We start from the raw sequence: 72,089 nt of genomic DNA, 5'->3' as shown, positions 1-72,089 counted from the left end.
AATCAGCAGGAGTCACATGGGGTCCTTCAGCATCAGCAGGAGACAGGCCAGGTCCTATGGAATCAGCAGCAGATCCTATGGAATCAGCAGGAGCCACATGGGGACAGAATGGGGACTTTCAGTTTGTCAGCAGAAGACCTGTGGGGCTCCTACACACAGTTAGAGATGTCGAGTGGGTGGCTCCTACAATTAACCAGCAGGAGACCGACCAGGTCCTATGGAATCAGCACCAGATCCTATGGAATCAGCAGGAGTCAGATGAGGTCCTTCAGAATCAGCAGGAGACAGAGCAGAGCCTATGGAATCAGCAGGAGCCACATGAGGTCCTTTAGCATCATCAGGAAACAGGCCAGATCATATTGAATCAGCAGGAGCCACATGGGGACAGAATGGGGACTTTCAGATTGTCAGCAGAAGACCTGTGGGGCTCCTATACACAGTCAGAGCCGTCGAGGGGGTAGCTCCTATAAGTAATCAGCTGGTGACAGACCAGGTCCTATGGAATCAGCACCGGATCCTATGGAATCAGCAGGACTCACATGGGGTCCTTCAGCATCAGCAGGAGACAGACCAGGTCTTATGGAATCAGCATCAGGTCCTATGGAATCAGCAGGAGCCACATGGGGGCAGAATGGGGACTTTCAGATTATTAGCAGAAGACCTGTGGGGCTCCTACACACAGTCAGAGACATCGAGTGGGTGGCTCCTACAATTAATCAGCAGGAGACAGACCAGGTCCTATGGATTCAGCACTAGATCCTATGGAATCAGCAGGAGTCACATGGGGTCCTTCAGCATCAGCAGGAGACAAACCAGGTCTTATGGAATCAGCATCAGATCCTATGGAATCAGCAGGAGCCACATGGGGGCAGAATGGGGACTTTCAGATTGTTAGCAGAAGACCTGTGGGGCTCCTACACACAGTCAGAGACGTCGAGTGGGTGGCTCCTACAATTAATCAGCAGGAGACAGACCAGGTCCTATGGAATCAGCACCGGATCCTATGGAATCAGCAGGAGCCACATGGGGGCAGAATGGGGACTTTCAGATTGTCAGCAGAAGACCTGTGGGGCTCCTACACACAGTCAGAGCCGTAGAGGGGGTGGCTCCTATAAGTAATCAGCAGGAGACAGACCAGGTCCTATGGAATCAGCACATGATCCTATGGAATCATCAGGAGCCACATGGGGGCAGAATGGGGACGTTCAGATTGTCAGCAGAAGACCTGTGGGGCTCCTACACACAGTAAGAGCTGTAGAGGGGGTGGCTCCTATAAGTAATCAGCAGGAGACAGACCAGGTCCTATGGAATCAGCACATGATCCTATGGAATCATCAGGAGCCACTTGGGGACAGAATGGGGACGCTCAGATTGTCAGCAGAAGACCTGTGGGGCTCCTACACACAGTCAGAGCCGTAGAGGGGGTGGCTCCTATAAGTAATCAGCACGAGACTGGCCAGGTCCTATGGAATCAGCACCAAATCCTATGGAATCAGCAGGAGCCACTTGGGGACAGAATGGGGACTTTCAGATTGTCAGCAGAAGACCTGTGGGGTTCCTACACACAGTCAGAGCCGTAGAGGGGGTGGCTCCTATAAGTAATCAGCAGAAGACAGACCAGGTCCTATGGAATCAGCACCAGATCCTATGGAATCATCAGGAGCCACATGGGGTCCTTCAGCATCAGCAGGAGACAGACCAGGTTCTATGGAATCCGCACCAGATTCTATGGAATCAGCAGGAGACATTGTGGGTAGAGATCATGCACACTCCTGTATTTTTAAGACTTCACAGCTTAAACTCCCTCCCAGCACACAGCCACAAGCTATTGGCTCCCTTGCCTCCACCCCATTTCTGCCTTCTTAGGGTGCCCTGTTGCCGCCCAGCATCCCTGTGACACGTTCTGAATTCTTACTGTGATTATTGATGGAGTTATAGAGCTTCAGAGAGGGCGACACCCCTTCATTAAACCAATTGTTAACATGGCCTTTTATTTTTACTAGTGTGAAAGGGTATGGAGGAATTTTACCAGATTAAAAATAACAAAAAAAAAACATGTTTACCTAAACATTTTTGCTGAAAATAATACCAAATATTTTTAAATATATGTAAGTGGGTGGGGTTAAGGGGTTAAAACCAGTGGGGACGAGATTATAAATGAAGGGAAACATAAAATAAAACAGTATTGTTTCGGTAAAAAATGTTCAGTTAAAAAAGCTGTCCTTATTTTTTAATTGGGTAAACTCACATGTAACCGTGTGAAAGCCTGTGTTCAGGGGCCAAAGTGCGGGGAGTGAACTTGTCAGTGTTAATGTGTTATCTGGTATATTTGGTTGCAATTGATTGTAATACAGGTTAATACAAAAAAATATTTTTTAGGTTTTCATTAACACTGTAGGACAACTATATATTTTGTAAGGCAACAGCTCCCTCTAGTGGTGACAACAGCCTGCTCATGACTGCATCGGACAAATGTACAGCTGGACTAATATAATTCCTAAGGCAACAGCTCCCTCTAGCAGTGACAAAATGGGAAGCGGGCAGTCTCTACTGCACATGTCTGCATCGGACAAACATACATCCAGCCTTTTATTATATTGAATGATTATTAATACTATTCCTGTTGGTTCTCAAGTTATTTAAACTTGTGTGAGTATTTCAGAAATCTGATCTGCTCATTTGTTTTTCCAATATTACTTTCATGTGCTCATACTAAGAGCATAGCTTGCTATGAGGCAATGTATTCCACTCATGCACTCATGCACATGCTCACCAGCAGTCGCAGCAGGGTCTCCCTTAATGACTTTCATTATGCTAGTTTTCAGCTGGGTGCAATCTTCTTTTCACTGCAAGAGTGTCATCCTCTTACTCTAACCTTCCAGCCGACAGGGATGCCCAGCCAGGACACATCTGCAAAATCTGGCAAGGCTATCAGCATCGATTGATTATTATCAGACCCCCAGACTTGCAATGAAAGTTGGAAAGAGTATCGATTGATTATTATCAGACCCCCAGACTTGCAATGAAAGTTGGAAAGAGTATCGATTGATTCTTATCAGACCCCCAGACTTGCAATGAAAGTTGCAAAGAGCATCAATTAATTCTTATCAGACCCCCAGACTTGCAATGAATGTTGGAAAGAGTATCGATTGATTCTTATCAAACCCCCAGATTTGCAATGAAAGTTGCAAAGGGCATCAATTGATTCTTATCAGACCCCCAGACTTCCACGATTGATTATCAGACCCCCAGACTTGAAATGGAATCTGGCAAGTTTGTTTGTTTGTTTGTTTATTTATTTGTATGGCGTACCCAACCCATAGGTATCTGGGTATCTTTCACAGAGAGGATACAGGAATAATTTCAGCTTAGTTACAGTGGATGCAAAAATATAATAGATACAGTGCATTATGCAGGAAGGTTGAGGACATATGTACATAAATTACAGGTGTAGAGGAGAATAAAGAGGCAGTGAGTGAGCTAGAATTAACCAGTTATGTCTTTAGTAGCAAGCCATTTTATAGTGTTGCGCCTGAACATGTAGAAGGGTTGGTTTGCTCTCTGTGAAGGAGGTAAGGTGTTCCATGCTTGTTCTGCCAAAACCGGGAAGCTACTTCCCCTGCTTTTTTTAGTTTAAATCTAGGCACAGCCAGACATGAGAGGTTGGCTGTCCCAGTAGCTCGTGATGTGGATTGCTTAATGATTCTCTGAGAAAGGTAGATAGGAGCTGCTTGGTTAAGGCATTTATGCGTAAGTGATAAGGTTTTAAGCATAATTGTATTCTTAGTAGAGAGCCATTTGTTCTGTCTCCTCACGTGCGAGATGTGTTCTCTCCTTGGTATGCCAAGAGCAGCTCTGAGAGCGTTGTTTTGTAAGATGTGGATTCATTTGGTGATGTCTTTGCTTGCCCCCAAGTACAGAGCATTACAATGATCCAGCTTAGAGAGGATAAGCGCTCTAGCTAGGATTGTGCAGCTTTGTTTGGACAGAAATGGTCTGCAGGCCCTAATCAGCTTGCAAGTATAGAGGATGCCAAGGTGTGTCTTGCTTTTTGAATGTGAAGACAGAGTCGAGGTAAAAGCCTAAAACTGTTACTTCTTTTAATAATAATTAAAATTATATTATTATTAATTAATAATAATAATAATAATTATTATTATTATTATTATTATTATTAACACTTTGATGGTATTACCATTGATATTGAAGGAGCTGTAATTCGAGCTCAGTTTGTTGAGGTTAGTTGTGGTTCCAATTATTAGGAGTTCTGTCTTAACATCATTCAGGCATAGGCCGTGTGCGGCCATCCAGGCCTGGATGATCAGGTACATTTTATTTACCAAAGCCAGTAAGAGGGAGGAGGATCTGGCTGTCATCTGCATAGCTAGTGTAGGTGACACCCAGATGATCTAGATCATCGAACAATGGCTTTGTGAATATATTATATGTAGTGGGAGAGACAAGAGAACCTTGTGGCACACCACAGGTTATCGGGACCGGGTCAGCAGCTGCTAGTTGGGAGAAGACTCTCATAGTCCTGTTGTTCAAAAAGGATTTGATCCAGGTAATGGCGTCTTATGAGAAGTTTGCCGCCGAAGCCAGGAGTTCGCATACTACTTGGTAATCCACCAGATCGAATGCAGCCAAAAGATCCAGGAGTAATAGCAAGGCCAATTTTCCTTTATCCTTCAGTTCATTGATCTGTAATTTTAGATCTATTAGAGCTGTCTCGGTTGATTGATTCCTATCAGACCTCTAGACTTTAAATGGAATCTGGCAAATCAGTTGATTGAGTTCTATCAGACTGACAGGCTTGAAACGGAATCTGGCAAGTCAGTTGATTGAGTCCTATCAGACTGACAGGCTTGAAATGGAATCTGGCAAGTCAGTTGATTGAGTCCTATCAAACTGACAGGCTTGAAATGGAATCTGGCAAGTCAGTTGATTGAGTCCTATCAGACTGACAGGCTTGAAATGGAATCTCGCAAGTCAGTTGATTGAGTCCTATCAGATTTCCAGACTTGAAACGGAATCTGGCAAGTCAGTTGATTGATTCCTATCGATATCCAGACTTGAAATGGAATCTGGAAAGGGCATCAATTGATTCTTACCAGACCCCAGACTGGAAGTAAAATCTGGAAAGGGCATCAATTGATTCTTACCAGACCCCAGACTGGAAGTAAAATCTGGAAAGGGCATCAATTGATTCTTATCAGACCCCAGACTGGAAGTAAAATCTGGAAAGGGCATCAATTGATTCTTATCAGACCCCCAGACTGGAAGTAAAATCTGGAAAGGGCATCAATTGATTCTTATCAGACCCCCAGACTGGAAGTAAAATCTGGAAAGGGCATCAATTGATTCTTATCAGACCCCCAGACTGGAAGTAAAATCTGGAAAGGGCATCAATTGATTCTTATCAGACCCCAGACTGGAAGTAAAATCTGGAAAGGGCATCAATTGATTCTTATCAGACCCCCAGACTGGAAGTAAAATCTGGAAAGGGCATCAATTGATTCTTATCAGACCCCCAGACTGGAAGTACAATCTGGAAAGGGCATCAATTGATTCTTATCAGACCCCAGACTGGAAGTACAATCTGGAAAGGGCATCAATTGATTCTTATCAGACCCCAGACTGGAAGTACAATCTGGAAAGGGCATAAATTGATTCTTATCAGACCCCCAGACTGGAAGTACAATCTGGAAAGGGCATCAATTGATTCTTATCAGACCCCCAGACTGGAAGTACAATCTGGAAAGGGCATCAATTGATACTTATCAGACCCCCAGACTGGAAGTACAATCTGGAAAGGGCATCAATTGATTCTTATCAGACCCCCAGACTGGAAGTACAATCTGGAAAGGGCATCAATTGATTCTTATCAGACCCCCAGACTGGAAGTACAATCTGGAAAGGGCATCAATTGATTCTTATCAGACCCCCAGACTGGAAGTACAATCTGGAAAGGGCATCAATTGATTCTTATCAGACCCCAGACTGGAAGTAAAATCTGGAAAGGGCATCAATTGATTCTTATCAGACCCCAGACTGGAAGTAAAATCTGGAAAGGGCATCAATTGATTCTTATCAGACCCCCAGACTGGAAGTAAAATCTGGAAAGGGCATCAATTGATTCTTATCAGACCCCCAGACTGGAAGTAAAATCTGGAAAGGGCATCAATTGATTCTTATCAGACCCCCAGACTGGAAGTAAAATCTGGAAAGGGCATCAATTGATTCTTATCAGACCCCCAGACTGGAAGTAAAATCTGGAAAGGGCATCAATTGATTCTTATCAGACCCCCAGACTGGAAGTAAAATCTGGAAAGGGCATCCATTGATTCTTATCAGACCCCAGACTGGAAGTAAAATCTGGAAAGGGCATCCATTGATTCTTATCAGACCCCAGACTGGAAGTAAAATCTGGAAAGGGCATCCATTTATTCTTATCAGACCCCCAGACTGGAAGTAAAATCTGGAAAGTGCATCCATTGATTCTTATCAGACCCCAGACTGGAAGTAAAATCTGGAAAAGTAAAATCTGGAAAGGGCATCAATTGATTCTTATCAGACCCCAGACTGGAAGTAAAATCTGGAAAGGGCATCAATTGATTCTTATCAGACCCCAGACTGGAAGTAAAATATGGAAAGGGCATCAATAAAGTGGGAAGACTGTTTATATCTGAAATTCCGCACTGTAGTAATTTATTATCTGCTTCGAGACCATCTAGTTGTCCTTCAATCTTTCTTAATTGATTCACCTTTGTCCTTTTGTAAATATGTAGAGGACGTCTATCACACGTGTTTGCCAGGTGCCGCTGAGGACCATCTACTTGCACCTGGTGCAGATAATGGCCTTGTTAGTATATACAAATAATCGTATGTTGCTATCTATCACTTCATTCCAGACTCCTCATATGCTTAAACTCTGTAATATTCAGTGTTAATAATGGTATTCTCAATTATCTAGAGAGGATAATGTTAAACTTTGGTTTGTTATTATGTATTCTTCCAGTTTGCTGAAATTTCATATTTTAGCAAACGAAGAGTAGGGTGCCGAGGGGTGACCCTTGTGTGCCCTTTTGTACTAATGGGTGCCCAGTGGCTCCATCCTGACACAGACAATGGATTTGAATAAACTGCCTGTCCTCTATCATTGGAAAAACTGTTCAAAATAAAGCCCCATTGGCCAGGCTAGTTTCCTATGTAGCACCAGCATTCAACCCTTGAAGGTAGACCTTCTGCGACACCTCACCTGTGATGTGCTGCTGTACCACTGGAAGATGCTGCTATTAATGTGAAGGTAGACCTTCTGTGACGCCTCACCTGGGATGTGCTGCTGTACCACTGGAAGATGCTGCTATTAATGTGAAGGTAGACCTTCTGTGACGCCTCATCTGCGATGTGCTGCTGTACCACTGGAAGATGCTGCTATTAATGTGAAGGTAGACATTCTGCGACGCCTCACCTGGGATGTGCTGCTGTACCACTGGAAGATGCTGCTATTAATGTGAAGGTAGACCTTCTGCGATGCCTCACCTGGGATGTGCTGCTGTACCGCTGGAAGATGCTGCTATTAATGTGAAGGTAGACCTTCTGTGACACCTCACCTGGGATGTGCTGCTGTACCGCTGGAAGATGCTGCTATTAATGTGAAGGTAGACCTTCTGTGACACCTCACCTGGGATGTGCTGCTGTACCACTGGAAGATGCTGCTATTAATGTGAAGGTAGACCTTCTGCGACACCTCACCTGTGATATGCTGCTGTACCACTGGAAGATGCTGCTATTAATGTGAAGGTAGACCTTCTGTGACGCCTCACCTGGGATGTGCTGCTGTACCACTGGAAGATGCTGCTATTAATGTGAAGGTAGACCTTTTGTGACGCCTCATCTGTGATGTGCTGCTGTACAACTGGAAGATGCTGCTATTAATGTGAAGGTAGACATTCTGCGACGCCTCACCTGGGATGTGCTGCTGTACCACTGGAAGATGCTGCTATTAATGTGAAGGTAGACCTTCTGCGATGCCTCACCTGGGATGTGCTGCTGTACCGCTGGAAGATGCTGCTATTAATGTGAAGGTAGACCTTCTGTGACACCTCACCTGGGATGTGCTGCTGTACCGCTGGAAGATGCTGCTATTAATGTGAAGGTAGACCTTCTGTGACACCTCACCTGGGATGTGCTGCTGTACCACTGGAAGATGCTGCTATTAATGTGAAGGTAGACCTTCTGCGACACCTCACCTGTGATGTGCTGCTGTACCACTGGAAGATGCTGCTATTAATGTGAAGGTAGACCTTCTGCGACGCCTCACCTGGGATGTGCTGCTGTACCACTGGAAGATGCTGCTATTAATGTGAAGGTAGACCTTCTGTGACGCCTCATCTGCGATGTGCTGCTGTACCACTGGAAGATGCTGCTATTAATGTGAAGGTAGACATTCTGCGACGCCTCACCTGGGATGTGCTGCTGTACCACTGGAAGATGCTGCTATTAATGTGAAGGTAGACCTTCTGCGATGCCTCACCTGGGATGTGCTTCTGTACCGCTGGAAGATGCTGCTATTAATGTGAAGGTAGACCTTCTGTGACACCTCACCTGGGATGTGCTGCTGTACCGCTGGAAGATGCTGCTATTAATGTGAAGGTAGACCTTCTGTGACACCTCACCTGGGATGTGCTGCTGTACCACCGGAAGATGCTGCTATTAATGTGAAGGTAGACCTTCTGCGACACCTCACCTGTGATGTGCTGCTGTACCACTGGAAGATGCTGCTATTAATGTGAAGGTAGACCTTCTGTGACGCCTCACCTGGGATGTGCTGCTGTACCACTGGAAGATGCTGCTATTAATGTGAAGGTAGACCTTTTGTGACGCCTCATCTGCGATGTGCTGCTGTACAACTGGAAGATGCTGCTATTAATGTGAAGGTAGACATTCTGCGACGCCTCACCTGGGATGTGCTGCTGTACCACTGGAAGATGCTGCTATTAATGTGAAGGTAGACCTTCTGCGATGCCTCACCTGGGATGTGCTGCTGTACCACTGGAAGATGCTGCTATTAATGTGAAGGTAGACCTTCTGTGACACCTCACCTGGGATGTGCTGCTGTACCACTGGAAGATGCTGCTATTAATGTGAAGGTAGACCTTCTGTGACACCTCACCTGGGATGTGCTGCTGTACCACTGGAAGATGCTGCTATTAATGTGAAGGTAGACCTTCTGTGACGCCTCATCTAGGATGTGCTGCACCACTGGAAGATGCTGCTATTAATGTGAAGGTAGACCTTCTGCGACGCCTCATCTGTGATGTGCTGCTGAACCACTGGAAGATGCAACGCCTCATCTGTGATGTGCTGCTGTACCACTGGAAGATGCTGCTATTAATGTGAAGGTAGACCTTCTGTGACACCTCACCTGGGATGTGCTCCTGTACCACTGGAAGATGCTGCTATTAATGTGAAGGTAGACCTTCTGCGATGCCTCACCTGGGATGTGCTGCTGTACCACTGGAAGATGCTGCTATTAATGTGAAGGTAGACCTTCTGTGACACCTCACCTGGGATGTGCTGCTGTACCGCTGGAAGATGCTGCTATTAATGTGAAGGTAGACCTTCTGTGACACCTCACCTGGGATGTGCTGCTGTACCACTGGAAGATGCTGCTATTAATGTGAAGGTAGACCTTCTGCGACACCTCACCTGTGATGTGCTGCTGTACCACTGGAAGATGCTGCTATTAATATGAAGGTAGACCTTCTGTGACGCCTCACCTGGGATGTGCTGCTGTACCACTGGAAGATGCTGCTATTAATGTGAAGGTAGACCTTTTGTGACGCCTCATCTGCGATGTGCTGCTGTACAACTGGAAGGTGCTGCTATTAATGTGAAGGTAGACATTCTGCGACGCCTCACCTGGGATGTGCTGCTGTACCACTGGAAGATGCTGCTATTAATGTGAAGGTAGACCTTCTGCGATGCCTCACCTGGGATGTGCTGCTGTACCACTGGAAGATGCTGCTATTAATGTGAAGGTAGACCTTCTGTGACACCTCACCTGGGATGTGCTGCTGTACCACTGGAAGATGCTGCTATTAATGTGAAGGTAGACCTTCTGTGACACCTCACCTGGGATGTGCTGCTGTACCACTGGAAGATGCTGCTATTAATGTGAAGGTAGACCTTCTGTGACGCCTCATCTAGGATGTGCTGCACCACTGGAAAATGCTTCTATTAATGTGAAGGTAGACCTTCTGCGACGCCTCATCTGTGATGTGCTGCTGAACCACTGGAAGATGCAACGCCTCATCTGTGATGTGCTGCTGTACCACTGGAAGATGCTGCTATTAATGTGAAGGTAGACCTTCTGTGACACCTCACCTGGGATGTGCTGTTGTACCACTGGAAGATGCTGCTATTAATTTGAAGGTAGACCTTCTGTGACGCCTCATCTGCGATGTGTTGCTGTACCACTGCAAGATGCAACGCCTCATCTGTGATGTGCTGCTGTACCACTGGAAGATGCTGTTATTAATGTGAAGGTAGACCTTCTGCGACGCCTCACCTGGGATGTGCTGCTGTACCACTGGAAGATGCTGCTATTAATGTGAAGGTAGACCTTCTGCGACGCCTCACCTGGGATGTGCTGCTGTACCACTGGAAGATGCTGCTATTAATGTGAAGGTAGACCTTCTGCGACACCTCATCTGTGATGTGCTGCTGTACCACTGGAAGATGCTGCTATTAATGTGAAGGTAGACCTTCTGCGACGCCTCACCTGGGATGTGCTGCTGTACCACTGGAAGATGCGACGCCTCATCTGTGATGTGCTGCTGTACCACTGGAAGATGCTGCTGTTAATGTGAGCAACCAGGCGGAGTGTGTTATAAAGTCATGCACATCAGAGCCCACTCAATCCCAGACTCGAGCAGTGAACAGCCAACCAGACTCTCCTCCAGCGAATGGAGGGATCTACAACATTCAGTAGCAAGGGAGGGGGCCACAGTGCTCAATAGCAAGGGAGGGATCCACCACATTCAGTAGCAAGGGAGGGGGCCACAGTGTTCAATAGCAAGGGAGGGATCCACAGTGTTCAGTAGCAAGGGAGGGGGCCACAGTGCTCAATATCAAGGGAGGGATCCACAGTGTTCAGCAGCAAGGGGGATCTACAGTGTGAAACAGCAAGGGAGGGATCCACAGTGTTCAGCAGCAAGGGGGATCTACAGTGTGAAACAGCAAAGGAGGGATCCACAGTGCTCAGCAGCAAGGGGGATCTACAGTGTGAAACAGCAAGGGAGGGATCCACAGTGTTCAGTAGCAAGGGGGATCTACAGTGTAAAACAGCAAGGGAGGGATCCACAGTGTTCAGTAGCAAGGGAGGGGGCCACAGTGCTCAATAGCAAGGGAGGGATCCACAGTGTTCAGTAGCAAGGGGGATCTAAAGTGTGAAACAGCAAGGGAGGGATCCACAGTGTTCAGTAGCAAGGGATGGATCTACAGTGTGAAACAGCAAGGGGGGATCCACAGTTTTCAGTAGCAAGGGGGATCTACAGTGTGAAACAGCAAGGGAGGGATCCACTGTGTTCAGCAGCAAGGGGGATCTACAGTGTGAAACACAAAGGGAGGGATCCACAGTGTTCAGTAGCAAGGGGGATCTACAGTGTGAAACAGCAAGGGAGGGATCCACAGTGTTCAGTGACAAGGGGGATCTACAGTGTGAAACAGCAAGGGAGGGATCCACAGTGTTCAGCGGCAAGGGGGATCTACAGATTGAAACAGCAAGGGAGGGATCCACAGTGTTCTGCGGCAAGGGGGATCTACAGTTTGAAACAGCAAGGGAGGGATCTACAGTGTTCTGCGGCTAGGGGGATCTACAGTGTGAAACAGCAAGGGAGGGATCCACAGTGTTCGGTAGCAAGGGGGGTCTACAGTGTGAAAAAGCAAGGGAGGGATCCACAGTGTTCAGTAGCAAGGGGAATCTACAGTGTGAAACAGCAAGGGAGGGATCCACAGTGTTCAGTAGAAGGGGGATCTAAAGTGTGAAACAGCAAGGGAGGGATCCACAGCATTCAGTAGCATGGGAAGGATCCACAGCATTCAGTAGCAAGGGATGGATTCACAGCACCCAATAACAAGGGAGGATTCACTGCATTCAGTAGCATGGGTGGGATCTAGAGTGTCCATCAGCAAGGGGGATCGCCAACATTCAGTAGCAATGGAGAGATCCACTTCATTCAATAGCAAGGGAGGGAACTACAGCATTCAGTAGAAATCAAGGGATCCACAGTGCTCAATAGCAAGAGAGGGGAAGGGTCCACATAATCCAGTAGCAAGGGGTGGATCTACATCATTCAGTAGCAAGGGAGGGATCCACAGCATTCAGTAGCAAGGGATGGATAAAAAACAAAGAGGGAATGGCTGGAAGGTTTAGAATGAAGCTTAGCCTCTGGCATAGCTCTGGGAAACCCTCCAGACCATCGTTCTTCACCTGCCAAGCCATTACAGAAAGAGAAAGACTATATGCAAATCAGGTTTGGTCCCAACCCAAAAGGGGCAGTCCAGCCAGAACTGCTAGGTCACATCCCTTCTGCATGAGACCACAAGCATCCCCAAACATGTTTCAGACTTGTTGGGGATCATCAGTGAGGTGTAGCTTGGGTGCCTAGGCCCAGCAGGCATTGGACCCATGTTTGTGCATACTGGTCACACTCGGGTGACAAAGCAAAAACAAAGAGGGGATGGCTGGAAGGTTTAGAATGAAGCTTAGCCTCTGGCATTGCTCTGTGCAATCCTCCAGACCATTGTTCTTCACCTGCCAAGCCATTACAGAAGGGCAAAGACCATATGCAAATCAGGCTTGGTCCCACCCCAAAAGGGGCAGTCCAGCCTGAACTGCTAGGTCACATCCCTTCTGCACGAGACCACAAGCACCCCCAGGCAAGTTTCAGCTTGGTTGGGCCTCATCATTGAGGATTAGCTTGGGTCTCTAGGCCCAGCAGGCATGGGACCCACGTCTGGGCATACCCATCCCACTCGGGGTGACAAAGCAAAAACAAAGAGGTGATGGTTGGAAGGTTTATAATGAATCTTAACCTCTGGCATTGCTCTGGGCAACCCTCCAGACCATCGTTCTTCACCTGCCAAGCCATTACAGAAAGGGAAAGACTATATGCAAATCATGCTTGGTCCCACCCCAAAAGGGATGGCCGCTAATGTGTGGCAGAGGGATTCCCAGGAACCCCCGCCGCCTTGTTTTTTGCATAATTTAAGTACTTTGGGTCTCACCTTAAGTTAGTAGGGGAGTCTAGATGTGGACCTATTCTTAGAGGAGCACATGGGGTCTTGTACAGAGGAGAATTGCCTAGCATTTCGGTGCTGGACTGCCCCAGGGCAGGACAAGGACTGATATGTTTGGGATATTTTTCCACTGTGAAAGATAAAGACTCTGGGTAAGGCTCCTGTAACTGGGACTAATGTCTGGCAGAGGAACTCCCATGACTCCCCTGCCCCCTGTTTTTCAAGGGTTGGATCCACAGCATTCAGTAGCAAGGGTGGAATCTACAGTGTTTATCAGCAAGGGGGGGGCTCCCCAACATTCAGTAGCAACAGAGGATCCACAGCATTTCAGTAGCAAGAGCTGGATTTATGGAATTCGGTAGCAAGCGAGGGAACCACAGCATTCAGTAGCAAGTGAGTGATCCACAGTGCTCGATAGCTAGAGAGGGGAGGGATCTACACCATTAAGTAGCAAAGGAGGATGTACAGTGTGATACAGCGAGGGAGGGATCCCGAGCATTTGGTATGAAGGGGGGGCACCTGAGCATTCAGTAGCAAGGGATGGATCAACATGGTTCAGTAGCAAGGGGGGATCCACAGCATTCAGTAGCATGGGAGGGATCTACAGCATTCAGTAGCAACAGGGGATCCACAACATTCAGTAGCAAGGGGGGATCCACAGCATTCAGTAGCAAGGTGTGGATGTACATGGTTCAGTAGCAAGGGAGGGATCCACAGCATTCAGTAGCATGGGAGAACTGCACAGAATTCAGTAGCAAGTGGGGAGTCCACACCACTCCATAGCAAGGGAGGGATCCACAGAATGCAGTAGCAAGGGAGGGATCCACAGAATGCAGTAGCAAGGGATAGATCTACAGTGTTTCCGCAGCATAGTGAGTCCACAGCTTCCAGTATCAAGGGGGGATCCACAGCATTCAGTAGCAAGTGGGAGTCCACAGCACTTGATAGCAAGGGACGGATTCATGGCATTCAGTAGAAAGGGTTGGATCTACATTGTTCAGTGGTAAGGGGATCCACTACATTCAGTAGCAAGAGAGGGATCCAAAGCATTCAGTAGGAAAGGAGGGATCTACAGGGAATCGTACAAAAATGTCAACCTGGGAACTGTGACGGCCGAAAATGTCAACTTTTGTTTCTTCTTTTTAACCCCTCACTTACACCATATATTTTCGGGCTAATCTTGTTTTCCGGCAATCACGCACGCAGGCATGCAGGATGCCAGGGTGGCAGCCCGGCTTCTACAGGCCAGGGATTTATTCAATGAGAAGCAGGATTTACCTTCAGTGGCATCGACCACTGGGGCCAAAAAAATTATCATCAGAACTTCTGCTGAAATTGCATTACTTCGTGAGATAGAAAAATCCCGTAAAAGGGAGATATCGAAGTGGTGGGAGGAGCACTCCCTACAGAACTATCTTGATGTGGGTCGTGTACCCCGTGGACTGCGAATTATGATTACACCGTCCTTTGAGGACCAGGATCCCAACATGCTGGAAGAATGGGGAGGTGCCAGTAGTTACTGTTCTGCGCAGTATTTGAAAATTCTAGTAAAATATGCCAATTCGGATTGTAAGGTTGTACTTTTACATCTCGATAAATTGGAATCTGACTTATGTGATATTCACAGTACTGAAGAGGGCAAAAAATTACGTAGTAAAATTGAAGAAGATCTTATTACATATGAAGAGGAGATCAAGCAACGTAAACACAGGAAGTTTATCAGAGATAAAATTGACTATGAATCAGGTCGTATTTTTACCTTTGCCAAGCGATTTGACTCTCTACGTAAAAGCTCCACCATTCAATCATCTTCTAAACAATTGGGGGAGGCAGACACTGTCTCTTCAGAATCTGATGTCTCTGTATCAGAAAATGATGAAATACTTGTTAAACTAAATTTTTTAGACGAAATGAGACTTTTATGTCAAGACGGCAAAAATCAACAGAGGGGCAGAGGCCGAGGAAAGAACAGGGGAAGAGGAAGAGGGAGAGGAACCGATCAGAAATTGTCAAAAGGAAAAAAACCCGTCGAGGCTGTCGTGGGAAACGGCTCAGATGTACAACAACAGGGCAGGCTGATGCGCTCTGGGGCGAAATAGCAACTACAGACAATATGAATCTTCATCGTATTATAAACATGTCCTCCCACACCCTCACGGGCTCACAAGTTTCATTACTTTCTTTGGGCCTGAATTTCTGTCCTGCTACTCAGTTTGACTATGTTCAATCGCGTTTGGACTTTGACAAATTCTTACGTAAAGTCAGACTAAAAAAATTCTTCTCAATCAATCCTCCGCAAATCAAACCATCTGTGCCACGTCTTGGCCGCACCGACCTCCATATCTCTGATATTCCTACTCTGACGAACATGGCCTGTCTCGAAAATGAATTGTTTGACCCCCCCACTTTTGATCCAATTGACTTTGATATCGATCCCAACTGGGATGTACGCACCAAGTTGAAAAATAAGTCTAAGTTTAACCCACAATTCTCAGTAGGTGGTTGCATTGAGGCGTTTCATGATTTGTGTGTAAATGATTTTCGTAAACTTCGTAAAAAACCCTGCAACAACAAACAGAATCTTACTGTCCCACAACAATTGGCTCTTAATGAATTGCAGAATCTGTCTAATATTGTGATAAAACCTGCCGACAAGGGCTCCAATATAGTTATTCAGGACAGGGAATGTTATGTGGCTGAGGCTAATCGTCAGCTACGAGATTGATGCTCTTATTCCAGGCTCTCTAAGAATCCTTTTGTTGAAATACAGCTGGGGCTCACTACCCTATGTACCAAATGGGCAGAGAACGGCCTTATTGAAGATGAGCTTGCCAAGTTCCTTGTGCCTACGAGTCATACCATTCCGACTATATATTTTTTGCCAAAGACCCATAAGTCCTTGATCCATCCACCTGGCAGGCCGATTGTTACCTTATGTGGTTCCCTCCTTGAACATATGGCCCAATTTATCGATGAGACTTTGTTCCCGTTGGTATCAGTCCTGCCTTCGTATCTACGTGATACCAAGGACTTTTTGAGTCATATCGCTGATATACCTTGGGAGGAGGGTTTAATGTTGGCAACCTTGGATGTTGTCTCGCTTTATACATCTATAGATCACACGATTGGATTGGCAGCCTGTAAATAATTTTTGGACACTCGTTCTCTGAATTACTTGGGGCACAATGGTATGATTTTGGATATGCTTTTGTTTTGCTTAACGAACAATGTATTTCTTTTTGAGGGTTCTTTTTATCACCAAGTTAGGGGCACTGCCATGGGCAGTACCTTTGCGCCATCATATGCTAACCTAACTATGGGGTGGTGGGAGGCTACCTTCTTGTCCGATCTACTCTTAGCTAGTTTTTCCACACAAGTCATTGGTTGGTGGCGGTATATCGATGATATTTTTATCATTTGGAAGGGCAATGAGAACGAGTGGGCATGTTTTGTGAACAGTATTAACACCAATGCCGTGAATTTGAGATTCACTGAATGTCACAGTTTTACCCATATTGTGTATTTGGATGTTAATGTAAGATTGGACAATTCAGGCATCCATACCTCCCTTCACAAAAAACCTACCAACACTGGACTGCCACTCCATGCAACGAGTTGTCATCCGCTCTCTTGTAAAAACAGCATCCCCTATGGCGAATTTATTCGCTTTCGGGGCAACTGTACAGATATTGAGGAATTTGATCACTGTTGCAGGGTGGCTGCAGCAGATTTTTTACTTCAGGGATACCAAAGAAAGATCATTGAGATGGCCTTTCTAAAAGCACGGTCACTCTCTAGAGAAATGTTACTACATGGTTCCGCCAGTAGGAGCAAAAGTAAGGATCAGGATGAACTTCGCCTTATCATCACATTCAATAAAGCCTCATGTGATGTCCACAAGATTGTTGCAAAACACTGGCATATCCTTAGGCTAGATAAAGATCTTGGTCCATTACTTCCCAAATGCCCCACGTTAACTTACAAACAGGCACCCTCCTTAAAGGATAGACTGGTTTCCAGTTTTTTGCCCCCTGTCCAGAAAAATTCTAACAGGACCAGTTGGTTACCTGTCATATCTAGGGGTTTTACTAAGTGCCAAAAATGCAAAGCCTGCCCTCATGCAACTATTTGTAAATCTTTTGAATATCCTGTCACGGGTATGGAATTTAAGCTGAAACATTTTATCAATTGTGAAACCTTGAATTGTGAAGCTTGTCCCTGCCGGAAATGGTACGTGGGATCAACGACATGCGTTCTTAAGCTCCGCATCTTACAGCATCTCAGAGCTATTAAGAACTTTGATCCCACGTATCCCATGGCCAAACATTTCAGACAGGTACATGACAGTGATGTCCTTTTACTTACATTTTTTGCTGTCGCTCATGTACCAATTGACCCAAGGGGAGGTGATCGCACTTTAAAACTGAGACAGCTTGAAACCAGGTTTATCCTGGATTTTGACTCTAAATACCCGAATGGGCATAATGTGGACGAGGAGTTATATACTTTTGTGGGAACGTAACTATTTTGATTATTTAATGCACCTCCTTATACTTTCTGCTTCTCTCATGTCACATGTTATTTGATCTTGGCCTTCCATCATCTGTATACTGTTTCTTGTTTTCCTTTTCATTTTTACTTATTTGTAAAAATCTTTATTGATTTGGCCTGGAGTCGCTCATTTATTTTATTTTTATTGTTTATGTTATCCAACTTTCTTTATTCAGTTGGTAAACTTTGGCTGTTTTGTCCCAGTCCCTCTTTTGTGTCTAGGGGGTCTATAGTTTGAAGTTTACGAGTACATTATTGCATCTGTACCTTGAAAGTTTAGTGGTTGATATTGCTCCTCCACTGTACAGTTGCTTGTACTTTTTCCATAATAAGCTCCAATATTGTGCCATATTCTTGCACTTTATGATCACCTGACCTTTTTAATTTGGTTATGCTGCTAGAGTAATTAGTCCATGACCTTATGCCTTTGCACTTTATCCAGCAGTAAACTCTCTATGAATAATGCACTTGCACTTTATGACTATACAACCTTTCCAATGTGGCCATGTTGTCTGAGTGACAGGTTCACGATCTATTACACGTGCTCTTTACATTGTAGCTTATTACAAGTCTTACTACTGAGGTTGTGTTCACAGATCATTTTTTATGCTCTATGTTACACTTACGTGAACCATACTGACTAGGCCACCTGGTTAGAGTCATATGTTTACAGTTTCATGCACTTGCACTTTATACGGTAGTTTACTATATGTTTTTATTTTGAAGGCTGCATACAGGTCTGTCCGAGCTGTGTTCTTATTATGTGTCGCATATTATATACTGCCATGGCTAGCGAAGACTTGCACTTTATACATATACAGTCTTGTATTTATAATTGTTAGCTTTTGGCACGACTAGCTTTCTAGCTTTTATAGGAACTTATTTGCATTTTATACCACAGCTGCGGACTAGTTGCGGACTTTGTATGAATTTACATTTCTTGCTTATGTGTATTTATTCCTGTACAGCAAATGTTATTGCCATTTATTATATTGCCTGCCTTCTATATTTATTCAATTTATATTTTGAATATTTAAATCTTGGTTTTCAATGTGCTTTGCAATTTTTTTTGCTGGGTCTAACATGCTTTCTCTATGACTTATGCAGCTTTTCACCACACTCTAAAATGGCCGCCATGGTGGCGTGCAAGGTTATGAGGTTAAGCCTGTTGGCAACATGGAAAAAGGACTAACTTGTAAATATCTACTTTCATTTTCCACACGTCCTCCTAACGTGAACAAGCGCTCAGGGAAGCACGAAACGCGTCGTTAAGGACACTGCCTAGGCGTCCTGTTTTGTCTGCTGTGTGTTGTTGCCGTGTATATATATTTTTTTACCTTCCATTAAACTCGTTTTTTCCTACTTGGATTCGAGTTTTTTTTTCATTTTTTTATTTTTTCTGGGACTTAAAGACCTCGTGCATGGAGTGCCGGTTTTTTCCATCCTCCATGTGTTTATATATATATATATATGGGGGGTTAAGTGTATAATATTAATATGGGGGTGATGCAGGGGGTCTCCCCCCACATATATATGTGGTGTAAAGGGTTAAAAAAAAAGTCAGCATTTTCGGCCGTCGCAGTGATCACATCAATCCATCTACAGTGTTCAGCAGCAAGGGGGATCCCCAACATTCAGTAGCAACAGGGGATCCACAAAATTCAGTAGAGAGGGAGGTATCTACAGTGTGAAGCAGCAAGCGAGGGATCCACAGCACTTGATACAAAGGGAGGGCTCCACTGCAGTCGGTGGGATGGCCAGGATCCACAGCATTCAGAAGCAAGGGAAGGGTCCACAGCATTCAGTAGCAAGGGACAGATTCATGGCATTCAGTAGAAAGGGGTAGATCTACATTGTTCAGTGGTAAGGGGATCCACTACATTCAGTAGCAAGAGAGGGATATACAGGGCTCAGCAGCAAGGTAGGGATCCACAGCATTCAGTAACACAGGATGGATCTAAAGCATTCAGTAGCAACAGTGGATCGGCAACATTCAGAATCAATGGAGATATCTACAGTGTTCCAGCAGCAAGGGGGATCCACAACGTGCAGCAGCCAGGGAGGGATCCAAAGCATTCAGTAGCAAGGGGGGATCCACAGCATTTAGTAACAAGGGGGGGGATCCACAGCATTTAGTAACAAGGGGGGGGGATCTACAGTGTGAAACAGCAAGGGCAGGGATCCACAGCATTCAGTAGCAAGGGAGGAAGCCACAGCAATCAGCAGCAAGGGAGGAATTTACAGTGTTCAGCAGCAAGTGGGATCCCCAACATTCAGAATCAATGGAGGTATCTACAGTGTTCCAGCAGCAAGGGGGATCCACAACAGTCAGCAGCCAGGGGGGGATCCAAAGCATTCAGTAGCAAGGGGGGATCCACAGCATTTAGTAACAAGGGGGGATCTACAGTGTGAAGCAGCAAGGGAGGCATCCACTTTATTCAGTAGAGAGGGATGGACCCAGTGCATTCAGTGGCATGGGAGAAATCCACAGCACTCGATACAAAGGGAGGGTTCCACTGCATTCAGTAGCATGGGCAGGATCCACAGCATTCAGAAGCAAGGGAGGATCCACAGCACTTAGTCACAACGGGAGGGATCCACAGAATTCAGGAGGGTGAGGCAGAATGAGAGGTTACAAGCGCACAGCCTATGCCCCCAAGTTCAGGAGGGCGAGGCAGAATGAGAGCCACAAGCACACAGCCTATGCCCCCAAGTTCAGAAGGGTGAGGCAGAATAAGAGCTACAAGCACACATGCTATGTCCCCAGGTTCAGGAGGGTGAGGCAGAATGAGAGCCACAAGCACACAGCCTATGCCCCCAAGTTCAGAAGGGTGAGGCAGAATGAGAGCCACAAGCACACAGCCTATGCCCCCAAGTTCAGGAGGGTGAGGCAGAATGAGAGTTTACAAGCACACAGCCTATGCCCCCAAGTTCAGGAGGGTGAGGCAGAATGAGAGGTTACAAGCACAAAGCCTATGCCCCCAAGTTCAGGAGGGCGAGGCAGAATGAGAGGTTACAAGCACACAGCCTATGCCCCCAAGTTCAGGAGGCCGAGGCAGAATGAGAGGTTACAAGCACACAGCCTATGCCCCCAAGTTCAGGAGGGTGAGGCAGAATAAGAGCTACAAGCACACAGGCTATGTCCCCAGGTTCAGGAGGGCGAGGCAGAATGAGAGCCACAAGCACACAGCCTATGCCCCCAAGTTCAGGAGGGTGAGGCAGAATGAGAGCCACAAGCACACAGCCTATGCCCCCAAGTTCAGAAGGGTGAGGCAGAATGAGAGCCACAAGCACACAGCCTATGCCCCCAAGCTCAGGAGGGTGAGGCAGAATGAGAGGTTACAAGCACACAGTCTATGCCCACATTCAGGAGGGTGAGGCAGAATGAGAGGTTACAAGCACACAGCCTATGCCCCCAAGTTCAGGAGGGTGAGGCAGAATGAGAGGTTACAAGCACACAGCCTATGCCCCCAAGTTCAGGAGGGCGAGGCAGAATGAGAGCTACAACCGCACAGCCTATGCCCACATTCAGGAGGGTGAGGCAGAATGAGAAGTTAGAAGCACGCAGCCTATGCCCCCAAGTTCAGGAGGGTGAGGCAGAATGAGAGCTACAAGCACACAGCCTATGCTTGCGATACATCTCAACGTGTGAGGAGGTTGTCTTCTAGTGTTTATTAGTGGGCAAAGACAGCTGGAAAAGTGAATGGCTCTCTTAGCATCCTCTGATCTCAGTTCAGTCAATAATGTTTCAGCATCTTTCAGAGCCAGGGCCTATGAGGCCGCAAGAACTGCATTGTGGGTGCCAGCTCTGTGCTACTGCAGGGTGGGATCATGGAAGCTCATGCCATCTCTCACATTCCATGCATTGCTGTGTCTCTCACTCACTTCCCCCATCTCTCTCTTGCTCTCTTTCTCTCTTCAGAGACCTTGTTATTGGATCAGAAGACAGCCAACCCTATTCTCACCATCTCCTCTGATGGCACCAGTTTCAAGCCAGGCACCTACCAGAAGCTGCCCGACATCCCGGAGCGCTTTGACGCTCTCCCCTGTGTCCTGGCATCAAAGCCATTCTCCTCAGGAAAACACTACTGGGAGGTGCAGGTGCTGGACCAGCCATGCCCCGTCTGCACCCCTGGCATCTGGATTGTGGGCGTGGCCAAGCAGACCGTCAGAAGGAAGGGGAAGGTTTACACAACCCAAGATGAGGGCATCTGGGCCTTGCAGTGGATCAACATCTTACTCGGTGGCATCTCCATTCCCTTTGATGCTCTGAATGTGAAAACCAAGCCCAGTCTTCTGGGGGTGTATCTGGACTTAGAGGGAGGGCAGCTCTCCTTCTATAACGCTGTCAATGGGAAACTTCTCTACAACATCAAGGACACCTTCAGGGAGCCCCTTTTCCCCATCTTCTGCAGCACCAACTCAGTGGAGCTCAAAGTGTGAGATCTTAGAGCATGCCACAGCACACAAGGGATCCCCGAGCATTCCACACCACACAAGGGATCCCAGAGCATGCCACTCCACACGAGGTATCCAAGACCCTGCCACACCACACAATGGATCCCAGACCATGCCACACCACACAATGGATCCCGGAGCATGCCACACTACACAAGGGATACCAGAGCATGCCACTCCACACGAGGTATCCCAGACCATGCCACACCACACAATGGATCCCAGACCATGCTGCACCACCCAAGGGATCCTAGAGCATACCACGCCACACAAGGGATCCCAGAGCATGCTATGCCACAGGAGAGATCCCAGAGCATGCCACGCCACACAAGGGATCCCGGAGCATGCCACGCCACACAAGGGATCCCAGAGCATGCCGTGCCATACAAGGGATCCCAGAGCATGTCTACCCATCGCTAAATTCAACAGTAGAATTGCATCCTTTGATTACTCTGAAACATTAAATTGAGACGCTTTAGGTTAAAGCTTTAACTGTTCAGCAATAATACTGTAAGCTTCTCATACACACTGAAATGAATGAATAAAGACCTCCTTGTTTGATTAAACTGTCTTGCTATTTATGATACTCTGTCCCATTTTTGTATAAGTCTCTGGTGTTAGTGTGTGCCCTGATGCCGGCGGCTTTGGCGTGTTATAAACAAATAAATAAATAATCTGTGAGATACAAATAGAATAGAGAGGAAAGTAACCTCTCAAATCACGAGCTCCAGATCTTATCAGCATTGCATCTAAACACCTTGCCAGAACAGTGCACACATCTTAACCATACTAACCAGAGACCTTACTAACTGGAGCACTCATCTCCAGACCTTGGAAGGACCCACACTATATCACCTTAGTAAACAGAGCTCTCACATAAAGCCTTACTAACTAGAGTACTCCACTCCAGACTTTGCAATGGCCCTCATTGTATCACCTTAGAAACCAGAGCCCTTACTAACTGGAGCACTCATCTCAAAACCTTGCAAGGACCCACACTATATCACCTTAGTGACCAGAGCCCTTACTAACCAGAGAACTCATCTCCAAACCATGCCAGGACCCTCACTATATCACCTTAGTGACCAGAGCCCTTACTAACCAGAGCACTCATCTCCAAACCTTGGAAGGACCCACACTATATCACCTTACTAACCAGAGCACTCACACAAAGCTTTAGTAACTAGAGCACTCACACAAAGCTTTAGTAACTAGAATACTCATCTCCAGACCTTGCCAGGACCTTCACTATATCACCTTAGTAAACAGAGCTCTCACATAAAGCCTTACTAACTAGAGTACTCCACTCCAGACTTTGCAATGGCCCTCATTGTATCACCTTAGAAACCAGAGCCCTTACTAACTGGAGCACTCATCTCAAAACCTTGCAAGGACCCTCACTATATCACCTTAGTAACCAGAGCTATCACATAAAGCCTTACTAACCTGAGAACTCATCTCCAGACCTGGCAAAGACCCTCACTATATCACCTTAGTAACCAGAGCTCTCCCTTACAGCCTTACTAACCTGAGAACTCATCTCCAGACCTGGCAAGGACCATCGATATATCACCTTAGTAACCAGAGCTCTCCCATACAGCCTTACTAACCTGAGAACTCATCTCCAGACCTGGCAAGGACCCTAGCCATATCATTTTAGTAACTAAACCCCTCACATAAAGCTTTACTAACCAGCGTGCTCAGCTCAACGCCTTGCAAGGACCCTCACTATAAGGTGTTACTAACCAGAGCCATCACCAACCTATAGTAAATAGATTACTCATCTCCAGACCTTTGAAATACCCTCACTATATCTGTTTTCCGTCATAAGGAAATTCCCAAGGCAGGGAGAAACCCTACAGCAATGAAGAATCAGGACACAGCTGAGAGACAAACCAAGTGTTTATTAGAGAAAGACAAACAGCAGACTACAGTAATGCAGAATGAAAAGTGACAGCTGTAATCAGTTGTCAGATGGAGAGCTCTCCCTGCCGGTGTTAGGTCAGAGCGTTTCTTATATACCTCTCTGCTTGATGTCCGTAAGCACATGTTTGCACCCTGTAACTTCTGGCATGTTTACCGCTGTGGGTATGTATTTGGGGAGGTATTGTTTCTAACCGCTGTTTGTCAAATATATCTGTGACACGGTATGCGTACAGGCCCTAACAGGGGAGGGAAGGAGCCCACCCCCAAACAACTCACTCCAAACAGCCCATGGAGAATGCATGAGTACTGACAGGCACACTGCCCACCTTACTTCTAATGATGGCAGCGTCCCCACCGCAGGAGGGCACAGACGGGGAGAAGCCACAATGGGGAGCGGCAGGAGGAAGACGCCAGAGCCGGGCAGAAGCAGTCTGTTCTTTTCCACGGGATGCGGCGAGTGACATAACATTGGCTGTAAGAGAAAGGGAGGCCACATAGACTCTACGAATGGAGCCTGCGCACCACCACTAACCCAGCAAGGATTTTTGTTAATGAATGATGGCCTCCATAACAGCCTTATTAATGAAACCTCCAATAGCTCACCAGGGAAATGAACATTAAATGGCTCACTAGTATGTGGTCTACTTTCTTTGCAAGAGATGCTACAACAATACCTGGAAAAGGGGAATGGTTTACCTAACTCAGCCCTTCCCCTGCCACACTCCCTATAGCCTGAGAGCTTGGTATTTAAGGAGGTGCATGTGAACTGTACAGTGTGGGTTAGTTGGGTGAGGACATGAGGTGTAGGAGTAATTCTGAGAGACCAGAGGAGGGGAAAGGGGTGCGGAGGCGATTGAAGAGAGGGGACCTGTGGAGTGTCTGTGTGAGAGTAAGGAGTGTGTGAAATAGCGATAGAGTAGAAGATACTGGCAGTTGGGGGTGGTGGAAATAGCAAGAAATGATAAATGGATGTAGTGCATGGTGTTGAGTGGTAGTGACAGTAGCGAGAGAGTTAGTGAGAGTAGTAATGGCCATAGGAGTAGAAGGAACAGTGAAGAGGTAGTCGTGATAGCGTGGATGTAGTGGTAACAGTAGAGTGGGAGTAGAAGGCAGAGTAGTAGTGAGGAGGAAGGAGGGAGACAGTAGCAGGGGTATTGGTAGTAGGAACAGCAGAGAGGTAGTTGTGATAGTATAAAAGTAGTGATAACAGTAGTGTGGGAGTAGAAGGTGGAGTAGTAGTGAGGAGGAAGGAGAGAGTAGCATAAGAATTGGTAGTAGGAACAGCAGAGAGGTAGTTGTGGTAGTATGGAAGTAGCAGGAAAGAGTAGAGTGGGGGTAGAAGTAAGAAAAGTGGTGAGGAGGAAGAAGGGAGGGAGATATCAGCAGAGTGGTGGTTGGAGGCAGAGGAGTAAGGAGAGTGGTAACATGTAAGGGTGGCAGTAGGAAGGAGAAGTGTGAGAGCGGAGGGACAGTAGTATGGTGGGGGGGGAGGGGACATCCTCGGGCCCAGTGCAGAGCAGGTTCAGGTGAGACCTGTTAGGCAGAAACCTGTGCAGTTCCCTCTGGGACCACTGCAAAAAGTTTAAGACTACAGGAGTTAGCAGTAAACCCAATTGGTAGCAGTCTGCACCACCCAGATTTACCTGGCAGCTGTGGCTGAGCAGTCAGACTTCTCTCAAGACGAGTTAGGCAGTATATAGAGTATACAAGATAGGGCAATTTACACAGTAGAACAAGCTGACACGGATCAGAGCTCGAGTGTAAAGATATATAATTATTTATTTAAAAACACATCTATGAAAAACACACTGGCACTAATATGGCAAACAACTTCAATCACAGTTACTATAAGTATATATCAATCCCATAACAATATTTCGACAAGTCTAGGTTCAACGGCACCACTTATTTGCAGACAGAGGTGAGTGCTTAACCTAGATGGCACTCTAGTATTCGTTAGAAAGGGAGAGAAAAAGGCAGGGTATGAAACCAACTCAGTACCAACACTTTTACGAAGCAAATGCAAGGCAAGCAAAGCAGGGTCTACTGTACATCACAAAGTTCAGAGGCCAGGCCCACTCGGAGAGAGGCAAGGCGGTATGTCCCAAAAATACCACAGTGGAAATGCACTTCAAGTCTTTGGCCCTCATTACAAGTCAGGCGGTGGACCATGGTGCTGTTAGCACCATGTTCCATGCCGGATTCCGCCATGGTGGATGGCGGAATTACCGCCCCATTCCAAGGTGACTGGGGCGGTAATTTCCCATTCACCATTTGCCCTTCCCTATTGCCATTTTTGCCCCATAGGGCATAATGGGGATGGGGAAGGCGCCAATTACGGCACCGTAAATTACGGTGCCGTAATTAGCACCAAGGTCGCTTAGCGCCTTGGACTTTAACGCCTGCAAAAAGCAGGCGTTAAAGTGTGAATCAGGCATTAAGGGTTAACGGTGCCGATGGCGCCGTTAAACCCTTAACGCCTGACTTGTAATGAGGGCCTTTGTAGCAAAATGTCACAGAAAGGTTGGACCAGTTTTAGAACAAAAGTTAAGAAGGTCGGGAGGCGACCCAGTGGAAAGGTAAGGATTTAAGACACCTCACGCTAAACGTTTCAAGGGAAGCCAGGCGGACACAGTACCTTGAAAGTGGAGAGACAGCTCCGGCAGGGGCAGTTGTTCCTGGTGGTGGATGCAAGTCGGGGCTTTGCCAGAAGAAGAGATGATCTTGTCGTAGAGGAAAGTTGAAGATCGCTGCACCACCAGGGAAGAGACCAGCCGCGGAGCACTCAGTCACAAGGCACCACCTTTTGGTCGCGGTACAGTGGTTAGTGGCTATCCGGTTGCCAGCGTGCTCAGCACGGGCAATTCGACCACTAGACGTCCTGGAAGCGAAGAAAAAGCAAGGGACTGGTTGTTCCCACCAGTCAAAGGGAAGAAGACTCTCCGGGAGGGAGATCTCCTCCGTCGTTGGAAAGTGGTGAGTCAGTTCAGCAGGGCTCCACCGGTGGTGTCAACTTTGCAGGTCGGCTCAGCTTCTCCCTCCTCGGATTCTTAGGCCCTGTGGCGACTTCTGAAGTTCCAGTCCCCAAAGCCCTGCTTTTATGCAGAAAACCCCCATTCATTCAGCCTAGCTGTCAATCAAACATGCTAAGTGGTGAGCGGGGCGGCTCACCACTTGGGCCAATCACACCAGAGTGCGACTTGAGTTGGCAAGGCAACTCAGTCCAGGGTGCCTAAACCCCCTCCCACTCCCCCTGTGGTACCCAGACAGAATGACACCACTCTGGAGGGCTTCTGTGCAGAAGCCCGCCAAAAGTGGAACAAAGGGCTCAACCTTTGGTTTGGAGTTACAGAGGCGAACACATACGCCATTTTAAAAACCGAGTTCTGGCAGAAAATACCAACCAGTGAACTCATTTTAATTTAATAAACCGGCGGTATGACCGAGGATACACAGAAAAAGTATTAGCCTCGAACAATGGGAAAATCCCATAGGAATATATTCGCGGTTGAATATAAAAAGTAGTATCCACTGCCACCAGCCAAAACTCGACGAGGGGGGATGGGACAGTGCACCCTCGAACAACAGACCCAGGGGTAATCGAATTACCCCTACCTGTACGTCCACAATAGGATGGTTTGTACTGGTTCTGTTAGTAAATTTAGGTCTAGTAAAGCCAATGGTGACTTTACATGCCCTGGGAGACAGTAGTCAGTCCCAGGGTATGGAGTCTATGGTGGGGATCACCTAGGACACCCCAGTGTTACGGCACGGAGGGTGCTGTGTAACACACATAGCAAAACACATGAGACCCTATGGAGTAAAAGACCCCATAGCCCATAGAACACATTAACATTCAAAGAAATACCACCAATCATGTCCAAGAGTGGGAGAAAAAGAGTCTCACTCTTTGCAGGATGAAAAAAACAAACTCCAGAAAAGCTGCTGGGGGCCTCACTTGGTTAGGAAATTCAGCTTAAACAGAGAATTCTCCCTAACAAGACCGTGTGTGCAAGTAGAACAAGTCGAACTGGGTGGAAAGAAGTACCAACCCATATCTCCCATATAGTACTAAGCGGGGCTACAGTAGGGACAACTAGAAGACCCCTATGCAGCCAGCCAGCCAGTGTCTTGGGTATACCCATTTTAGCCATAGGAAGAAACACATACACTAGGGGTCACCTTGAAATATTTCTAACAGCTGCGCAAGGAAGGTGTAAACGTCTAGGGTAGTCAAGTTAGAGAAGGACAGCCCTAGCGCCAAACATACCACGACCCCAGTAGGCCATAACAGCCATTTCGATGGTTGGACTAGCTAGAATAAACACCCTTGGAACATATTCCCATCTCTGGAGTATTTGTTTGTGGCGGGTGCCAGGTCACATCTCCAAGAACTCTTGACACCATATAGGCATCAATGTATTAATTATACTCATCTTCTGAACGTGACTTGCTCCAGTAAATAACTGACATGGGTCTCTCTGATTCGTCAATATGTGGCTCAGTTTCCAGTCTATATTGAGATTGTGTAAGTAAAATGAAAAAAGGTGACCCAGTGCGCTATATCCTACAATTTATCAATCAATTATCTGTAAGACAGAAGCAATGTTCCAAAGTTTTTAGACAACACAGTTCTCTTTAATTGATTTCTGCCAACCATTGTTTCGACCTTAACTATCAGTTCTTCTTCAGGGCTACAATCATGTGCATTAGATTCAAGTGATACTATTGATCAAACACATACGTTGTTACATCAAAAAATTGTTGCACATTACACATTACCACCATAACAGAAAGAAAGATCCATATGTTCCTGAAGAGAGGGTCCCTGGAATGCCCCTCTTGACCGCCATAAGTATGACAGTCCAAAGAGCCAGAAACAGTAGATGCCAGTCACTGTTTGGCCAGCCCGTAGGAGGGCCAGTAACTTTTACATATGCGAAAAGATATTCTCTTAGACAACCATTCAAACCTTCTCCAGGTAAAGTCTTCATGGACACAGGTGCCTCAACACTAATCATCGATATAGGTGCCTCAACACTGGACCTGGTCGACTAATGACAAATATGCAATGGCGCAGACATTATTAGTGACACAACGACATAGCAACGTTAGCCACAAAGCAAACTCGCATCCTGTAAGGGAGGCATGGTATCAACAGTAAGACAGACACAAGTTACCACAGTTCAAGGGTGTTTATTGAACTTCAACAAGGGTGTGATAAACACCTATCTAATCCTAAATCTACAGATGGGAGCAAGCCACGACCATCAATAAAAAAAAAACGCAGTCCTAGTGGTGTCTTGTCAAAATAAAAGTGCCTATACTGAAAAGAAATTATTTCCAATCCTTATCTCCAAATACAAATAGTTTGGGGTAATGTTAATGGAAAAAGAAAGAAGTGTTCACAAAAATGATATGTCAGGATGTTTGGGCCGTTGGCCTCTCTTCCCCACATTTTCAGCATGGGACAAGGCGGTTCACTCGAGTGTAGCACAATCTCGGGCTTCTTCTGCACAAGGATACAGTTCAACCACTACCATCCGGGCCTTCTGTGCCCAAGTCTCTTTTACTTATCAACGTCTTTTAATTCAGAGGGCCTGATGAACCAAAACAAAAAAAAAAAAAAGTTATTTCCCTCTTACAAGTACTCAATTCAGGTGAGTCACTCTTCACCCTCGATGCCCATCAGCCGGGCTCAGATTCCTTTAATACAACAATTGTTACTTTGGATCCCCCTCTTCCGGGCTCAGATCCCCTTTTACAATGTTCATAGAATTCTTTCTCGGGTGACTCACGGTTCAACCCAGATCCCCGTCAGCCGGGCTCAGATCCTTCCTTTTACACAATTAGTCTCCCTCAGCCAGGTTCAGGCCAATTTAATTTAGTATCAACTATACAAGACTTTCAAATATGCACAGGGTTTAGCTTGACCTGTTGAAGGACCACTTTGATTGCACAATTCCTTTTTACCTTTTACCACCTCTCAGTTGGATGCCTAACAGAGACCTTCAAATGAGCACCCACGTGGCACGGACCACTCTGTATACAATATCCATCTTGGCCTCAAATGTTCAGTCAGTCAGTCATCTGCTGTTTAATTATTTGCATCGCTCATCACATACGCATCCCATACTGTTCTTTTAAGCTTTCTCTATACAATGTTGCTGCTAGCAACCTGGGCATTAACACTGACCGGTCTGGTATCAGTCTGCGTGACTCACTGGCTGTGATGACTTTACTGGCGCTGCTTTGCTATAGAAGCCAAGGACAGTACCACAGCGGCAAACGCTCCTCCCTACCTTGGTTATCGACGTGGGAGCGCCCCGGGTACCTCCGACACACAATGCAGATTTCTTCAGCTTTAGTCCCAGGTCTTATGTTTCTTATTCTCAAAGGCTCATGAAAGTAACGGTCAAGGGCACGTCCCTCCTAGCAACTTCTCTAGTCTCGCCGTCTTTCTCCTCATTTTAAACTGCCATCTTGGAACTGCTGCTTCCTCATGTGCTTTGCCTTGCTCAGAGTGTGCTTTCGTGCTCTGCCTTTTATCCATGTGGGGAAGTGTGATGGAAATCAGGTGTGTGTAATGATCAGTAATTGCCCGACTCTGCCGGACCATTGTGTTGGGACATGTCAGGTATAAGGCTCAGGTGTTAGTCCATTTTGTGTCACAATGAGCTGTCCGTGAGAAAGTGTTTGTGTCGGGAAAGGCGGAGGGGGTGGTAGAGTTCCTAAGTAAAGGTGTTACATGGAAGGGGATACTGCGTCTTGCCGTCCGGTGTCCCACTTCCACTCAACGAAGAACTCCCCCTCCCCCCCATCCAGGTGATTCTCCCGCACTGGTCCACCCCAAGGAACTGGATCCAAAAATCGATGGCCATGTGCTGGTCACCTGGATGACAGATCCCCCAGGAATAGCAGGTGAGACACCTTCAGGTTTCTCAAAATCCCTGCACGAAGTTACATGTGCACACACAAAGTACATGCTTACACAGGTATATAGATAGAGGACAGATACATATACATACTTTCTGAAGCCTTTCCTTTTCACTAGCAGAAACGGAAGAATGCAAGAGATGCAGAGCAAGCTTGCAGCCGCTTATTGCAACTAACCATATGGAACTACAGGAACCTGGAATAGCCAAATACTACTAACCTATAGCACAATATAGACATATAGACTTCATAGCATGGCTATAGCAGAAGTGTATGAATCCACAGGTCTCATAATAAGGAATGAAGAGAGTTTGGAGCACACTGTCCAGGGCTGGTGCGCCCAGCCAAGGTCAGAGATGAGCAGAACATTCCTGGCTTTAGAGACAGGGAGCCACCTGCAAAATAGCATAATAAATCCTCACTAAAAGTAGGCCGAAACGCTCAGTTTTGCAGTCTGCAGCCACGTGATCTGGCCAGTGGTGGGAAGAGGAGCTGTTCCCAGCAAAGCAGACACAAAGTGATACATGTGTTGTTTTACAGTGTTACAACCCTGCAGGCACTCTCTAAGGCAAGGTGGTAATACCAGTGGCAACAATGGGGACACATAGGGCCCCACAGAATATGAGGCCACACAGCAGTGCACCTCGTGCAGAGGTAGTTAGGAGCAATTTTGGAGAACATCCTGCCGGCAGTCTGTGAGGAGTCCAACAGACCAGAAGAGCGGAGTGGCAGTTGTGGGTAGAGCCGGTAGCCGAGCATCGTCACTGGATCACAGGCTGTAAGTATGGACTCAGCCACACGGCAATTGAGGGGGGCGGTACAGAAGTTTTGGGTGAGGGGTGGTGATGAGTATAGTTCAGTATCATTGAAGTATTGTTGAGTATTGTGCAGTACAGTTGAGAAAGGAGCGGAGGTTGATGCTTTTTGTTTGTGGTTAGGGAACATTCGATCTTGAGGTAAAAGGTTCAAGTCATTGGCCTAGACTATTGACTTACGGGTACGGATGACAGAAGTAATGTAAATATTGGATTTCTTGTGGATTGGGGCGTTTTTCTTGGGTCATGGATGATGGTATCCCTGTGTATAGGGCTTAGCAACTAAGGCTAGCTTGTACTGCGGAAGGTGTTCTTCTGGTTAAGTCTCGCAGAGGGGTTTTATCTACAATGCGACGCTGTAGGTACAGATTGAACATGTGAAATATCCCCTGTTAGGAGGCAGGACGACATTCTGAAATTGCTAGAATGATCCATCTTGATAAGGTCTGTTTTGTAACAGTCTGACCCAGTTTTTGACCCGTATAACCTATAAAAAGTTGATCATCCAGACGAAGTTTGGACAATCTAGAAATGTAGAGCTCTACGTGGATCTAATCTCTGCAACCTCTCTTTCTTCTTGACAGGATGAGGTGGAAGATAGAAAGTGGGTAGCACCATCTTTTGTCCTACATGAAAATCAGAAATGCTTTGGCAAAAATGAAGGTTTAACCGTAAAGGGTGGTTTAGAAGATAGTACCTGCAACTCACGCACTCTACGGGCTGAAGTTAGTGCTACTAACAAGATGGTCTTGAATGTTAGTAACCTAATGGACATGAATGTAGTGGTTCAAATGGTGCACACATTAGGAATTTTAATACCAAGTTAAGGTCCCAAACGGGTACCTGAAAAGGAGATGGGGGAAACATATTGGTGAGCCACTTCAGGAATTGTATCACTAGTGGTAGTTTCCTCAGATGGATAGCGCCACCTAATAGCCTTTAATTGCTCCAACCTGGAGCCCCAGATTGGCTAGATACCGGAGAAAAGATAACACCTCTGGTGTTTTGCATATTAAAGGGTCTACATTCTTGCCCCTGCACCAGCTGCAGAACTTGTTCCAACAGCGGCAGTATAGGAATTTTGTTGCTGGTTTTCTGGCCAAAAGCAAAATCTCCATTACATCGTCTGGGAGGTCCCAATCCTTGTATCTCAATCATTTGTGAAGGCTGCGAGTCTTGACCTATGTTAGAGAACCCGACTCTCCTCTTGTGAGAGAAAGTCCACTCTTTGTGGAAGACGTATTGGAGGGTAGATGGACATGTCCAGAAGGGCCGGGTACCACATCCGCCTGGCCCAACATGGGGCAGCTAGGATCATGTGTTTCCTGTACTTTCTCAACCTCCTGATCACGTGAGGAATGACGAAGACTGGAGGAAACGTAAGCAGGAGTGGAAACTCCCAGTCCACTCCGAACATGTCCACTAGAGCTCCTCTTGGAGGAAATTCCCTGGAGAAGTACACTTTGTACTTTCGGTTGAGACTGGTCGCGAACAGATCCACTTGAGGGGTTCCCCAAAGGGTGAACATCTCTTGAAGGACTTCCTGATCTAGTTCCCACTCGTGGGAGACTATGCTCTGCCTGCTCAGAGTATTCACTGCCGTTTTCTCCTCCCCTGGTAGGTGAACTGCGACAGGGAGTTTCCTTTTTCAACTGCCCAGTACCAGAGCTGCATTGCCTCTGCACAGTGTTAGTGACCCTGCACCTTCTCTCTTGTTGAGGTACTATATGGCCACTGTGTTGTCTGCCATTATCAGGACATTCTTTCCCTGTACAGAGGGCAGAAAAGCCTTCAGTGAAAGTCTGATTGCTTTCAGCTCCAAAAGATTGATGTGTAGTCTGGACTCTGATGGAGACTAATGACCGCTGATTGTCAGATTGTTGGCTTGGGCTCCCCAACCCGTGAGTGAGGCGTCCATCACTACTGGTATCTCCGGCCATGGTTGCGAAAAGGGTTCTACCTTCATAATATTGTCCTCACAGGCCCACCACAAGAGATCCTGTGAGACCCTGCTTGGAACCTGAAGTAGGTCTGACATATTGCCCGAGAACTGAGGCCAGTGTGTTCTGAGAGCCCATTGAAGGGATCTCATTCTCAGGCAAGCCTCTGGCACCAGGAAATTTAGGATGCCATGAGGCCGAACAACCTTAAAAAGTCGAGGGCCGGAAGATGCTGGGCACTCACCAACTTGTAGACCAGCTGAAAAATGTCTTGAGCCCTCACCTCAGGTGGCAAGCGCTTTACCAAGGATGTATACAGTACAGCCCCGATTAATTGGAGCTTTTGAGATGGTGTCATATGGGATTTCTTGTAATTGAGGGAGAAGCCCAGTCTGTGAAGAGAGTGGCTGGTGACGTTGAGCCGATTCAGTGATTGTTCAGGAGAACACACCCCGATCAGACAATTGTCCAGGTAGGGGTAGACACAAATCCCCCCCACTCCTGAGACTCGCTGCCACCACTACCATCAGTTTGGTGAAAACCCTCGGGCAGAGGTCAGCCCGAATACCAGAACTCGAAACTGATATTTAGAACTGTCAACGGTGAACATCGGGTACTTCCTGTGCTTGAGATGGATTGGCACATGAAAGTAAGCATCCTGAAGGTCCAATGACACCATCCAATCCTGGAGTTGGAGGGCCTGAAGAAAGTGTGACCATCTTGAACTTGACCTTCCCGAGGAACTTGTTCAAATATCCTAGTCCAAGATGGGTCTCAGTCCTCTGTGCTTTTTGGGTATTAGGAAGTATGGAGAATACCATCCTTTGTTTCTCTCTGCTACAGGTACCGGCTCTACAGCACCTTTCTCTAGCAGGGTCAAAATTTCCTGCACAAGGAGCAGATCTGGAACCCTCAGAGAATGGCTCCCAGGTGGATGGTTCGGAGGTCTCTGAATGAAGGGAAGGCAGTAACCTTGGGCTATGGTTTCTAATGCCCAAGCATCTGAAGTAATGTCTCACCATTCTTTCTGATGCTGAGACAGTCTGCCTCCCACAGGGGTGTTGTGACTCAAGACCTCAGAGAGGTTTTGAGGCGGCTGAAGCAGTGCCTGTTGGTAAAGATGCTGCTGCTTGAGCGGGCTTTGCTCTTCTCCCTCGTCCACCATGAGGGAATCTTCTATGGCCTCTTTGACCAGCCATCCCTCTCACTCTTCCAACTAAGATTGTCAGGCCTACCTCGCGGAAAGTGCGTGCTGGTGGCTCCAGTTTCCCCACCCTAGCAGCCATACACTGGAATGCCCTGCCACCTCACCTCAGACTCATCGAGTCACACCTAGCCTTCCGCAAGGCTATCAAAACCAGACTCTTTGTATGACCTTAACCTGTTTCTGCATATATTCCTGCTAACCTGTAACTAAGAGCCTCATGCACCCGAATGTAATCTTAAATCTGTGTATCCTCTGTAACAGCGCCTCGATGCCTCATGGGCTGCAAGTGCGCTTAACAAATGCAAAATAAATAAATAAATAAATAAATAAAATAAATAAGAACAGTAGTGAAAGTATCTACCACTCCAAGTAAGGGCCAAATGGGCAAAAGTGCTAAAGCTGCCTAATTGCGGCAGCCAAATATTTGGCTGACGCCTTTCGAAGTCTACAGCTTCTCAAGGCTTTTGTCAGCCTTGCTGCCAAAAAGGTGAGGCCCGTTAAAAAGCATGTTAAGGAGTCTGGATTGCACATCCGGTGCAAATCCAGACTTCGTTAACCACGCAAATCTGCGAATAATGGTGCTTACCACCATGGCTCTGCTGATTCCATCAACAGAATCCAGACCCGACTGAAGAGACTCACCCATGGCTTCTTTGCGGTCTACAATAGCCAAGAAACTGTCTCTTTTCACCCCTTTGGGAATGTGTTCAGCCGCCATAGCAAGGCAGTCCCATAGAGTGAATAAATATGTTGCTAGGGCACATGTGGAGTTGGCTGACTGAAGAGCCATGCTCCCAGCAGAAAAACCTTTCCTTGCCCATGCATCTACCATTTTGTCATCCCTATCCAATGGGATGATTGGATAGGCTGCCTGTTTTGAGGTTGCAGTAGCAGCCTGCACCACCAGACTTTCTGGGTTGGGGTGTAGTTGGGGTCACTTCTAGATGGGTGGGTGGTATTTTCCAGTAAAATTCTTGTTTACTGCAGGGCTTCATTCTGGTGTCTCCCAGTTGGCAGTTACCCTTTTTTGAAGAGGAATGTGGAATGGTAAAATGGGATCTTTTCGCGGACCCTTATCAAGGATGTCTGTTAGATCATCCTGCTCGAAGGGGGGGGGGTGTAGGTCTACTCCATCCCAAGTAATCTACAACCCAAGAAATTAACTGTATATATGATGCATCTGCATGTTCACCAGCTTCAGGTTTGCCAAATTCTAACTCAGGTGAAGTGTCCACTCCAATGGCTGTTTGTAAATTGTCATAAAGGTCTTTTAGCCTGGATTCCTCTGATATCAAGCTATCGGGTACATTTGGTGTGCCATGCTGTAGCCCAAATGGCGCATAGTTATCCGATGGCTCATTGTCCGCATAAATAGAGGTTAGAGGCTTAAAATAATCCTTTCTACAAGTCTTATCTCGTAAAGGCATTGAATGTTTCAAAACATTTGAACCCGACGCTCGAGGAGTCATTGATATTTTCAACTAAGTCAATCTCGACTTCGATGGCATCGATGGTGTTGAAGGCACCATTGGTGTCGATAGCGCAGCTGGCGTCGACAGTGTCAATGACCTCGACTTATTCTTCGACTTACGGCTCAAAGGATCCTTCGATTATTCCTCATCGCGTCAAGGCCTCGACAGCTCTCGATGTCGGTCTGGCCTTCTTCATGGGCTCGAGGGCGTGCAGGATTTGGCTTGAGCCCCTTCCTTACCGGCTTTAGAATGTGCGGTAGGAGCATGGCTTGTTGAGGGTTTTTGCTTTTCAAAAACATTCAACATTTCTAACCTGAATGCTTCTCATTCGGTAAGAGTGGAGGCCTTTGTGGGACAAGATATAGCTCTCTCAGGAGAGAAGTGAGATGAAGAAGGCAAAGTAGGTGATTTATGGTGCTTCTTTTTCGATTTCCACAATTACGAGTAGCAGTGGGAGCCACCTTCTTCCTTCGAGGAGAGTCGCCTTTTGTGTCGTCCGAAGGTTTCTTCGACGGGATAGTCGATGGGGATTTTTTGGGGTTTCGACCTACCACCAATTTCCCCTTTCACTCCTTCATAGCCTTTCCGGACGTCGATTGGCATCTCAAGCAGTCCGAGGTCTTGTGTTTCAAACCAAGACACCACAAACGTACTCCATGCAGATTAGTTATCCACATCTTGGAACCCGGTATTCAGGGTAGTCAGTGTCGATGATGAAGACATTTTAGATTTTCGCGAACAAAACTACTGAAGCGCCCTGTAGTTCTCAAAGCGTAAGCTTACTCGGAACAACGGAACTGAAGCCAACAGGGCCTGCGTGTGCTATACATACCTTCAATTATATCCTCCTCGAGACGGAAGATATCGAGTCAACTGCATCGACGCAAAGCGCCCTCTGCCAAAGCAGCTGAAGCTCGATATTCAATATCATAGATGAGGAATACGTGGGAGGACACAATCCATTCGAAAGGTTATTTCTTTGCAGTTCAGATCCAGTTCATACAGGTGGTCCCATGGCCCCTTAATTGCACACAGCGAACAACCTTCGCTGACAGTCTTTTAACTTCAATCATACAGCACCTCTCTCTTCACTTGTTATGCCTTTCCATTGGAAATATCCTTGACATTCATTAGTTTGTTTACTTTATCTGTGCAGAGCCTTTTTTCAACATGCCTCCCTTTTTGAAGCACCAGCTCTGTTACTTTGTTTCACTTGCGGCTTAAACCACCAGTTCGCACAAAGACTTACTTTCACTTCAGCAACACCTTTCTTCAAACACGCGTAGCCTCGTGTGCAACTTTGTAATCTCTTTTTAATCGCACGCATCACATACCAGGCTCCTCCCCTTTGAAACTCACCAGCAGTGAATGCAAGGTTGCGCTTCCCAATGTATTCCATGAATGAGGTTAGGGTGTTTCCCAGCCCCTAAGAAGCTCCCAGGCTCTCTCGCAGCCTCGGGGGGCAGGCGCAACAAGCATTGTACAGCTTCACAAAGAAGAGGGTCGCGTGCTCCACTCATCACCCTCCAGCCAAATGCTTTGGTTCCGTGGAAACACAGCTCCCTCGTCACGCTGCCTGGAGCCCTTTGATGCAGCATGACAGCATCTTGGCATCCCGTTCCTCGTAGCCGGTTTCTCAACTCCTAGGCTCCTCTGCTCGGTCCTTCAGCTGGCATGGTCCAGTCGTGCATTCCTTCACTTCCTGTGCTCTATTCAGGTGTGTGTATCTGGACTTATGTGCCTGCGCATATTGGTGGGACAGGTCCAGTGATCAGCACGGGTGGTAATCCTCACAGTTTCACTATTGTTCTTCTTAGGTATTCTTTTACTATTAAGTTCACTTCTGCTATTTACAGTCTTAAAATGTGATATGATTTGTATTTCTTTCTACCGGTCTTGCAGCTTTTGTTTAGTCACCCTTTCCAGCAGTGATATCGAGTGGAAGGGGGGGGGGGTGTGGGGGGTTGTGTTTATTGTGATGTTTACATTAGCAGCTTGCTGCGCACTGTCCGCCAATCAGATTGCAGAAAACAATGGGTAAATCTGCCACAAGTAGCCGCTGAAACCCGCTCGGTTATGTTCCAGCATGTGTCATTTGCTCTCACCACAATCACTTGCACCTCAGCCATTCACTTTCTGCCCGGCCTTCAAGGAGTGATGTGCTTTTACAGGTGGGCTGAGGATGTGCCGACACCTGGGAGTTGTCACAGCGCCATCTTCTTCTGTATTTCCAGAGGACCCACTGTGTATACGTGCCTGAATCATTACAAATCACATTCTGGCCCTGTCACAGACTGGCTCTTTTTGGAGATTTCCTTCCCCCACATAGCCAGATTCTGACAGCTATAGATGGCGATAATGCTGGGTGACACGTGCTGTACCGGCCATCACATTCCATGGACCCTAGCATTACCGTGCAGATATGGACTGATAGGTTAGGTTGACTCCTGTTCATATACCATTACTCCTGTTGTGGTCGAATTGAGCATCCACAAGAGTAATTCAGAGAAATACAAACATATTGACAAGAAAGTTTAAAAAGTGGACAACATTCATTGTAACATAAAACTGGAATAATGGCTGTCACCCATTAATTAAAATAAACAAATCGCCTCTGTTCCAGGAAACCGTTTCCACAAAAGTGAAGCCAGAAAAAGAATTTAAACACAAAAATGGGGTTAGATGCTGCCAATAATGTATTTGTTCTATTAACACAGTGACATATTCATTTAATCAGCAATGCATTCAGTGTAAGAACACAAGTGGGAGACTTTTACATTAGACATGTCAGTTTATCCAAGATCCATTTTTATTTTGTAAACATTTTTGGCCAGTATTCCTTCATGGAATTCAGAGAGAACGGCTACAATATCCTTAAACCCACAACCCTCATTTCAGACAGAAAGGCCCCATTTTATTACCAAATTTGCATGGGCTTTATTGCCTCACAGTTCAAGGAATGTTTCTATTCTATTTGCCCTCTCTACTCTCTTCATAAAATGTCACTGTTTATTAAATACATTTCCATATCATATAACGGTTCACTTGACATATTTTTCAGGCCCTTCACACCAGACCTCTTTCTTATAAAACAGTGCTTTTACCGTGGGCATGCACCCTCCCTTATGGAATTGCACCTCCATATGCCGATCCCAGGCCAGGGAACTATCTACTAACCTTACATGCACAATAGTGATAGGAAATAGCATACTACACTAGAGGGGACCCTGAGGAGAAGAGTGTTCCACTGGAGATAGGCAATAGTGTGAGACACTAGATGGGTCCTGAGGAGAAGAGTGTTCCCCTAGAGATAGGCAACAGTGTAATACACTAGAGGGGTTCCTGAGGAGAAGAGTGTTCCCCTAGAGATAGGCAATAGTGTAATACACTAGTGGGGATCCTGAGGAGAAGAGTGTTCCACTAGAGATAGGCAATACTGTAATATACCAGAGGAGGTCCTGAGGAGAAGAGTGTTCCACTAGAAATGGGCAGTAGTGTAATATACTAGAGGGCGTCCAGAGGGGAAGAGTGTTCCACTAGAGATAGGCAATAGTGTAAAACACAAGAGGAGATCCAAGAGGAGAAGAGTGTTTCACTAGAGATAAGCACTAGTGTAATAAACTGGAGGGGGTCCTGAGGGGAAGAGTGTTCCACTAGAGATAGGCAATAGTGTAATACACCCGAGGGTGTCCTGAGGAGAAGGGTTTTTCACTAGAGATAGGCAATAGTGTAATGCACTAGAGAGGGTCCAGAGGAGAAGAGTTTTTCACGAGAGATAGGCAATAGTGTAATACACTAGAGGGGATCATGAAGAGACTTTGGTGTTGTAGAATTTGCGGTGAAATGGGAAATGCTGCAGCATTCAGCGAGGTGGTCATTCCATGCGAGGAAAAGGTTTCTTGGAAATTGACTTCTAGTGTAATATTGGGATTCCAGTTTTATGGATTCTATTCTGCTCGTTTTCCATTTGATAAATAGTCTTTTCACATGTGTTGTGCCAAGCTTAGTCCAATTAGCCATGTGAGACGACAGCTTCCTATAATTGTATTAAGGAGGGCTTCAGATAATTTAAATGTGCGGTATTTAACAGCAAGAGAGAAGTGAGAGCTCACAATACGTTTTGATGCCCAGAAAGATGGAGGGAGCACCACGCTCAGAGAAAGACCATGGAAGCAAGCAAAGTGCCCGGTGCAACGCCAAAAACGAATACACAGTTTTGGAAGAGTTCTGCTTCAGTCATTGAGAAACCATTCACTCGTTCATGGTTACTAGACAGACCTGACAGCATACGGACGCCTTTGCTGAAATCCCAAATAAGTGTAACAGGATCAGAGGATTGTAACCATAGATTCAGAATCTGTAGGAGCAGATTAGTCAGGCCAGGAGCAGAAAATAAAGTTTTATGGAGAGGGGATAAATCAGAACCCTGGGGCACACCACATCCTGTTAAGCAGAGACTCGGATATCAAATAAGGCATCATATCTGCTAATGTTCAATTAGCAGGGAAGGATTGTAGAAGGGAGAAGGCAGAGTCCCTGATGCAGGCATCTCTTCGACCAAGTAGGATCTAATAGTTGATGGTGCCAAATGCAACTAAGAGGTCCAAGAGAATGATATGTTTTTATTTATATCGCGCCCATACACAAGTATTTCAAATAAACGAAAGGTTTCCCAAATTCAGTTTGCCAATGCATGTTCTCAACCATATATGTTCTCTGGCAACATCTACACACATGAATACTCATTTAGTGACAGGCAGAGTCTTCACACATAATTCATAGACGTTTTCCCCAATATATCCACTGAGGGTATATAGTTATTGATTCAACCACTGAATATTTAACATTTTCCAAAATATTGGTGCCCATTAATCTGCATGAGGTTCCATAGGATGGTTACCTTAACACAGAAGGTACAGTCTCCTTCTAGAATATTGCGGAAGGGCTGCATTTGAAACAGCAGTGATTCAGCCAATCACAATCAGCCACTATTTGTATGGCAAAGGAAACTGGGAACAGCTGTGGAGGCCGGTTATTTACAGTTGAAGTCAACAGCCAAACTCAGTAGCTCTTTAGAAGCACCTCCTACTCTCTAAAGCATCTTCAATTGCAGCAGAGAAATCACCACCTACATGTCCTCTCTCATGGCAGATCAGAATGTCCTGCATTCACTACACTGACATGGATCCCCACGTTTGTGTTCTGTCTGGTGACTAATAAGCTTTCTATTCACATTGAAGTGTTTTCCACATTCAGTGCACTGATACGATTTCTCACCTCTGTGTGTTTTCTGGTGTAAAATAAGTTGTCCCTGCTGAGCAAACTCTTTCCCACATTCAGTGCACTGATAAGGTTTCTCGCCTATATGCATTTTCTGGTGGCGAGTAAGATCTCTCTTCAAAAAGAAGCTCTTCCTACATTCGGTACACGTATGAGGTTTCTGACCTGTATGTAAAGACTGATGGCAAATGAGACCTCCCTTATGACTAAACCCTGTCCCACATTCAGTGCACACATGAGGTTTCTCACCTGTATGTGTTCTCAGGTGGATAGTAAGCGATCCCTTCTGAGCAAACCCTTTCCCACATTCAGTGCACACATGGGGTTTCTCACCTGTATGTGTTCTCTGGTGGATAGTAAGATCTCCTTTCTCAGAAAATCCTTTCCCACATTCAGTGCACTCATGAGGTTTCTCACCTGTATGTGTTCTCTGGTGGTTAATAAGATGTCTCTTCTGAGAAAACCCTTTCTCACATTCAGAGCACACATGAGGTTTTTCACCTGTATGTGTTCTCTGGTGCACAATAAGTTGCCCCTTCTTAGCAAAACCTTTCCCACATTCAAAGCACTTATGAGGTTTTTCACCTGTATGTGTTCTCTGGTGGATGGCAAGATCTCCCTTCTGAGCAAATCCTTTCCCACATTCAGTGCACTCATAAGGTTTCTCACCTGTATGTGTTCTCTGGTGGTGAATAAGACCTTCCCACTGAGCAAACGCTTTCTCACATTCAGTGCACTGATGAGGTTTCTCACCTGTATGTATTATCTGGTGGCGAGTAAGATCTCTCTTCAAAAAGAAGCTCTTCCTACATTCAGTACACGTATAAGGTTTCTCACCTGTATGTAAAGACTGATGATAAATAAGACCTCCCTTATGACTAAACTCTTTCCCACATTCAGTACACACATGAGGTTTCTCACCTGTATGTGTTCTCTGGTGGCTAACAAGATGTCCCTTCTGCACAAACCCCTTCCCACACTCAGTACACACATGAGGTTTCTCACCTGTATGTGTTCTCTGATGGTGAATAAGACATCTCTTTTGTGCAAACCCTTTCCCACATTCAATGCACACATGCGGTTTCCCACCTGTATGTATTTTCTGGTGGCAGATAAGTGTTTCATGCATATGGACGGTATTGCCAAATTCAGTGCACTGATAAGGTGTTGCATCTATGTTCTCACGTGGCCAGTAAGTATAGTCTTGAGATGGCAATTGCTCTGTCATTCTTTTTTGTGAAGTGCTTACTCAGAGGATGCTTTTCACTGAACTTTTAATAAAACTAAGAGCAGAAAAAATTAATGTTTTTCTTACAGCACATCACACATTGTAGTTTTCATGCCAGATATCCATCTGCCGGAGGATTGACTGAAAGAACAGGCTGGGTTACTGGATGTTACCATGAAGGGGTTGCATGGACGTAAGCCACCATGTATCCACCAGGTTCCTGAATACTCTGAAAAGAAAACTGGACCCCACACGTGCACACTTCTAAGACGCTTGGAAATTGCATATCCAGAGAATTTAATAATCGTGGTTGTTGCATTATTTTGGGGCATTCGTCACCTATTGAAATAAAAGGAGAGGCACAAAATTAGTGTCAACACATTCACAATCGCAGGCATCACATGTAACAGGCAGACATGTTTATTTTAATTGGTTATTTAAAACACGCTTAATAGCCAGAGGTTTCTAAGCGCAGACCCCGGGATTGAACCTGTGTTGCTCCAAGGCGAGCGCGTTGCCCCTGAGCTATCCTCCTGAGACTGTAGTAGTGATGTGCACTGGTCCATTGCTCACATAGTAACTAATAGGCTTTTGACGTGCAATTTATTTGTGAAATGCACCCTAAGAGATGGCAGAGCTGTGGACGCCAATGATAAATATTATGTGACAGAGTGACATGAGGTAGCATCTAATAGTATGAGGGGGGAAACACAGGCTGGGTAAACAAACATTTAAAGTGGCTATTTTAATCATCAGGAACATGCATATACCATTTTATTTCTCCAACAATTACTAGTACATAAAAACTCCCCATTTTCATATACAAATGATAAAGGCAGGTGGGTGACACTAGATATGCAGTTTGTCACCAATCAGATGCATGTGTGATCAGTCCATTAAACAGACAGCACCCCATAGCCCGGCACCCAATCTAGCCCAACACGCCTCCATCTCACCTTTCCCTTTTATCCCCTCATGGTCTGGCCCCTTCTATTTGACATCTTTCCCTTTTAACCTCCCTCCCCGCCCCAGGACATCACAATCATCCCTATTATTCTTACTCATCCGTCCTCGGTTTCCATCTGGATCCACCACCTCACGTGGTCATTTCCTTCTAGGTCAGTCGCTCCAGTCTGATGATATCCGGTGTGCACCTCCTCCACCAATGGACGTTGGGCCACCGCCCCTGGCGTATTTCCGTCGATGAATAAGGCCAAATTGTTCACTCTAGTCCAAACAAGCCAGATCCAAGATGGAGGCCCCCGAGTGGCCTTCACCTAGTGCCCCCAAGAACTCCTAAAAAAACTGTCTCAGCAGTCTCACAGCACGTGCTCAAAATCTGGAGCTCCAGGGGCAAAAAAGTATCACAAAAGCCAATTTTGGGTGTGGGGGTTCCATATCCAATGTCCACTAGAATAAAAAGAAAAACAATAAACACCTAGGCTTATACATAAACAAATAACACTTTGGGAATTTCAATGTATCCTCCAGACTGCTCCCAAATCTTCATTTACTTTCAGAACTCACATTGCCATCATATGCCGTCAGGACAAATACCACACATTCATATCTCTTACCACCTGTGAGGAAAAGACGCTGGAGCCGCGCAGAAGCAGTCTGTTCTTTTCCACGGGATGCCGCAAGTGACATAACATTGGCTGTAAGAGAAAGGGAGGCCACAGACACTCTACGTGTCTATGCGGCATCCAGAAATTGAGCCTGCGCACCACCACTAACCCAGCAAAGATTTTTGTTAATGAATGATGGCCTCCATAACAGCCTTATTAATGAAACCTCCAATAGCTCACCAGGGAAATGGACATTAAATAGCCTACCAGTAGGTTGTCTACTTTCTTTTCAAGAGGTGCTACAACAATACCTGGAAAAGGGGAAGGGCTCATCTAACTAAGCCCTTCCCCTGCCACACTCCCTATAGCCAGAGTGATTGGTATTTAAGGAGGTGCATGTGAGCTGTACAGTGTGGGTTAGTTGGGTGAGGGCATGAGGTGTAGGAGGAATTCTGAGAGACCAGAGGAGGGGAAAGGGGTGCAGAGGTGATTGAAGAGAGGGGACCTGTGGAGTGTCTGGGTGAGAGTAAGGAGTGTGTGAAATAGCGATAGAGTAGAAGATACTAGCAGTTGGGAGTGGTGGCCATAGCAAGAAATGATAAATGGTTATAGTGCATGGTGTTGAGTGGTAGTGAAAGCAGCGAGAGAGTTAGTGAGAGTAGTAATGGCCATAGGAGTAGAAGGAACAGTGGAGAGGAAGTCGTGATAGCGTGGATGTAGTAGTAACAGTAGAGTGGGAGTAGAAGGCAGAGTAGTAGTGAGGAAGAAAGAGGGGAAACGTAGCAGAGGTATTGGTAGTAGGAACAGCAGAGAGGCAGTTGTGGCAGTATGGAAGTAGCGGGAAAGAGTAGAGTGGGAGTGGGAGTGGAAAGGTAGCAAGGAGGAAGGAGGGTGATAGTAGCAGAGTGGTGGTTGGAGGTAGAGGAGTAAGGAGTGGCAAAATCTAGGGGTGGAGGGAGGAAGGAAGGTGAAGTGTGAGAGCGGAGGGACAGTAGTACGGTGGTAGGGGGGACATACTGGGGCCTAATGCAGAGCAGGGTCAGGTGTGACAGTGTGTGCAAGTAGGACAAGTCGAACTGGGTGGAAAGAAGCAAAAACCCATATCTCCCGTAGAGTACTAGGCGGGGCTAGGGCAGGGACAACTAGAAGATCCCTATGGAGCCAGCCAGCCACTGTATTGGGTATACCCATTTTAGCCGTAGGAAGAAACACAAACACTAGGGGTCACCTTGAAATATTGCTAACACCTGTGTAAGGAAGGTGTAAACGGCCAGGGTAGTCAGTTTTTAGCGAAGGACAGCCAGAGCGCCAAACATCCCAAGACCCCAGTAGGCCATTTCGATTATTGGACTAGCTAGAACAAACACCCTTGGAACATATTCCCATCTCTGGAGCAATTTGTGGCGGGTGCCAGGTCACATCTCCAAGAACTCGACACCATAAAGGCACCACTGTATTAATTATACTCATCTTCTGAACGTGACTTGCTCCATTCAATAACTGACATGGGTCTCTCCGATTTGTCAATATGTGCCTATATAGAGAGATTGTGTAAGTAAAATGAAAAAAGGTGACCCAGTGAGCTATATCCTACAATTTACCAATCATCTATAAGACAGAAACAAACGTTAACCACGAAGCAAACTCGCACCCTGTAAGGAAGAGGAAGGCATGGTATCAACAGTAAGACAGACACACGTGACCACAGTTCAAGGGAGTTTATTGAACTTCAGCAAGGGTACGATGAATGCCAATCTAATCCTAAATCTAAAGATGGGAGCTAGCTACGACCATCAAATAATAACGCAGTATAATAATAAAAGGGTCTATACTAAAGAGAATTATTGACAATCCTTACCTCTAAATACAAATAGTGTGGGGTAATGTTTATGGAAAAAGAAAGCAGTGTTCACAAAAATGATATGTCAGGATGTTCAGGCCGTCGGCCTCTCTTCCCCACATTTTCAGCATGGGACAAGGCGGTTCACTCAAGCGTAGCACAATCTCGGGCTTCTTCTGCACAAGGATACAGTTCAACCACTAGCATCAGGGCCTTCTGTGCCCAAGTCTCTTTTACTTATCAAGGTCTTTTGATTCAGAGGGCCTGATGAACCAAAACAAAACAAAACAAAAAAAAAATTCCCTCTTACAAGTACTCAATTCAGGTGATTCACTCTTCACCTTGCATCCCCCTCTTCCGGGCTCAGATCCCCTTTTACAATGTTCACTCGGGTGACTCGCAGTTTACCCCAGATCCCCCTCAGCCGGGCTCAGAACCTTCCTCTTAGACAATTAGTCTCCCTCAGCCGGGTTCGGAGGAAATTTCTTTAGTATTAACTATCGAAGACTTTCGAATGTGCACAGGGTTTAGCTTGACCCGTTGCAGGACCACTTCGATTTCACAATACCTTTTTACATTTTGCCACCTCTCAGTTAGATGCCTAACAGAGACCTTTGAATGAGCACCCACGTGGCACCAGACCACTCTGTTTACGGTATCTGTCTTGGCTTCATGAGTTCAGTCATTCATCTGCTGTCTAATTATTTGCGTCGCTCGTCACATACGCTTTACATACTGTTCTCTGCAGATGTCTCTATACAATGTTGCCGCTTGCAACCTTGGCTCTAACAGACCGGTCTGGTATCAGTCTGCCAGACTCACCGTCTGTGATGACTTTACTGGCGCTACTTTATTGTAGGAGCCAAGGACAGTACCACAGCGGCAAACGCTCCTCCCCACCTTGGTTATCAACGCAGGAGAGCTCCGGGTACCTCCAACACACAAAGCAGGTTTCTTCAGCTTTAATTCTAGATCTTATGTTTCTTATTCTCAAAGGCTCATGAAAGTAATGGTCAAGGGCACTTCCCTCCTTGGGGAAGAGTGATGGAAGTCAGGCATGTGTAATGATCAATAATTGCCCGACTCTGCCTGACCATTGTGTTGAGATATGTCAGGTAGAAGGCTCTGGTGTTAGTCCGTTTTCTGTCACAGTGAGCTGTCCGTGAGAAAGGGTTTGTGTCAGGAAAGGGAGGGGGTTGAGTTCCTAAGTATCCTACCGGGTAGGATGGGGTAAAAGTGTTACAGGGAAGGGGATACTGCGTCATGCTGTAGGGTGTCCCATTTTTACTCCCCAAAGATGCCCCCATCCAGGTGATTCTCTCACACTGGTCCACCACCAGGAACTGGATCCAAAAGCAAAGGCTGTGTCCTGGCCACCTGGATGACAGATCCCTGGGGGCTAGTAGGTGTGACACCTTCACGTTTCTCACAATCCCTACACGGACACACACGAAGAACATGCTTACACAGTACTGTAGATATCGGACACAGGCCCTCATTACAACCCCGGCGCTAAACCATGGCGCTATTAGCACCATGGTTGGTGCCGGTGTTGTAACGAGTCCGCCATGGTGGAATGGGGAAATACCGCCCCATTCCAAGGTTGGCGGGGCGGTATTTCCCCATTTCACCATGGCCCTTCCCCATTCCCATTTTCGCCCCATAGGGCTCAATGGGACTGGGGAAGGCGCCAAGTACGGTACTGCAAATTGCGGTACCATAATTAGCACCGAGGTCCCTTTGCGGCACCCTACTTAAACGACTGGTAAAACCAGCCATTAAGGTCGGGTCCCGCAAAAGGACCTAGTAATCAGGCGTTAAGGGTTTAACGGCGCCGACACCTTTTACGGCGCCGTTAAACCCTTAACGCCAGGGTCGTAATGACCCCCAGATACATATACAAACTGTCAGAAGCCTTTCCTTTTCACTAGCAGAAATGGAAGAACGCAAGAGATGCAGAGCAAGCTTGCAGCCACTTATTGCAACTACCCATATGGAATTACAGGAACCTGGAAGAGTCAAATGCTACTAACCTTTGCGCCTTGAAACACTTGTGTATAGGTGCATTATAAATGCCATATCATATCTATACAAAAACGTTAACATAACACATAATTCAGCTCTACATTACATACCATACCATACCATACCATACCATCTATAATAATATCCAGTTCTAAAATTACACAGGCCTCATAATAAGGAACGAAGGAAAAAACAGATTTTGGAGCACACTGTCCAGGGCTGGTGCTCGCAGCCAAGGTCAGAGATGAGCAGAACATTCCTGGCTTCAGTGACAGGGAGTCACCTGCAACACAGTATAATAAATCCTCACTAAAAGCACTAAAAGCAGGCTGAAAAGCTCAGTTTTGCAGTCTGCACCCACGTGATCTGGTCAGCGGTGGGAAGAGGAGCTGTTCCCAGTGAAGCAGACACAAAGTGATACATGTGTTGTTTTACAGCGTTGCAACCCTGCAGGCACTCTCTAAGGAAAGATGGTTATACTAGTGGCAACAATGGGAACACATAGGGCCTCATTACGGCTTTGGTGGTAGCCATGCAGCTATTGGTGGCATGGTTGCCTCCAAAACCGGGTCTGGGTTCCCTGAATGGGGAATTACCGGGCCATCCCGAGTTTGGAGCCCAGTAATTCCTCCCTCAGGGAACCCGGGCCCGGACCTTCCCCATTCCCATTCGAGACCCCCTAGGGCTCAATGGGGATGGGTGCAGCGAGCTAACAACGGGCCAATTACGACCGGCACCCGTTAACCCATTCTGCCAGGGTCATTATGAGGCCCATAGTCTTTCTCATCACCTTGAGAAGGTACTTGGCGCGCCGTGAACACAGCTGGGTCCCAGGCCTGAGGAGACACACTCCAGCCAATCAGGGAACACAAATTCAGGGGGTGAATAGCAAAGGGGAAGTGCCAATGGTAGTCCTGCAACAATGTAATAGATCCTTTTGGGGGTGGCTCAGACAAAGCCATCTGGCATGCAAGGGCCAGTTAGCTAACCTCTAAAGGTGCCCTCTATATTCACTCACACGCCAACTATCCAATAGTGTAAGCTCTTAGGTTTTTGGTGAAGTGTCCCAACTTGTGATTGCTGGAGATGGTCTTATTTCCTGTATGATCCCTGCATGTTATGGAAAATAAAGGACAGTTCTAACTTGCCCTTGGCTGAGTGGAGGGTTTGTTGGGCCCTGGATGCTCTGCTGAACAGTGACTGTGGAATGCGGACCCTGGTCCTCTGGCATACTATGCATTCTGTTACATCCACAAAAGTTAAAGCACAAGGATCAAACATGATTCAAAGCGTGGTTTTCAAGAAGATGGAAGAAAGGCATATATATAAGCTTATATTAGTAGCCATTGTAAACTGCTCATTCGGTATTATCATAAGGCAGTGTCCCATTTATACTTTGTGTCAGCCCGAAGGGTAAGACTCCACATTCCCACCACCAAGTCCATGTGTCCACCACCAAAACACCTCCTATTGTGGGAATCAATTAATTCATTTACCGTTATTTAGAAATGCCTTGCATCTATTAACCACAGTCGTAATGCATCAGTGTACTGTTTATTCTTCGACATCGATAGTCTTTTCTGTGCCTAAAAGTATAAATGGTTATTTATATACTTACTCCTTATGTGGCCCAAAACACCCCAGAATGTATGTTTAAGAAATTATTAAACAATGATCCAAGTACCTTTAATGGCCTTGAACCAGCCTCACATGTCATCTGTAAGGCCCATCGTGTTAGCAAAGACATCTACCTGTATCAATGTATCTATCAAATAGAAACGAAAACACACAGACACTAGTATTCTCTGCTTCATACATAGGGCCTCATCATGAGTTGGGCGGTAACGCCGGTGCTATTAGTGCCGGCGCTAATAGCCCTACCGCCAAACCCCCCTGGGCTATTAGTGCCAGAACACGGGTTTGGCGGAAGGGTTATTACGCATTCCCCATTGGGCGCATTCGGGAATTCCTCATTCCCCATTGGGCCCAATGGGGAAAATTCACGCTATTACCGCCAGTGGATTTCCCGCCGGCGGTAATCGTGCCGAAAATCGCCAAATTTGCTCAGAGCTGGGGGGAAATCTGCCAAAGCCATGATCTGGCGGACCTTTAAATGCGGCGGTAATAGCGCTAACGCCGCATTTAAGGGTTACCTACCAGGCTCCTGATGAGGCCTATAGCCTACAACCCCCACCACACGGAGTGCATATGCGGGACAACTCTCCTTACCTCCATAGATTAGTTAGATGTAAAAAAAAAAAATTGAAATCCAACAAAAGGCTTCCTCTTTCCTGAAGTCCCAGTGATTTAAAAAGCTCATCCTACTATGAGGCAGAACCATGTAGTGAGCCAAAGAGAGAAATATAATAGCACTACTACTCAATTCCCAGAATCCGGGTTAGACCACCACCGGACCACTCGTCGCATCAAGGTCCTCTTACTCCTGCAACATAAGTGCAAAACGAAGATTTCTTTCTCCAGAGAATTGCAACCTGAAACAAGCATTGGCAAAGCCAACAGTGTTGGCTTGTATGTAGGTATTAGGCATTTCCCAGGCACTGCTATTAGATGTCCAGGCCCTAGTTAGGCATTTCCCAGGCACTGCCATTAGATGTCCAGGTCCTCGTTAGGCATTTCCCCGGCACTGCTATTAGATGTCCAGGTCCTCGCACCATTTTGCACGTGCTGCCATCAATGGCCGTTTAATTCCACTATGGCAGTGCCTGGCAAGTGCCTTTTCCATGCCTACACAAAAGCTCAAACGTTTGGCATTGGCAATGCTTGTTTTAGTAATGCACATCTTTTGACCCTCCGTAAGCAAATGTGTATGTTAGTAGGCTATGGTAGATTCCCTTACAGACAGGCGTACCAGCAGAGGATGTAAAGAGCTGGACAGACTGAATGTGAGAGGCACACAGGCAAGCACAACCTCACAGAGGCACACAGGCAAGCACAACCTCACAGGGGCACACAGGCAAGCACAACCTCACAGGGGCACACAGGCAAGCACAACCTCACAGGCAAGCACAACCTCACAGAGGCACACAGGCAGGCACAACCTCACAGAGGCACACAGGCAGGCACAACCTCACAGAGGCACACAGGCAGGCACAACCTCACAGGGGCACACAGGCAAGCACAACCTCACAGGCAAGCACAACCTCACAGAGGCACACAGGCAAGCACAACCACACAGGCAGGCGCAACCTCACAGAGGCACACAGGCAGGCACAACCTCACAGAGGCACACAAGGAAACAAACCCACTGTAAATCATATGTGGCCATCCAACCAGCCCTATATTAAATGTCAACAACAAGCAAAGAGCTTGGCATCCGGGGGAAATGGAGGCAAGGGTAAAGCACTGAGCAAAGAGCTCTGCAACACAGGGCAGTGTAAGGCAAGGTAAAAGCACTGAGCAAAGAGCTCTGCAACACAGGGCAGGGTAAGGCAAGGGAAAAGCACCAAGCAAAGAGCTCGGCAACACAGGGCAGGGTAAGGCAAGGGAAGAGCACTGAGCAAAGAGCTCTGCAACAGGGCAGGGTAAGGCAAGGGAAAAGCACAGAGTAACGAGCTCGGCAACACAGAGCAGTGGTGGCAAGGGAAAAGCACTGAGCAAAGAGCTCTGCAACACGGGGCAGGGTAAGGCAAGGGAAAAGTACTGAGCAAAGAGCTCGGCAACACAGAGCAGTGGTGGCAAGGGATAAACACTGAGCAACAAAATGGCTTACTTGAAGAAACAGATACTGCACAGCCAATCACATCCTAATGACATCACTAACTAATCAGCCAATCAGGTGCTGATTACATCAAAAACACTACCCCAACACCACACAAATCACTATATGAACATTTTCGAAGCCATTTTAAACCAAAACGAAAATATTATATCAACGGGTTTATTTAAAATACAAAATACATCAAAATGTGCAACATAGCTTAAAAGATGCTGTAAACATTTTTAAAAGCATCAATCAAGTGAAATAACTTTTTTAGAATATTAAAATATGGTGGGCGCCATTTTGGAAGTAAAATGGCGGACAAACCCACCACACAGTAGAAATTGAGCTGCAGAGTGCAAAAGGAGGTGTGGCTGGAAGGGAAATAGTTGGGAATGGGAGGAAATTCCTATACTCTTCAGTTAGCAATGGACGTTCAATGGATGGGACACAGTCAAACTACCATGTATCCATCCTCATATGCCAACCTGCATTGAAAAGCATTAGTCTCGGGAGGATAGCTCAGGGGCAACATGCTCGCCTTGGAAGCAAGACGACACAGAACACCACAGGTTCGATCCCAGGTCCGTGCTTAGAAACCTCTGGGTATTAAGCGCGTTATAAATAACCTATCATATCATATTACAACAAACCTGCACCCAAAGCACCCATTTCAAGCTCTTATTTTAATGACAACATTTTCAGCTTCATAGCCAATGACACCTGCTAAACTGTTCCCTTACCCTTGACACCGGTTTTCTATATGTAAATATCCTGAAATTTGTACTATCTTGAAATCTGCATTCCTTGACTATTTTGACTCGTCCTGTAAATATTGCTATATTATGTAATGTATCAACTGTATGTAACTAAGCTTAAGTATTCTTTTCACTGCTGCGCCCGGCTACCCCAGGGTTTTGAGCGCATTATCAAATAATAAACTAAACTAAACTATAGGTAGCGCGTTCAGCGCCACCTAATAGCCAAAACTAAAAAGAGGGCCAGACATGCACATCAGCAAGTTCCTTAAACCTTCCAACCTCATAAACATCCCAATTTATAAATGGAAGTTACTTAATAATAAAGGAGATTCTGTCAACGATCAGCTCTCCAAATGAAGCCCCTCACGAAATTGCACATAAAAAACGGTCGCATTTATCAACCTGCAAAATTTAGTTACGAAAATGTGCGTGATGACATCACAAAGCAAGTGACGTCATTACGTTGTGGCATTACCGCACACAACGCTAAATCACGCCAGAAATAAAACAGGGCAAACACAAAGGCGCATATTATAATGGTATTAGCTCGATGAGGTAGCAGCTGACGCATACCTATTTATAGTGAGATTCTGATCCACCAACCAGGGCATTCCTAGTCTTGAACTGGGTGCTGCAATTCAAACACTACACTTTCTTCATGATCGGGAAAACAACCCATGCTCACTTTTTTAGTCCGAGTGGTGATCGGTCCCGAGGCCAACAAAGACACAAGCATAGATCGTACAAGATCAACGGCATCATCAAAGCTTGTGCATATTCTACATCATAAATAAAATGACCTATGGCCCCAGAATCAATCATTGCTGAAGCAGCAACGATGAAGTCCTCAAAGCTTAATGTGACTAATATAGATATATGTACCCTGCTCGAAGAGGCACTTTAGGGATCTACCCTCCCCACAGCACTACTTTTCCTGAAGGCCATGACGCCACCTTTAGGAGGGTTAGGACAGTCACGCATGAAATGACAATGCAAGCATTGCTTATTCTGCCTCCTTTTATCCTTTCCCTCTTGACGGAGAGGTCCAGGAATACTTTCTAGCTGGGTTGGTTTTCTCGTACTTAACCTTATGAAAACGCTCATCTCCTTCCCCCGTTCCCTTTTTCTTTCCATAAACCAATAGTGTAACCTTAAAGCCAGGTCAACAGAATCAGTACAAGACTGGTGCTGCTGATCTACCCGAGACACAGCATCCTTTAGATCCTCCTCAGTACTTGGTAAAAGACTTTCCTTTTCACTGCTGGCCAATCTGCTTCTATTACTAACCAATTGAACGGTGTAACATGCATTATTCAATCCTTTGAACCTGTTCAGAAAGTCAATGATAAAGTCAAGGAGAGGACAGAGCCAGATGTTCCAACTGAAACCATTAGACACCTTTATGTGTTCGGAAACACCTTGGAATGATCCCTGAAATCCTCTGCAAGACCTCTCAGGAACTGAGACCTCAAAGACAGGTGATACAAAAGGTTGTCTTTGCAGTATTCCGGAAGCGGACTAATGAAGAGGAGGGTCTAATGGTTGGAAAAAAAACAAGAGGTACCTGGTAGTAGGTTCCAGAGACAGAGGACTGGAGTGGGGCCAATGAAGAGGAGAGTTTGCTGGTTGGAAAGGAGCATCATTCTAGGTACTGGTGAGTGAGTCTAATGGGGGCACCTGAAAGCTGGTCCGAAGGAGTTCTCGTGGGGCATGTTGGGGGCTAATTGGGTTCTCATCAAAAGTGGTCTAATTTAGAGGGTAGTCAGACGGTGGGCTAGTTTAGAGGGGTGACAAAGACTGGGTTAAGGTTAACCAAGAAGGGTTCTAGAAAGGGCGAGACTGAGATCACTGCAGAGTGGCTCTGATGGGGGAAAACTCCTAAGAGTGGATACGTCGGGGTGGAGGGGGGAGGGGCCAGATATGGTGGCTAATGGAGAGAAGGGCTAGTTAAGTGGGATCAGACGAGAATATGAAAAAGAGGCCTTAAGATGCACAGGGTTAGAGGGCAAATTTGGAAGTGGGTTTGGTACCAGCACCCCACTGAAAACCCAAGAGTGGCAAATGGCTAGCCGCAACATTGTAGTCCCGGAGCCTTCAGTGAGCAAACAAAATCAGCTGGGCTGCGTTGCGATGCGGAGTGTACAGCAGGCATGCGGGTTGCTGTCAGTGAATGGTGCAAGGGATTTGGATAGTGGGCACCAGTGCTACAATCATCCCCATCAGTTCCGCAGTATTTGTTTCCTTCGTTTGCTATATAGAAAATCTGCATCCATCCCGCAGTCCTCCTGTGCTGTGTGTTTCTAGTAGCTGACTCTCGCTATTGAGAGTATGGGCCTCATTACACGGATGCGGAGAACCATGGCGCTATTAGCGCCATGGTTCATGCCGGTAAAATACCGGCACCGCCTTGGCGGAAAGGGGAATTACCGCTCCATTCCAAGGTTGGCAGGGCGGTAATTCCCCCTTCCACCATTGCCCTTCCCCATTCCCATTTTTGCCCCATAGGGCATAATGGGAATGGGGAAGGCGCTAATTGTGGTACCGCAAATTGCGGTACCGTAATTAGCTCCATGGGTCCCTTTGCGGGTTGGTTTTTAACGCCTGCAAAAAGCAGGCGTTAAATCCCCCAACCCGCAAAGGGAGCTCGTAGTAAGGCGGTAAGGATTTACCGGTACGGTATTTTACCGGTACCGGTAAATCCTTAGCGCCATCCGTGTAATGAGGCCCTATGTGTGAAGATCCCAGGCATCCTGGCCTACCTGTTTACACCAGATTGCCTTCAACGTAGCATAGCCCATTGTGTACCATTTACTGTCACCACTAACAAAACCTCAGTTCATGGTCCCAATTCTTTATACCGCAGTGGAGAGGGGTACGTGCAGAAGTAGTTGCTGTGACAGCTCGGCTTGTGCTCTTGTTGAGGTGCTAGCATGGTGTGGCAATCCAAACTGAAGTATGGCATGTGTTAGTCAAGATTTGATGCAGTACCCTTTGGGTGCACTACAACAACCTTGACCTCCTGGTAATAGGAACCCAACCTTTGATATAAGCTTGTACTACACAGGTTGGTAGTGTGGTTGAGCAGCCAGGCTTATCTCAAGAGGGGTCAATGTGAGCAGTAGGGTTGTTACACAGAGATTCACAGTGAGAAGTATCCAAATAAACAATTACACTCAAGGTTTCTTGATTAAACAATTATTAATTAATTTAACAGTCAGTTTGAATAAGCCTTCTTCAGAAGGGGGCAATATAATGGCAACACACAAATACACTCCAAAATACACACCCTTAGTTTCTCTAAAATCAGCAAATACCCATTGGGGATGGCACACAGACACTTTCTACACCCTCAGGTGACATAAATGGATCTAAGTGATTTTACCGAACCGAAAGGTTCAACCCCCAAAAGTCTGTTTTTCTTTTTCAATTCTCCACAAATATATATGTAGGGGGAAGACCCACCACAACCCCCCAACCTTACCCCAATACATTTTATATTCACTTTACCCCTCCGACTATATATATATATATATATATATATATATATATATATATATATATATATATATATATTCAGTAAAAAAAAATGTGTTAAAGGGACGTTATGGTTAAGTTGCGCTACTAAAAATCTATGAAATTCAGTGAAAAAAACTTAGTTAAAGGGACGTTATGGTTCAAAGTAAAACCGAAAAACCCCTGAAATTCGGCAGTTATGGTAAGATAAGCAACCATAACTCGCGCCGCCACCGTGCACTGCTAAGACTAACACCCAGGACATCAAAGATGACATCACAAATGTCATTGATGACATCACTGATTGGTGAGGATTCGTCCAGGGGGAGCGAAGTTATAAGCCGCCCAAAAAGTGCTCTTCCTATGGAAACACCAACTTAACCATAACTACATAGCCGCTACCGCGGCCATGTAATATGCAGAAAATTGGGGGTCAGACTTTTGGGAGTAGGGAATTTTTTTACAATACCGACTTAAATAGCCAGGACACTGGACATTAATATAGCCCTGGCACATTTAGAGCAATACTGAGATTGGTGTCAAAGAAAAGGCTTATTAGAATAAAAAAGAGATCACACAAATATTCTGAAGCATACAAGTACTTTTGAACCCCCCCCCCCCCAATGCAGAGTAAGTTAACCTCTTCCTGGAAGGATAGGTGCAACACAATGTCAGAGGGGAGAAAAGCCATTCAGGGAGCTAGGCCAATGTCAATTGGGCAAAAGTCTAGGTGAGCTGAAGCACCTCTTGCAGTGAAAGTCTTGGACAATGTTGAAGTCTTTGTAGAAAATAAGAATCAATTTAGGGCCACAAGCAGGGAGGCTTGTGAGGAGTAAAGGTGTAAGCAACTCTACAGAAGCAACCAAGACAAGTCTCAACTGATAACAAGCAAGGCTACACAACAAGAGGTAGGTTCTCTTAGACTGTACAGTACGTTTGGTTAGAAGAAAAAGGTGGAAGATGACTTCTGTTCCTGTGCAGCTCTGCAGATCCTGTTGGTCCTGGGCCTCAGTCATATGGGGACAAGAGGGAGGACTTCTGGGGACTCCTGCACTGCAATGGGACGGTCGGTGACAGCAACTAGCAATCTTCAAATCAGTGGCACTTTGCGGTTTCAGCTCCTCGCGTCTATAGCAAATAGAACCACCACAGTTCCTGGCTGTTGAGATGGGCTTTCCTTGCATCTGGCGTTCAGCACTCTGTTGAGGTGGCTCAGGTTCGGTCAGTCCAGCTTCCTGGGAGTTCGGAGGATCTTCCTGGAACTCTTGGATAGCTTAAAAGTGATGCACTCCAAATCTTGTGTTCCTCTCCCTGGAACTTCGGTTCCTGCAGCAGCAAGGAATTACAGCCAGCTCCCAGAGGATGGCCAGACTTTGGAGTTGACTGGTCCCACCAACTCAAGGGGAGAAGTCTCCTTGTAGGGCTTCTCTAGTCGAGGCGAATTCAGAGATTCAGCACAGCCGCAGGACTTCACCGGGCAATCCAACAGTCCAGGAGTTGCAGAAGGCATCTCTTCCAAGTTCTTCTTCGGATTCCTTCGTCCAGTGGTTGACTCTGCCTTCCAAGCCAAAAAGCCTTGCCTTTTATGCAGGTTTCTCCCATTCATTCCAGTCTAGCTGTCAGTCAAACAGCAGGGTGGCTGTCCTTTGCCAGACAGCCAACCGGCCAATCACCTATGGGTGCATTCCTGTAACCAAGGGGATTAAGCACATGGAGTTTCAGGCACCTCCCTCACTTTCTGCCACTACCTAGACACTCTGGAGCCAGATGCAGGCTTCACTTGTGAATCCCGCCAAAGACAAAATGAACAAAGGGACCAAACCTGGTTTGGCGCGCAGAGTAAATCTCAAGAAGGACCTTTACACAGAGAAATGGTGAAAAAGAAGACTGGGCCATTTTGACAAAAATGGCACCCAGGGGTGCTTTTCTGCAGCTGCGAACGCATCCCGCGCTAAAAACACACCACAGTAGTTAAAAGTAAACACTGCCACCAGCCATTAATCATAGAAAGGGTAACACAAAAATGTTACATGAGAAACTAGACAAAGGGGATACTAAGTAACCCCTCCAGCACCTTATTGTAAGATAGTGTGTGCTGGGTCTAGAAAGTTACAAATGTAAGCAAATTCAATTTCACTTCACTGCTCTTGGAAACAGTAGTTTATCCAAGAGAAGGTATTTAAACCTTTGTGAAATCTGAAAGTCTTCCCTGTGCCACTGCACAGAAGATGCTTTGTGTCACAATGCAAAAAGATGCCTATGGAGTTTGTCAGACTCCAAAAACCAAAGGAAACACAAAGTTCAAATCACATAAAGATACATGAGTGGGGAAAAAGGGTCTCACTCTCTCCAGGTTAAAAATTAAAAGTCCTAAAGTCCAGCAAAAGAGCTGGGGGTCTCTAAGGTGGAGAGGAATTAGAACATTTATGAGAATTCTCCCCATGCAGCGTTGAGATGCCAGAATCCCCAGCTGAAAAAGTTGGTTCAATCTCCTTCTATTGAATTACCATCTAGGTAGTGGCAGATGTTCTGCTGGTTTATCGGCACATGACTTGTGACCCACTGTCGTAGTTACGTAAAGGTACACCTCTTGCCGCACACCTCACCTGTGTGCACCTACCCCACCCTGTAGCTCGTTGCATGCCGAGGTATATGGTCTTAGTTGTCCACTCTTATTCCTTATAGTTATGGTTGTGAGGCATCCTAAAATAGGGAGAGGTGGGGGGGATTAGTTGGGAAGTATAAAGTGAAGTCAGTGCCCCAGAAATGCACCGAGCATTTAGTGCACGTTGTGGTACCCCTCCCCACCCCCCGAAGCTCCTGTGGTAGGTGCAAGAGGAGGGGCGTGCTGCCTATTGTGATGAATCGTGAGGAGTCATCACAGAACCCCAGCCTAAAATCTCCTCCCATATGGCCATGGGGAAGGCAGCCACTACCTGATCCGAACCCTGGTGGCGGTATCATGAGGGAGGATCACATGGGGGAAGTGATTACTCCCTCGAGGGGAGAGGCAGTATTCAACCTCTTTTGAGGATGAAAGCCATATAAATCCCCAAATACCCAATGGCCTGCTGTTATTGTACAAGTCCCTCCCATGAAACTTGCCAAAGAATATGCTATGAAAAATCATCTAATCAGAGTAAACTGTATACTTTGGGTGTTCAAGAATTACATCCGATATCCCCGAATTGTCATGATTTTGTTTTGGTTAAAGGTCCTCACACTGATGGTAAATCACAAACCTCTTCTATAACATTCCCAGACTAACAATTCTCAGTTCACCAAATACTCACAACCAATTAGATGTCAAAGGAGTCATGCTACTATGGACTACAAGGCCCATAATGCATGAGGTACTGGGACAAGGAAGAGGGACTCAGAGGCAATGAAGATCAAAGTTCCATTGAGCATAATGAGTGGTCTAGTTGTAGTGTGAGGCACTTGAGCAGGTCAATTAAATCCCACAATGAGTTGCACCTGAGGAAAGGTGTGGAGGCAGTGGCAGAGGCAGTCCAAACCCCAGGATTGCTGAACGAAGAACACCAGCTGGAGCTAACACGGACAGAAGAGTTTGAACAGCAGGAATCAGCGTTGTGAACGGTGGTGGGGGGGGGGGAGCCCAGTTGCAGGGGAATTGAACTATCAATGCAGCGCAAACCACTCCTGTGCAGAAGTGAAAGCGAAGACACCATGGAGCTGTCAGGGCTCCAACGAAGAGGCAGTGGAAAGCAGGAGGTCTGCTGCAGAACCAACAGAGATGCCACAGAAGACTGGCGAGTTGGTCTAACACAAGAGGTGACCCTGCGGTGCTCCGAACAGGACATTGGGACATGCCCAATAGATACGAATACTAAAGTGACGAAGCCACAAGTTAAGGGACACCTATCTGGGAAAACCTGTAACCCGCATTGCCCACAGGCAAGAGGTTGTGATCAAGAAGATATAAGAACGCAGCCTGGGTTCAATCCTCCTTTTTGGGACACCAGTTTGGGGGAACCTGTAGCCCACTTTGTCAAAAACCTAGAAACTATAAAAAGAGTCTACCAGTGCACAGCCTTCATCACAAGGGATACTGGTGGGGAGAACTCTGGAACAATTATTGTCACTGAAATTACTTGTAGTTGTAGGAGTTTATCTTCCTGGCAGGAGAGTGAACCAGGAAAGGGATCATAATTATTTCATCCTGGCAGGTGAGTTTACCAGGACAGCAGAGATCATTTTGAAGCAGTGTAGTTGTGACAAAAAAGGTGTCGTGGAAAGATATTACTTGTGTTATCATTTGACAAACTGCTACATCACCAAAGGCAGCTGTTGTGCTATCGGGACAAAAGTATTTTAACTGAAGAATAAGTATGATGTGCTAAGCATTGCCTTGAACTTAACAATTGCCTTGGTTTATGAACTTGTGTTTTGTGGGAAGAGACATTTTGCCTTATCAAGAAGGATACTGTGAAGGATTAGAAGTATTTGATTTTTTAAAAGGAATTTATGAAAGAGACATTTTCATCATTCACTGGAAAGACAGTTGAAAGAAAGGACATTTTGTTTTGAATGGAATCAAACTTGGATGAATCTTAACTTTGTCAAGGATATTCCTGAACTGATCCAGGTGAAGGGAGTTCAACCCTAGTCACAAGGAGTACTTACTCAACTTTGTAAGTTTCATTCTGTTTTGTGTGAAACTAAATATAGCCAAACATTTCAAGTTCGTTTTTGTTGCATTAATGTGATCGTCAGAGACGTTTTGAACATTAGGTCTTGTTTGTTTGTTTGTTTAATTACATTTATAATGCGCACCAGACCCAAGTATAGCAGGGCGCAGAAGGTTATGCGAAGCTTACAAGTTACATAATGTATAGTCAAATCACATTGCACCAGACAAAATATAATGTACAGGTTACGTTGCGCAAAAGGTGGGGTTATTTACATCATGCTAATTGGGGGTGTGCAATATACATATTTACAATCTAGCAGCAAGTCATAATAGCTTAACTCATTTTCAGAGGAGAACTAATTCTCAGACAAGTTAAGGTGAGTGATGAGATTCTTTCTGAAGAAAGAGTAGGGGTGGTCGGCTCTCAGCTGGTGTGGCAGGGAGTTCCAAAGTGTAGCGGCCTTCACTGGGAAACTGTTGCCGCCTATCTTGGAAGATTTGAATCTGGGGACTACCAGACAGTTAGTGTTAACGGTTCTAGATGGTCTACTGGATGTTCTTCTAGATATTCTGTCAGTAAGATAACTTGGAGCCATGTTGTGAAGGGCTTTGTGTGTCAAGGAGGCTATTTTTAGTTGTATTTTGTTCTGGGTAGATAGCCATTTATGATGACGTCTGATCGCAGAGATGCGCACCCTTATTGATACCTAGTGCAGCCCTAATGGCATTATTTTGTAGTATTTGGAGTTTTTGGATGGTGGTTTTATTAGCACTACTGTAAAGGGTGTTGCAGTAGTCTAATCTTGATCAGATTAATGCTCTGGCTAGTATAAGACAGCTATCATTAGAAAGGAACAGCCTACCTGCTCTGATCAGCTTACAGGTGTAGGCGTGGTGGACGCCAGAGAGTTTAGTTGTTTGGTAAAGGACATTGTTGCATCAAGTTAAAAGCCCAAGGTTTTTATCTCCCTGGAGACGATGCTGTTATTACCGTCAATAATGAAGGAGGCATATTCATGCCCTAGTTTGGTAATGTTCGAAGGGGAGCCAAGGATTATCAGCTCTGTCTTGTCATCATTCAGGGATAGGCCGCGAGTGGCCATCCATGCCTGAATGATGAGATAGATTCTATTCACCAACGCCAGGTCCTTACCATGATTCCCGGAAAGCGGGAAGAGAATCTGAGTGTCATCTGCGTAATTCGTGTAGGTGACACCCAGAAGGTCCAGATCATCGAACAGTGGCTTGGTGAATATGTTGTAGAGAGTGGGGGACACGCAAGAACCCTGGGTTACCCCGCACATAAGGGTGGGATCCACAGCTGCAGAGGGTGAGAATACTCTGCTAGTTCTTTCACTCAAGAATGATTCTATCCACTTAACAGCGCTAGTGGAGAAGTGGGCTGCAGTATTTTGATGCCTACAGAGGACCTTGTGATCGACCAGGTCGAATGCAGCTGAGAGATCGAGTAGCAGCAAGAATGTTGTTTTCCCTTGATTTCTCAGCTCATCGATCTGGGTCTTCAGGTCTATCAGTGCAGTCTCCATCCCATGTAATGGTCGGAATCCTGATTGTCGGACCCCTAGGAGTTTGTGCTGTTCGAGGTGTTTCTGGATCTGTAAGTATGCAATTTTATCTAGAATTTTAAGCAAAAATGGTACCGTTGTGATGGGACGGTAATTGGTAGCGATAAGTGGGTCTAGAGTTTGCTGCTTGAAAAGCGGGAGCACCCATGATTGTTTGAGATTGGCTGGGACAGTACTAGAGGCAAAGGAGGCATTAATCAGTTTGGAGATAAAGGGGGAGAGGTCTCTTGCAGCCTCTTTTATGATGTACGCTGGACAAATATCTCCTTTACAATTAGAGGGTTTGAGGGAGAGGATAGTTTTTTCCACTTCAAAGATAGTCGTTTTAGTGAAGCAGAATGTGGTAGTTGGGTCAGTGATGTTTACCTTAGGTAAGGAATGGTTGTTAGTTGGTTGTGCTAAGTTCAAAGAGTCTTTCTTATTTTTTATTTTAGTTTGGAGCGTGTTGATTTTGTTAGTGCCTGTCATATCTCAGAGCACCAGTTTTTGTCTTTAATGCAGATGTCAGGTGGAGAGGTCAGAAGATGTCAGGTCTTCTTGCTTTAGTTTAGTTTGCTAGGTATGGACATCCTCATTTGGATAGGGATAAATAGGTGTTTTTCCCCATCCCCTCTTATTTAAAAAAATGGCGAACTTTGAGAAACCGGCACGTGGGTGTCTGTCTCGCATTTCTGACCCCTCACACTTTCCGCTTGAGTCATTTCCCTCCCCCCATCAGCAGCCTTTCTAGTGATCCTGTTACCAGTCTCTTAAGTCCCCTAATCTTTTTCTATCATTTAAGTGGTGACAGGGTGTCGGGTGAAGGACACACATAGATAGTAGTGAGCAGAGACCAGGTCAGAGAAGGGTAGCAAGACTTCCCATGTGGAATACAGGGAGTCACTCAGCTTTAGAGTCAAAAAGTCTGCAGCTCCCGCCCCAAGCAGAGTCCATATGGCCATCTGTTCTCTTGATCTTTTGTGGAACTGCCACACACAGCCTCTAAACTTCACAATTGTTCTCTCAGATCCCTGTGCCCTTTCTTATTGGCGCCGCCTGATGTTTTAGATTTGGCACTTGGCTCTTCCTTTTCCCATTCCTGGAACTACAGTTCAAATATGTTTTGGGATTGTCCAGCCAAAGGACTTCCTCTCCTCTCGCCAACACGTTATTCCTGCTTTCTTGGATTCTACCGACACGCTGCTGCATGTTCCCCTCCATTGTCCTTCCTGCAGTTTTGCATAATGGCCCCTATGACTTGTTGCTGCCCTCCCTGTGGGTTTTGAACTTGTCCCTGCATGAGATTGTCACTGTCCCTAACCACTGGATTATGCTGCCATTTTTCCCTGGATGTTGTTGCTGTCCCGAGCTACTGTATTGTGTTACTGCTTTTCCCTGGATGGTGTTGCTGTCCCCAGCCACTGGATTGTGTTGCTAAGTCTTCCCACCTCTTCCTCGTCCCAGTAACATAGGAGTTATGGGAATTGAAGTCCACAATGCTTTTAAGGCAATTTTGTTTCAATTGTTTGTTGGAATTAAGTGCATCAGAACTGAAGATGAAATGTGAATATCATGTGCAGAGATGCAGGGTTCAGTCCCATTCTGATCAGGGGACACTGCATGGGACCCATGGATTACTACGGTGTTTAGATGGTTTATCATATAATGTTCTTTGGGTTTTAACATGGGAGGGACTTGCGCAGCGACAGCATGCCATCGGGTATTTGGGGATTATGGTATCACAAACAGAGAATATTTATTTTATTCTCCCTCTCTGCTTTACAAACAACAACACAATAATGTAGTCATGTGTAAGGCCTTCCATCAAGCGTCACTCCCAGAACACTCATACAACACTCCACAAACGTTCCACACTGACATTGCATTCATGCATCTAAACATTCCGACACGCAGATCACTACACAATAGCTTCCAAGCAAAGAAAAAATGTGGTTTTCTTACAACAAAAGAAGACAAATTGGTGGCGGCAGCAGCTACCGCAGCAGCCGCCACCGCCACCGCCAATGTGATTTGTTAGGAAAATACAGACTATTTCAGATCTTCCTTGATGCTGAAAAGGCTTCCCGTAGTCTTTTTTAGAGGTAGTGATGAGCAATGAGCCTTTCCTTCCATGTGTTAGAGCGATTGGTCTTATACCTCCCCTGGGGCTCAGGGTGCTTAGGTCCCTCTTTCTGACTTAGAAACTACAGGAGACACCCTGTCCTTTGGTCTGACAACACTTGTGCTTTTTTCGATCCATTTTCACACCATACCAGTTAGGGTGCAGGCACCCTTCCTTTGCACCTACTGCTCCCACTTCTTCAACCTCTCCCTGCTCACCGACATCTTCCTCACCTACTGCAAGGTAAGTGGGAGCCATGACAGAGACACCCAGGAGGTGAGGCGAGTGGTTAACAAGCACAGTGCACACTTCAAAAGGTCCACCATGAGAGAGTGGGCACACACTATTTTTAAAGATATAAATCTTTGCCTAGCTAAGGCAAGAAATAAAAACAAGCCACACTTACAAGTGAGTAAACTCGTAAAAGAAAAATAAAGTGCCTCCAGTACATAGCGGGTGTCAAAATTAGGATTTGTTGACCAGGAGCAGAAATTGGCTCCTGGGTATCTGGTATACCCGTTAGGCAAGAGCTACCTCTGGGGAAACGGGAGCCAGCCCGTAGCGCGCAGCAAATCCAACATGTGCGTAGGATGCAAAAATCGAGGTTTATGTCCATTACATATTATTAATATCCCTTAAATGTCCCTTGGGTGTGTCCTTTATTCACCTTTGAACAGTTGATATCACATAGCTATGTTTATATAGCACTACTTGCCTGGGGGGGTCTAAAGTATCTCATGGTAGCTGTTGGTTTCAAGCTAACCAGGCTCGCTTTGCTTATAAGCGGGAGCTAAATAGCTCCCAGCTCCTGGCAATTGCGAACCCTGCAGAGTAAAGTTCTAGAAGAGTGCATCAGAGCTGGAGACTGTAGCAAGGTGCAAAACAAAGCCCTATCAAGGCCATCAATATTATGAGTGAGCGAGGGAGGCCCCTTGTGTGCATAAGGACAGCCTTTGGCAGGAGAGTGTTACCTTTAGAAAAATTATTTCAAAGGAGCATTTCTGGAGTGCCCGTGAGCAGGGCTGTGGAGTTAATTTGACCAGTCAAGCCACAAGAAACCAATGGTTAGGAAGAAGAGAACAGGAGATGAAGAAAAGAGCAAAGAAAAGGGTTGCCATTAATGTCAGATTGTCTGGATAGCAATAACCTGGGACCGAAAATGCAGTTCTGCAGAAGGCGGATCGCAGAGGCTGTTGCTGTGCACATTGTTTGGCAACCTACTTAGGCTCCAGCAAAGAAACACTGAGGAAGGTAAGATCCCAGGGACTTAGAGGGGTTGAGGATCCGGGACAGAGAAATGGAAATGAAGAACAGCTGTGGTCGGCAGGAGTCATTGATGCAGAGTTCCCACCTTATCCACATGCACAGGATTTGCCTTCGAACGCTGAGGTTGTGGAGAGAACACCGCAGGGAAGAAAGATTATTGAAGACTTGCTTGTACAGTCACAGAAGAGAGACTAAGCCACACAAGAAAAACCAAGAGGAGAGCTCAGTGGTGAGGTTGCAGGATCGAAGGCAGCACAGGCCCTTTGAGCTTCCCAGACAGATCAGATGGAACCAAAGAGGCACCTGCTTCAGGAACGAGGGATGCAGGCCTGGTCAAGAGATTCAGGGAGACAATGGTATTCGAGAAATTTCAGAAATTCCTCCCTTCCCCTGGTTAACGTATTCTTAACACAGCAAAGTTCAAACAAGGTCCACCAAGGGGAAGATGAGCCTATCCCAACCCCCCTAGGCGCTTCCAGGTTAGGCAGATCCCATACGAATTGATGTAACCCACAAGGGGGGAGTTGCCCCCACCACCAGGGTGCTTATAAAGGCCATGTAGTGCATAGAAGGCGAATAGCGCTAACCACCTTCCTGCCCCAAGACTCCATTTTGTATTCGGCCAAGAAAGCGACATACTGATGGCCTGCAATGTACGCATCCCCAGCTCACACAGAGATGTCAAGCTAAGCGGCTAATAAGGCCTGCACCGCACAAACCCTGTTCCCACGAAGTCCATTTTCCTCCCGTCCCTTTAGTGTTGCAAATATTTAGTATCACTTACAGGTTTGCGCCCTGCGAAGAGCGCGAGACAGTACCAGGCCCCTGTGCTGCGGCCATTCATCTCCACTAAGCTGCCACTGGGTCTTTGACACCCACCAGACGAGAAACAGCCACACTTCAACGACCTGACCCCCAGCCGATAACTCCTCGGGGAGATGCCCACCAAAGATCTAACGCTTGCATGACAATATATCTCTTCAATATCAATACATATCTCCCGTAGTATGAGGTACCAGGGAGAGTAACTTACGATCAAACCCCGGTGTGGGGAGCTGGGGTGCGGTAACTGCGGTATTAATGAAACCCAGAAGGTAGGGGTCAGCCTGAATGTATTTCATCCTCCATCTCTCTGCCACCCCTTCCCTGTGATCGCCCCAATGCCTGCCATAATGAATAACAGTTTAGTCTAGTTGTTCAGTTTAGACATACAACATTGTGTTTGTATGTGACCTGACCTTTACTGCAAGGATGAGCCCAGCTGACCCATGTGCCTCAAGAGCGTCGTGGAAGAACCAGCCAAATAGCGCCTGGCATCCCCTATGGAGCAGGCCCGTCTAGAGGGTGCCCCCAATCAGCAGCACCAAAATGTCATTTATGTGATGACGCATATCACCTTTTTAAGTCCATGTATAATGATGTAAGAGCAGAGCTCTCTCAGGCTGCCAAGCCCTTTGCTGATATTTGTATTTTGTACGATTAAACCTTGTTGCCCTTGCAGAACTATCTCTTGGCCTTATTCCCTAGAAGTTTGTATTTACTCTGGAATGCAAGTAACAGAGGTCTATGCCTTCACTTCTCATTACAACGTGCCAGTCGCACTAGGCCCAGGGGGAATGACTCCCTTCCCCTGGCTGGAAGCTTGTTCTTACTTCCACCACTTGATATCAGGAGGAGGACTCCCTACTCCGAGGACTTTTATTATAACATGCCAGTCACACTAAACCCGGGGGGAATTACTCCCTTCCCGTGGACACTCCAGTGTCTCCTCTGTTCAATAAGTTCCAATTCTGGTTGCATCCCGGATCCAGGTTCTTCTTGATAATCATAATTGTTTTTTTTATAATGTGGTTAATACCGTAAGAGGTTTCTAAGTGCTGACCCGGGATTTGAACCTGTGTTGCTCTCCGTCACCTTGCTTCCAAGACTAGTGCGTTGCCCCCCCGAGCTATCCTCCCAGCCCCAGACTGGTAGACCTGGTTCACTAACCTGCCAAGTACTGCTACAAGGGAGAGGACTCCTGTCTTTTTCTGGACTTGGGTACTTGCCCGGGGTTTCTCTTCTTGGGTTCAGCCTACTTGGTTCACTGTGCTGCCCAGTACTGCTACGAGGAGGATGACTCGTATTATTCTCTTGGTTAGCGTTAGTGACCCTGGTCTCTCTCATTCTTCTTGGATATGGGTCCTTGACCCTTCTCTAGTGGTCAGTGGAATTCCCCCATCCACTAACACAAGGAAAATGTCCTCGGATGCACAAACTGTCCTCTTGACTGTTGGGGTCCTCGACCCGACTCTGGTCGTCAGTAGTTCTGGGCCTACCATTGTCACAAGGAAGATTTCCTTGCATGCACAAACTGTCCTCGTGACTATTGGGGTCCTTGACCCTTATTACAATGTTCATATCACTGGGATTGAGCCTGGGGCTAAGCCGAGACCCTCTCTCCACCTCTGTGTCCCCGCTGGGATACCGTGCCTCCCATTACCTGGTTGGACTTCTGGCACATCTCCAGACCTCGCTGGGATTGGTGTGGGTGTCCTGTCGGCTTTGTCTGCCTTTCCTGCTCTCTCCTGTCCCCCCGGCAGTGTAGCAGACTCCTGCAGTCTCGACACTCTTCAGAGGATTTCCGGTCCACCTCCTCGGGGCAGTGTTAACATTCATCTTGGCAGCTGCAGCTTCTGGCAGTCTCTCCTGCAGTACCGGACGGGGTTTCCTGCAGCGTCCCGCCATCTTCCTACGCTCTCAGGATACCAACTTCCCGCATCTTGCAGCTTCCCTGCTCTCCACCCGGGTTCTCTCGCTAATAAGTTGTTTGTCAATTTTTATGACCTTCAATGGGACACTCCACCACAGAATATTAGAAAGGCACCTACAGTTCCATGCAGCACTCCTCATAGTTCCTTGGGACACCTCTTCTCAGTGCTTGAACTCAGGAGTGATCTTCATGTCTGCGCTACTTTTCCTCATCCCAGTAGTTTCTATACTGATGGTATTTAAGGGTTTGCAATAATACATGGGTTTGCCCTCGGGGAAGGTGTTTAGTATAGAAGGGAGGGTTCGGGAATACTGGGTTGTGACAGACTTGGCAGGCCTGCAACCTAGGTGGTCGTCCTAGTGCCGAAGAGGGAGGCCCCTCACTATGAGGTCCTTCTGCATTATACCACCCCTAGGGGACTATCAGGTAGCAGCCTCACCACCCTAGGGTCATAGAAAAGGGGCTGCCCTTGGGGAGAAGTGACATCATCCGAAGGATTGTCACAGTAGCCAAAGTGGCTAATGCTTGTTTAAAATTAAAATGAAAAAAGAAAGACACATTTTCAGGGTGTGACTGCTTGCAGCCATGTTGTGGGGATATCAGGGTCCCTTCTATGGGTTGGGGGATGAGGTCATAGGGTGAATGCACAATCGGGTGACCTGCTTGTGCTCATTGTCAAAGGCATGCAGCTTGTTTCTATACATGATGTAAAGGAAATGTGACGCTCCACTGAAAACAAACATGTTTCTGTGTACAACGCCGTCAGATATCATGGACATGTTTCTGTGTACAACGCCACAACACCGTCAGATATCATGGACATGTTTCTGTGTACAACGCCATCAGATATCTGCAAATGCTCGCATCTGTTCTTATCCCCCATAAACTCACGCTTATTTAGCTGACATGTTCTGCATAATGGTCACTCCAGCAATCCATTCCGTTGTTCTGGACACAGAAGCATTTCACCAGCATGATGCATGTGCCAATGCAACTGGTAGTCAGGCATGCTGCCTCCCCCCGCCCCCCACCGCCCTCATGCACAGATAGCGCAGGAAGGTAAGTGCATGCTGCTGGCATTTAGCAAGGCATGCTGCCTCATGCACAGGTAAGTGCATGCTGCTGGCGTTTAGCAAGGCATGCTGACTCCCCCCACCGCCCTCATGCACAGATAGCGCAGGAAGGTAAGTGCATGCTGCTGGCGTTTAGCAAGGCATGCTGCCTCCCCCCACCGCCCTCATGCACAGATAGGGCAGGAAGGTAAGTGCATGCTGCTGCCGTTTAGCAAGGCATGCTGACTCCCCCCACCGCCCTCATGCACAGATAGCGCAGGAAGGTAAGTGCATGCTGCTGGCGTTTAGCAAGGCATGCTGACTCCCCCCACTGCCCTCATGCACAGATAGCGCAGGAAGGTAAGTGCATGCTGCTGGCGTTTAGCAAGATGCTGACTCCCCCCACCACCCTCATGCACAGATAGCGCAGGAAGGTAAGTGCATGCTGCTGGCGTTTAGCAAGGCATGCTGCCTCCCCCCACCGCCCTCATGCACAGATAGCGCAGGAAGGTAAGGGTGTGCTGCGGGGATTGAGCAAGGCATGCTGTCCCCCACCATCCTAAGAAGAGAGCGCTCAGGAAGTTATTGTGGCAGAAAGTGGTTTTCTGCGGTTGCTCGTTTGTTCCCAGTCTGTTTCCAGTTCAGGAAGTTAAGTGCCTGCTGTTGAGATTGTCATTTGTTCCGCAGGTCACAGCAGAAAATCCAGGTAGGGCAAATCCAGAATGTTTCCCCTTTTGATAAGCTTTCATTCTTTTCTAACGAAGGACACTTTTTGTCCCATTAAATTAACAACTGTTATTGACTATGCTATGAGGAAGCACACACTATAGTAGCAAGCACAAGAGTCAACTATCATTGGGGGCAGTCAAGGGTGGGTGGTGAAAAGGAGAACACCACAGGTGGTGACTAACGCCAATTTCCTGCATACTCGTGTAACTGACATTGCAATGATGGAGGGTGGGTGTCCTGCCAGGATTTGAAACACGTGTGTAAAGGCACGTTACAAATGCCATATCATATATCATGTCATGTTGCACAGAGACCTCTAGCATCCTCTTAATTTGCTGAGACATCTTAACAGCATTCAGGAATGTATAAATGGCATTATGCATAGAGCAATTCTCCACGGTTCCTGCAGTGATGCAACCCACGTTGGCATGCCTCCTGCACAATTTCTGACATGCTGCTTCCAACAATGCAGCCCCTTTATTTCTCCCCACCACCTAAGCCCCAGAAAAGTATTATTTAAAGAGAAAGGTGTTTGCAGAGTAGGATTGTACTGTTGATAATGAGAGTTCTGTATGAATTCGGCATGTCCGGAAAGGACTGCTAACACAGATAGGAGGCGATTCATTAGAGCGGTGTGATGTAAATGCCAAAGGAGGAATGGACTTTGCTTATGAGGGTGCAGTGATAAATAGTGTCAAAGGTCAGGGATAGGTCAAGGAGAAGGGGAGTAGGGGGGTCCAATGGAGAGACTCCGGGCCCTCGTGTGTTATGCAAGTCACAGCTTTTTCTGCGCATATGAACACGTCTAGTGTAACCCTGTGCGTGCTGTGCTCCAATGGAGTCCCTGGAACCGGCTCATGAGATTCTTAGAGAAGCGATTTTACCAGTCAAGCGCCCACCGTGTCGCCTGGAATACAAGTTCCAGGACCGGCCCCTGGAGTTTAGTCTGCAGCATGGAATGGCATTGGCGCGTAAGCAAAAATATTAATCCCAATACGTTAGTAATTTATAACAGTTTCAGAACATGCTGAATTGTGTTTGTGGAAAATAAAGTTAGACACTGAAGTGCCATTATTTCCTCTGCAAACATTTGAGTTTTTCATTTCCAAATACATGATAAAAGGTCACTGACATATCCATGAGGCACATTCCATAAAGACGATCACAGTAGATGCTGCATAGAGCCTGCCTTACTGGTGAGCAGATACGGGCCTCGTTACAAGTACACCGTTCCGGACTTAACGCTGCCGGTATAACCATACAGACATCGTGTCCGCGACTGACAAATTATGACCTGTGGACCCGGAAATAGCAGCACCATGAACCGCCACCGCGGAGTGTAAGCAGCCGTAAACTTCGCCTGCACGGAAAACCCTGCGTTACCGACCACACGAAACACCACGAGC

Source organism: Ambystoma mexicanum, chromosome 2q (assembly GCF_040938575.1).
Source record: "Ambystoma mexicanum isolate Mex_15411 chromosome 2q, UKY_AmexF1_1, whole genome shotgun sequence".
NCBI lineage: Eukaryota > Metazoa > Chordata > Amphibia > Caudata > Ambystomatidae > Ambystoma > Ambystoma mexicanum.
The sequence above is the reverse complement of the archived record's forward strand: the minus strand, read 5'-3'. Positions refer to the sequence as shown.